We start from the raw sequence: 72,089 nt of genomic DNA, 5'->3' as shown, positions 1-72,089 counted from the left end.
AATTGTGTAGTTTCAATTTTTAGAAAATCTAAGTCATAGGATTTATTTGGTCGCCTTGATATAAAATAATGATGATCATCGGATCATAGCTTGATCGTAGTCTTCCTCATTTGACCTAAGGATCTTCTTGGATCGTAGAAAAAATTCATCACCTTGATCGGACGGGTTTGATGCCTAACACCTTCTGAAACCCGTAATCTGACTCCTTACCCAAGTCTCTTACTCGTGGACCGATCCTATCCACTTTTAGAGTTATTTATAGTTCCTAGACCTAAACTAGGCGGCGACTCACCATTCCCTAAAAATCTCCCATTTATCAATTCGCCATTTTTTATTATTTTGTAAAAAGTATTGAGGCACTTTCACAATCTACTCCAGAAATTACATTTCTTGGATAAACCTTGTCCTAATCAACTTGTTGACTTCTTCATTCCCCACATCTCTCAAATAAGGTATCAAACGCCTCATTTTTGTTTTACTGGCTTCGTGCTCGTAGAGACGTTGAGTTGGTGACAGATTACTCCCAGACTGATCCTTGGCATATATCCTTGAACGACCATGCGAATATGTCTTTAGTTTTTTTAGGCAGACTACACGGTTCTTATTCTTGTTCGAATCTAACTTTGATCCAATCATAATTTTCTTATTTTTCCCAATTTCCATTGTTCGGATATCATCTAGATTAGGGGGCTACTTTCTTCAGCCACCCCCATTGTAATTGCTATTGGGCAGTTTTTGAACAAGAAGGTATTTCCTACTCTAGAATATAGATCTAAGTTGCCACCTGGTCTCCTCTTATATCTCACATTCTTTGAGAAGTTGGAACCTCACTACTTGGTAATAGGTGGAAGGGATTGCCCTCGTCTCGTGAGTCCACTATTTTCCGAGGATAATATTGTTAGGTGACGCTGCCTCCACTATTGTAAGCCTAGTCATTAACGTGACAGGTTTTGCTTTGGTAGGTAGGATGGTGTCCCCCAAGACTAATTTGAAGTTCTATCAAACCTTACTATCAGTGCCCTTGTTGTGAGAACTTTCCTGTTTAGCTTTATCTTCTAAAAATTGAAGCGTACGTGATATCTATCGAGTTATCATTGTCGATCAGAATCTTTTTAAGAGTGAAGATGCCTACTTGAAGTGTCACTATCAAGGCATCGTAATTAGGTGTGGCAATGGGTTGGGTCGTGTGGTATTCGTGTTGTATTGAGGTAAGGGTGTAGACATGAGATTTTTGAGTTCGAAGATCTCTACTAGTTGGATTTGGAATTGTCACCATTCTTTTTTTAGGAAAGGGTATGAATGGACACCTGAAAATTAGTTTTAAAATTTTATTTTTTATTTGTAATAACTCTCATACAGATAAGAATATTGGTCTACCTAAGATCTAGTTAAGAGGGTCCATATTAGGGAATGTGGAAGGTGTTACGCATCTTATTCCCTCCACAATAGGTCGTAACCTTAGATTCGATTATTTTCAAAAAATGAAAATAAAGATTAGGAAAAAATTAGTTTGTGTCCTCAAGTGTGAGGGATTTCAATTTTGGCTTAAACCAAAGAGGGCTTCCTTATTGAGGAAGATGCCCTATCATGACTCATGCTTTTGGTTATTTTGAAAACTTTAAACTCTTTGGTCAAAGGTCCATTTTCATAAGAAAAGAGCCAAAGACTTTAGTCTCCAAACATTGTGGTGTATACACAAGTGTAGGGATTTTTAAGAAATATTTTTGAAAATAATTTTCAACCCCTATCTTTTTTACCGAGTCGAAATCCAATTTACAAGAAGAAGGAGAGGGTACGCATTACATTTTAAGGTTGTTCTAAAAAAATAAAAATAAAAGAGAGGGGAGAAGTAGAAGAAGGAAAAGTTGGAAAGGAGAAAAGGGGGAGTATTGTTTTATTTCTTGTTTTATCCTTACTCTACCTTGTTCTTGACTTGAATTTCTTTGACTCTTCTTCTTTGTATTCTTGAGAGATTTCTTTTCAAAATTTAGATAGATGAGAATTGGGTGATTAGAGAATTGATGAGATTTCAAAGGTAAGAGAGTTGACTTGATGGGGTGTTCAATTATGAGTTTTTTGAGATGGTGAGAAGGTTTTTTTTATATAGAGGTTGAGGGTTATTTTTAGGGGTAGAATGGTCCAAGATAGAAGGTGAGAGATAATTGAAAGATTTTGATTGGGATTTAAGGTTGGTAGAGGGTAGAAGTTGTAAATGGTGCAAATAGGTTGTTTTGGACCCAATTGATTTGGATCTTTCAACCTATATGAGTTGAGTGTTAGGTGAGGTTAGGATGTGTGGGTGTTGGTTAGAAGATGATTCTGTAATGGGGTAGGTGTTGATATTTGGGAGGGTGGAGAAGATAGTGACACATGATAAAAATGGAATGGGTGTGTATGTTAGGTGAGTTGATTAAGGAGAAGGTGTATAGGGGTATGGAGATGACTTGTGCAGTGTTTTGAGGAGAATGTGATGGGTTAGGTGGTGGCATGATGTGGGAATATTGATGGGGTAATGAAAATGAATTCCTTTGGAAAGTTGGTTGTGGGGGTGATATGTGTATTTTTTTTTATGATTATGGATTTTTGTAATAATTGGTGGTGATCATGGGTATGATCTTAGGTTTGAGTAGGGGCTTAGGCTTAGGATTGGGCAATGGTTTAGGTTGACTTGTCTTAGAATTAGTTTATGATTATTGGGTTTAAGGGTTAGGTTGGATTTGAGTTTGTTTTAACATGGGGCTTAAGGTGATTAGGGATCAATGGGCTATAGGTGGGCTTATAAATGGGCTTGAGACTTGATAGACTGTTTGGGGTTAGAAGGGTGAGGGTTTGAAAAGATGATGGGAGTTGAGAAAGTGTTAGGGTTTATGTGATGAATTAGTCAAATGATAGGCCATTGGGTTATTGGAAGTTCTAAGGCTTTTGATTTGAACAAATGCGATAGAATTTTGAAAATTTGGGCCCTTAGGCTCGTTGATGGGTTTTTGACAAAAATATGTTTTGAGCCCTTTCTAAGTGAGGCCCATTTAAATTGAAGTGTTTACAGTTGTCCTTCTTCTTATGAGTTGCATGTAAAGAACTGCAAAGAAAAAACTGAACCCCTATTTGTATGGGTCCAAATTTTTTTGGTGAAAACATAATTTCAAAACACCAAATGAATGAATGATATATGAAAAGTGACTATCCAAGTACGGGGTCTGACATGGTTAGCCTTAGAATTCCTTGATCTCGTGGGACGGAGCTTGTTTGAGATTTCGAATTTGATGAAAGTTTGATGAATTTTGAAATTCTAGTATTTTTTGTCGTGTTTCAATGAGATTGTGATTGAATGTAATTTTAAAAAGATATATATTTTTTTTAAGTTCTTGACTCTTTTTATTTTTGAATTTGATTCTTTAAAAAAAATGAGATACGTTCAAATAATAAATTTTTTTATGAAGGAACTAAGGAGCTTGTGATGATCCTTAAATAGGTCTACACATAAGAGTCTTTCAAAATCACTGTAATACTTTTTGATTGCAGTGATTCAAAAAAAGAAAGAAAACATAATCCTCCCAAGCTTTGAGTCTGATAGGGATGGAATCTGCAATCTAAGAATGTTTCGACAAGAATGATTTGACGTTTTTTTTTGCTTTAAACAAAGAACCTGTAAAATATAAAAGAGATCAAAATTCTTTTTTTGTATTTTTACAAACTAAGAATATCAAGCAATTTATACTCATGCAACAAGGAGTAGCATGAAGTTTAGACTCGGACTACGAAGCAATAAGTAGTTTAGGCTCTTGTTAAGAAGCACTAAACAATTTTAAGCTCTTATTGAGGAGTAACGAGTAATTTTAAGCTCTTATTGAGGAGTGAGATGCAATTTACACTCTTGCAAAGGAGCTACAAACAGTTTAGACTCTTACTATGGAGCGACAATGCTTATGCAAAATAGTATAGATAATTATTGGCCTTGGATGATTCGATATTTGTTTTTAAGGAATAAATTGAACTTTTTGTCACAGGCCCAAAATACTAGTTTGCATTATGCATGTAGGAAACTTTTTGTTTTCTTATTTTATTTATTTATTTACTATTTTTTGAAATCATTTTTTAGTATGAGTAAAATAATTAGATCAAGAATTTGATATTGTAGAATACTGACCAGGATGTGCTTGTTAAATAGGGAGTAATTTTCCTTAATTCTCTTTAAGATTCTTTAGAGTCATCCCCACCATTGGATATCGACAAAAAAAATAAAATAAAATAACTGGATGGTGTTTGATGGTGAAATAAATGATTGTGTGATAATTGGTGATTGATGGTAGACTTTAGAATCTGTCTGAGATATTAATAGATCGATGATTATTCAGATTTCAAACCTTTTTGAGATAAAAAAGGATTGGTGGATAGAGATGATATATATATTTTTTCTTTTTTTCCTTTTTTTATTGCCATTCATGCCCTTGGTGCCAACTATGATTTTCACCAAGTTCAACTCCATACTTTTGGCATATTTATGCCCTTATGATATTTGATTTTGTCATGATTTGATTCTATTACTGATAGAGCTTTTGTAGGTTTTTACCGTGCCTTTGCAAATCATGATACGCTTCTTGTAAACTTCTTACTGATAGTTATTTCTTCGTTGCCAACAAACATTCGTGGTGTAAGTATTCTTTTCAAATCATTTCTTGATGAGAGAAGACTTAATTTTAGGATACAATGTAGATAGAGTTGAGATTCACGAAGAAATAGTATAGACCTAAAAATGGAATTTGATATAATAGATAGGTTGAACTGGGGGTTTGCCTTTTATTCTATATTTTTTTGTGAGAAGGAAACTACATCCCATTTTACGTGAGTCAGAAAGAATTTGTTTACGCATATTTGAGATCATCAAATGGGATTGTGGATTTAGAAGACGACTGACTAAATACGAGGTCTGACAGAGTTTAGCCTCCTTAAATTCTTTGATTTCATGGCATATAGCTCGTTTGAAATCTTGGATTTGATAAAATTGAGTGATTGATGGAAAATGGCTATCCAAGCACGGGGTCTAAAAGGATTTGCCTTATTAATATTTTAATTTCGTAGTACGAAGCTTGTTTGAAATCTTAGATTTGATAGATTTTGGGATGATTGATGCTTTTAATCATACTTTGTTGAGTTTGATTTGATTCATTTTGAACGAGATCCTCCTAATGATTTAGGAGACCTATTAAAAGGACTCAGCTTACCCTACGCTTTCCTAATATTTGTCACTCCGCTTCCAAAATCAAAAATGCCAAATTTTCAATAAAATTCACTAACGGGCCTAAAAAGTCCGATCTACCAACACGTGGCATTTTGATTAATCCAATAATTTCATAACCTCAAAAAATGGATAAAATTAAAATGAGACTTGGGACACCTATCACTTCCTCTACTCTCACCACTCCATCTCCAAATCCAAAAAAAACCTAAGCCCATTTAAGGTGCGCGAACCCGCAAGTCACCAAAAATGTATTTATCGCATTATCCCCTAACCTAAATCCAATCTCATGTCATCTAAAAACCTAAAACGTATCCACCCTCCCAAATCCAATCCAAAATGATCCTAACAAATTCCTAAAACCCAAAACCTTTCCTAAAACCCAAGCCCAATGCCCCTAAGCCCAAACCCACATCCAATTCATATCTAACTCACAACCCTAACCCACAAATCACAACCCACATCAACCAATCACTTTTTTATCATCAAAAGGTGACACATGTCATCATCCCCTCTCATCTCCCTCATCAAACCACCCACCTCATCACCTTTCTTTAAAAATTAACTACCCACATCACATTTTCTCCAAAAAATCACATCAACCCACACCCTCCCCTAACATACCCTCATTACTCCATATAAACCTCCATTCTCTTAAATCAAACACCTCCAACCCATACCTCCCCCTAACCTACCCTTATAATTCCCTAACCCCCATTATCTCAAATCAAACACCTCCAACCCACACCTCCCCCTAACCTACCATCATCATACCTCCCCCTAATCTACCATCATCATTCCCCATAAACCCATCTCTACAACCTAAACATACACCCATCCTCTCAAATCAAACACTCATTCTCTCACATCAATTCATCTAAACCTCTAATCTCCACACATCTTGCCACATGTCACCATCTCCCTCACCTTCCCAAAATCTTATTAAAACCCATACCCCTCAACTCATCAAACACTCAACCACCATCTTACACCCTCCATTCTCTTAAACCAAATACCACTCAATCAATTAACCACCGTCTTAAACACCCATCATTTCACCTCACAAAATAGTCCACCCAAATGGTTTGGGTAAGATCCAAATCATTTGGATTTAAACACAATCCATTTACCTCCATTACATAATTACCCCTCTCACTACTCCTAATTTCATACTCCCCACCTTTAAAACATGTGCCATTATTTACTCTCCCACACTTTACCCCATTATATCCCCAAAGTATCCTCCTAACACCTATAAATACCCCTTTCCTCTCCTAAAAATGGTTACCAACTCTCACAAAAAAAAATCTTACCAAGTCTTACTAATTCTCTCCCCCAAGTCTCACAAAAAATCACTCTACTCTCTACTCTCTACTTTCAATTCTCTACTCATCTCTTCACTACTTTCTCACACTAATTCCAAAAAAGTTACATTCTCATAACTTATTAAAGACTCAACTCAAGAAGACATAGAAGAAGAAGAAGGAATGAAAGAAAAGAAAAGAGAACTTTGAAGCTTCAAGGTGGGTCAAAAGTATACCCCCCATCTCTTTCTATCTACCTTCTCCATATCCCTCTTCTACTACCCCCTTTCACCTCTCTTTAATTTTTATTTTAGATAGCCCCTAAGATGTGATGCTACCCTCCCTTATCTCCAATAGATTGGACTTCGGTCTGATCGAATGTATAAGGGTTGTAATCCCTTTAAAAAATAAAACCAGTTTTATCATAAAACTGTCTTAAGGCATTTGGGAATTGGATCCTTCTCAACTCATGAGAGTGGACCCATGACCTTAGCCTATATTTTTCAAATATGAATTATGTCCAAGGCTCATGTCTATTAGGATCATCTCCTTCAATGAGATGATTCTATAATCGAGTCGAAAGCAAACCCCCTATTTAGGGTACAAATGCACAACAGGTGGCACTTTGTCTTTATTTTTTAATTTTTAATCAAAATGACCGAGTTCTTTGAGGTTACCGCCACTTGGTGAGGAGAAAAGGGTGTCTAACACCTTCCCTTTTCTCCAATCGAGTCGTTTACCCCAATCTCAAGGTTGTATCGATACATTAACTATCGAGAGTCACTAAATGCCAAAAATGACAAATTTCCAAAAATATGCATCAGGTGACCATTCACACCCACTTTCAATATGAATTGTGGCGACTCCAAATCCTAGTAGATGTGGCCATCATAATCGCGAAACCACGTATCTACATAAGTAATTGAAGGATAATGAAGGCCTGAGTGGGTTGACTAGTAGTAGATATATTAATGCAATATAAGGAAAGCCTCTCTTTATTTTGAGATTTGATTTTTCAAGAATAACATATTTTGATTGCATCTAATATTTATCGGCTCAAAAGATAGAACTTTTGCAGATTTGAATCCTTGTCGGTGATTGGTCCTCCGTGATTGGACTAGAATCTTCTTTCAAGATCTTTTTGCACAACGACCAAATCATTTTGTTAGATTTTCGTTGATATACTCTTCTTTTTGGCATTTTTTACGCCTCTTTTACTTTTCGATATGTTTTCCCAGTATCCGTAGGATTGTTCGTTTAGGCTTGCCCCTAAATCGGCATATATTTTTCATTATTTTATTCGATAAGTCTTACGAGAAATTTTTTCAAGGAAGAACAAATCAATTCATCGTGGACATGGGCTTCTTTCAAAGTTGCGAGTTCCTTTTGAGAATTGGACATTGAAGTAGAAGTTGTTTGATTGACTTAGATTGAGAAATATGGGGAGTTCCTCAATTTAGGCAATTTTTTTTTATTGTTTTGTCATTCACAGTTTATACTCATGCGGGTTAGGAATAATTAAAAGGGGTTGAAGGGAGTATGACAATAATCTTTTGGTTTCTTGAGTCATCTTTAGTCCTTGTAGACATCCTAATTTGAACGGGCCCCTACTGAAAAAGGTCCAAAAATATCGATTTTTCAACAAAATTTGTCAACGGGCCTCAAAGGCCCAAATCAATTAAATGCAACATTTTGATCGATTTGGAGGATCCTAAGACCCTCTAAGGGCCTAGAGGGCCCACCCAAAAAGATTTGGTGTACGCCTACCTTCACCGCTCCACTCCCGAAACCAAAAATATCGGATTTCAATAAAAGTCACCAACGGGCTTAAAAAACCTAATTTGCCAACACTTGGCATTTTGATCAATCTGATGATCTCCAAAATCCCTAAAAAGAGAAAAAAAAAATGTAAAAAGAGACTTGGGATACCTATCACATTTCTTACCCTCCACCGCTCCACCTTCGCTCTCGAATCAAATAATCCTAAGCCCACCTAAAGCCACGAACCATCAACACTCACAAAATGCATTTCTCATCTTACCCCCTTAACTTAAATTTAATCCCATATTACCTAAACCCTAAAACCTACCCCTCCCTCAAAAACCCATTTCTAAAACAAACTCTACCTAATCCCAAATAACCCACAATCTTTCATAACCTAAGCCCAACACATTAAAAAGCGTACAAACCCTTATCCATATCCAATTCACATCCAACCCATAACCTTAACCCACAAACCACTACCTACATCAACTAATCACCATCTTAATCACCAAAGATGACACATGTCATCACCCCCTCCCACCTCCCTTATCTAACCACCTACCTCCATCACTTTTATCTAATATTCATCTACCCACATCATCTCTCTCTAAAAATCATCTCAATCCATACCCTTCCCTAACCTACCTACCCCACCCTTCTCTAACACAACCAACCACCCACATCACAACCCATACCCTAACCCATCACCTTTCTCTAAACACTCCACCAACTCATATGACAACCCACACCTCCCCTCATCATTTCATACAAAAATCATTCTCATAAATCAAACCCACACCCCTCATATCTAATCTAACACTCCTTCTCACCAATCAACTCATCTAATCAACCCATCTCTCATTTTTTTTGTCACATGTCATCATTCCCTCAACCCTCTCAAAAATCCAAACACCTAACCCCTTACACAACCATTATCTTAAATCTAAATACTTCACCTCATCAACCAATCCAACACTCAATCAAACACTTAACACTTTACACCCCCATTCTTTCCATTTCACATTACTCATCATATCTCACCAAACACTCTACCTAAATGGATTGGATAAGATCCAAACCATTTGAATCAAAATACAACCTACTTATCTTCATTACATAACTACCCTCATTCCAACCATAAATTTCATACCCCTCACCTTTAAAACCTGTGCCATTCTCTACTATCCCAATAATTCATCCTATTATACCCCTAAAATATCCTCCCAACACTTATAAATATCCCCTCCCCTACCAATTCTACTTTACCAATTCTATCTCCCCAAGTCTCACAATAAAAAAAAAAGATTACATTCATCTTAATTCTCTCATCACCTCTTCCCTATTCTTTCAATTGCACAAAACAAAAAAAAAATAAAAAAAGAGACATTTCCTAAATCTTTAAGGACCTTAGAAGACATTGAAGAAGAATAAGAAAAGAAATATTGAAGCTTCAAGTTGGGTCAAAGCAAATCCCCCATCCCTTCTTCTTTTCTACCCTCTCCATCTCCCTCTTCTACTATCCCTCTCCTCTATTTATTTTTATTTTAGAAGACCTCTAAGATGTAATACTCCCATCCCTTATCCCCAGTAGATTGGACTTTGGTTTAGTTGAAAGTATAAGGATTGTAACCCCCTTAAAAAAAAATCGATTTTAATCCTAAAAAAGTGTTTTGAGACAAGTTGGAATTCGAATTCTTCTCAACTCATGAGAACGGATCCAAAACCTTAGCCAACATTTTTTATATCAACTACGTCTAAGGCTAATGTTTTTTAGGATCATCTCTTTCAATGAGATGATCCTTACAAGCTAAAGCAAAAAACAAATCCTTACTTAGGGTACAAATGCACGACACATGGCACTTTATTTTTTCGTATTTTTTAATCGAAATGACCGAGTTAAATGAGGGTACCGTCACTTGGTAGAGAGAGAAGGGTGCCTAACACCTTCCCTTTTCTTCAATCGGACCGCTTACTCCAATCTCGAGGTTGATCAGTATCTTATCCATCAAGAGTCACTGAATGAAGAAAATGACATTTCTCTAAAAAAGATACATCGGGTGACCATTCACACCATCTTACAACATGAATAGTGGCGACTCCAATCCCTAGTAGAAGTAGCCATCATAATCGAGAATCACATATCTATAGCTTGGCGACTCTATTGGGGATAGAAGGCTTAACCCTCGTGTCAACTCAGCCATTTTGAAAAAAAATATATACAAAATATTCTTATTTGCAACCTAACATTGTTTGTTGTATTTGTTGTGTTTGTTGTTTAAGTGGATTTCTTTTTCTTTATTTACCCCCTTGGGTAAAAAGGAAAAATCGAATTTTTCTTTAGTTATCCGATTATTTTTTCAGTCTTGCATATTATCAAAAAACAAAAAAAATGAAAAAAAGTTTTTTTTTGGCTCAAGCCAAAAATAATAGGAATTGTATTTTTATTTTGGACTAACAAATAAATAAATAAAAACGTTTTTATTTTTTTTGCCAAGTAGATTGCCAAACTTAAATTAACTGTAACTTTCTGGTCCGATCTCCGATTAACTATTATAATATATCGATTTGGGGTAGAACAAAATTTTCTTTCAAATGTGACAAAGTCTACAAGATTTTAGTAAGTCAGAATCAGTTTTTGAATCCGTTTACTGTCATTTCTACTAATATTTATGTTCTACTTCTTGTAGGGATACAAAATGAGTAATATATATATATATATATAATTTGGCCCAAGCCAAAAACCAGAGGCAATGTGCCTCAAAAAAATTGTTTGCTCATTTTGTTCCTTACGTCAGTTCTGACAATTTTCCTCTTAGACTTTATTTTTGTTTTGAGTTCTAAGGTTTCAAAAGATCAAATGGATCACTTTTTTGTTAAACTTAGGGTGTATCGCTCGCCACTTCTTGATTGATCAAAATGAAAATTCAATACGATCCTCGGTTAGACCATATAAAAAAGGAAGTCCTTTTAGTTCATTTTTTTTAAAAGTATTTTTTCTGTGATTGGTCGATGCTTAGCTATGGATGTGTTATTTTTGTTGATTGATTATCTGAAATGTCATGGTCTCTATAGTTATATTTTCAATATGCTTACATGATCTTAATGTTGATGTGATGGAGTTTGTATTTTTTTTCTATGTGGCATCCATATATTGATGGTTTGATGGGTTGATTTGGCTTACGGGTCAATTCATCTGAAAAATACCCCGGGCACATCCCATCTTATTTGCACACACCATTAACACATTTACTTTATTGCATTACACGCTTACATGTCCCTAATAACCAACGTGGCACTAGTGCGTGGCCCGGTCTCCTCGAAGATGCGACGTCATTAATGAAAATCACAACTCCAGTCACGTACCTTAAGGTATATAAAATTAGGTATCGTTTGATCAGGTAATTCTAAAGGTATATGATACACCCATACTGGAGCGACTTGAGTTTTTGTCCTATTGTAAGCCGCACAATCACATGTTCCGATTGCCAACGTAGTAGTAATACGTGGTCGGTCCCCCTCGCAGGAAGCTAAAACTATTTATGAAAGCTACAACCTTAGACTCATACCTATACAGTATATCAAAATAATACAAGTTCACCAGTTGCACTTCTTGGTCAAAAGCAGTGCGTAAGTGAGATCCTGCCCTATTGTACTATGGTACTAGGGGGATAAACGACGTCTATTCTAGACAAGAGGTGACTTAAGAGTGCCTTTGCTCAGCATCGTACATCACTTTTCAACTGGGGATTAAACTGGCTATTTTTTACTTTAAAGATTTGAGCTGGAGTCTTATATTATCACCTATATGGTATATCAAACCAAGTCACTACGTACCGTCTGATTGAGTATGTTCAAGAGGTATATAGGTACACTTGGGCAAGGATGGCCAGACAAATTGTATTCCACGTAATAAACCTAAAGTCTACGAACCTCTCCATATGTCATGACTTGAACTTATCGTGGGTGTTCCCAGGTTGTTTTTCGAAAATGGACATTACAAATTGTTGAGATCAGGAAGTTACAATTCGCCCTCAAGATAATCAGACTATTTATTTAACCTGATTCAAAGCAATTATATCAATGGCATTCAAGTTTTTTTTTCTTCAGGTCTCAACCTATTTCAAAAGAAGATAAATATTTTTCAAAGGAAAAGAAAAGGAAAAATGATTTACAAAAGATTTATTGTTGCAAAAAAATGACTTACAAAGATATGTTTTGCATGGACCTTAGAAATGTACTGAGATATCCTTTTGTGTCAACTCAGGATGCTAGCTATAGGCAATAATCCAATCGACCAGTTGGTCAAAACAACCATCACGGGGATACACACCGTAGAGAAAATCAACTTTGGAAAATTCATGTTGAGATGTGCCATGTACTTCCATGAGTTTGAGATAGATTGAAATCTTTTGCGCACTATGGCTAATCGTTAGAACCCTTATCTTCATATCTTCTACATTAGGCATATGCACTTGTGTCCTACTCATGAAGATTACTGTGGCATTGTAGACACCCCATTTTTGCACTCGCCTGATTAATCAACTCGTCAACCTGATCGCAACGGTTCCCAATGATGGATGTTTATTCCAATGCTTTATTTTGTTACCTGACAAAACTGTAGAAATCACGCTCCGCTAGAAAAATATAATCCCAAAAGCTTAGAAATCATCATTTTTCATATAAAAAGAAGCTTCACGATAAAAATCACTAAAAAATGACCAAATTACCAAAATACCCCTAACCTTAAAACATCCCTAGAGCCTACGTTACGCTTAGGAAAATCCATTCAAACACATAAAATAATAAATCAAATAAATCATTTCGCCAATTTTCACAGAATTCGATAAAATTACGAAAATGCCCCTCATAAAGTTCACGACTATTTCACACAAAAAATTTCATAAATGACACAAACCAATATTTCTATTGAATTCCTTACAAAAAATCTATTCTAAAACATCCTAGAACATAAAAAACCGACTTAAAACGCGAAAAGTCCTCTCCGAGGACAGAACGGTAATTTCATAATTTTTATAATTAAAATTTTGAAATTAATAAATAAAATATTAAATAATTAAAGTGAAACATTAATGAAATTAATTTAAAATTTTAAACTAAAAAATCGATCAATCAGGCTCTCAGGCAAAATTGTTGAGGGTTGCCAAGATATTTCTTCAAGGACCCCTCCATTTGGGGGTCCAAAGAATTAAAGATATAATTGAAGGGGTTCTCAAAAAAATTAAAGTCAATCAAGTAAGACTAAAGTCAAGATATTAAAGTCAATCAAATAAGATTAAAGTCAAAATTAAAGTCAATTAAGTAAGACTAAAGTCAAGATATTAAAGTCAATCAATTAAGACTAAAGTCAAAATCTTGAAGTCAATCAAATAAGACCAAAAGTCAAAACCCTAATAGAGTTCTAATTAAATAATAACTCTATTTAATAGAATTCTAACTAAAATATAACTCTACTTAAAACAATTCTAATTAAAATACAACTCTACCTAAAACAATTCTAACTAAAATACAACTCTAACTAAAAGAATTCTAATTAAACACTAATTCTATCTAAATCAATCCTTAAAAAAATCTATAAATAGGGGTCCTCACACCCTATTTTCGTATATAATCAAAAACCCTAAGAGAAGTAGGTCAAAAAGCTTCCCTAGCCTCATACAAACCCTAATTTTGAAGCCCCAACTCCTTACCTAACACCCATACTTTGATTTTAGCCTAAAAAATACCTAGAAGTCCTTCAAAAACATCCCAAAATCAATAACAAAATTCAAAGAATCCAGATCTAAGGAAGAGATACCTTGCCTCGGAGATCCGAAATCAGATCCGAAGACAGAACGAAGAAAGGAGTACGGTACAATGAGCAGTTTTATCAAATCTAAGGGAATAGAACCGTTGCGTTCGAAGGTAAAATCTCTTTTATTTTTTCTGTCTAGATTTTTGTTAGCAATGTAGTCTTATTTGGGATAAGTAGAAACCAGCATTGGTCGGGCGGGGTTGGTGCCTAACACCTTCCAACCCCGTAATGTGATCCCCGGATTCAGTTTTTCTTTAGTAGATTAGTTTCTTTATCCGTTTAGAGTCAGTATTCGGTTCCTAAACCGTAATAACTAGGTGGCGACTCCCAAACCTCAAGGGTCAAAAGCGGATGCGCGCACCCCGCGGATCAAGGGCGCTTTCAGGCATCATTAGGATATCTACTTCAGGTCCTCTAGTCAGGCCTTCATTGAAGATAAGATATTCTAGTAATCTCACCACAGGCCTAAATATTTCAAAAAAAGAAGCCAAGGCCCTAGTCCATAACAGGAAATTGGATTTAGTACCCTTATTGAGTCCATACCACTCCCGCAGTCATCCCATCAATGTAAAATCAGAAGCCTGGCGAGCCACTAGAGACTACCAGTTGTGTTTAGGAATCTTAACCCAATACATACTGACCTCCAAAAGTGATGGTCGAACTATCCCTGAGTCTTTCATAGACATAGCTTCCCAGCTCTCCAAAAAAGCCAACCCTGTACCCTTCATTCTAGTTGAAACATTCTCAGGTCTAGACGCCATAAAAAATAGAGAAAGAAGGGATTTCAAAGAAAGCCCTCACCTACTTTATATGTGGCTTTGCAACCGTCTTAAAATTGTGGACATCCCTTCAATATACGGACCAGAGCACTTTTCCAAAAGAAACATTTTAGTGCATCACAACTCAGTCAAGACTTGGAGCAAATGGTTAGATTCTCGTCTTGCCCATTATATTGGTTTGAGATGCCCTTGGTGGATAGCTGACTACCCTGTTCTACATACCAAAGGATCCTATTATGTCCGTTTGATCGGGCTGGAAGAGACATCTTTTTACAAACCTGACTTGATCCCAGAACAGTATGAAGTGCCTATAGAGTTTTCGCTGCCCCAACACAAAGGTTTTGTTCCTCCTGAACCATTGACTGAAAAGTTAGTGCATTTCGTTAAGAAGGCTTGGAACAAGCGCACCTTTGGATATCCAGATGCACCAGTAGAGTTCAAAAAGTTGGTCGTTAGAACCAAGAGAAGCAAGCCTAATTGCCCTAATCCTGATAAAGATAAAAAATAAAACCAAACGTCCATGTAAAAAATAGTCTAAGTCAGAGTTATTGAAAGTTATTACTCAATGAAAACCTTATTTGTCAATAATTTTCAATAGTTAAATAAAATTATTTTCCTTTATTTTTGAATAAATCATTACATAAATAAATTATTTAATGGGTTGGTATACAAAATTCAATAAAATCTCAGGATTCACTAAAATGTTATCAAGGGGGGTAACACTGAAATTGATAATCCACCTCAAATGAGTCCATGACCCATATCCACTTCGAAATGGGTCCACGACCCATATCGACCTCAAATGGGTCTACAACCAATGTCCACTCAAATCGGGTTCATGTGCCATATCCATTCAATATGGGTCCACGACCCATTTCTAATTTCGAATCAAGTTCATGATCCATCAGTGATCTAACAAGGATGACAACCAATCAAACAACTAAATGAATTCAATATTTAAAAAAAAAAAAGACATTATAAAAAATGATATTTTTTCAACTCAACTTGTTTCAGTTAATCTACTTTTACAAAATGTCATTCTGACTCATGTCGATGCCAACTTCGTGCTGATGTAATCCTTATTTTTCAAAATATTTTATCGACTCCATGTCGATGCCAGTTCCGTATTGATGTAATTACTTTATCAAAATGTTACATCGACTCCGTGTCGATGTCAGCTCCGTGCTGATGTAATTACTTTTTCAAAACGTTATACCGACTCTGTGTCGATGCCAACTCTGTACTGATGTAATTCTTTTTTCAAAATATTTTACTAACTCTGTTTCGATGCCAACTCCATGCTAATGAAATTATTTTTTTTAAATATTTTTTCAACTCCATGTCGATGCTAGCTCCACGCTGATAAAATTATTTTTTCAAAATTTTTTATCAACTTCGTGTTGATGCCAACTCCGTGCTGATGTAATTATTTTTAAAAGTACACCACCCAACTCCGCGTTGATGCCAGCTCGGTGTCGATGCCAGCTCCGTGCTGATGCCAACTCTGTGTTAATGCCAACTTTGTGCTGATGTAATTATTTTCAAAAATACGCAATCCAGCTCCGCACTGATGCTAACTCAGTGTTGATGCCGACTCCGCGCCGAGAAATCCTTTGTTTTAAAACTCGTTTACCTTATAATAAATAACTTGACCCGACCTAATAAAAACATCATGCATCTTTATTTTGTAAACAAAATAATAACGCTTGGTCTTTTGTACCTACAGGTGCCAAACGAAAGAAATATAAGCAACCAGAGGTACCTCCGTATTTTCTCAGATCTTCCACCATTACCATGAGTTCTTCCGAACCAGCACAGCCCACAGCGGTCGAAGTGTTAGATGTTGATCCAAGAATAACAGCATTATTGAAAATGATTGAGAGGCAATAAAAGATGCTGAGTGCCGTGTTAGCCAACGCTAGCATCATACAAGTCCAGACAATGTAACACCATGCATCAGGGTCAAATCAAGATCTAACCGAGCAACCTCCACAGGGACCATAAACTACTATGCCTCCTGTAGTGCTAGAATACCAAGGACCCCCACTCTATATTCCATAGAATAGACCACCCCCGATGGTCATTCCCGATGACGAATGTGAGTACAGGGCCATAGAGGCCAAAAGTGCAACAGATGAAAAATTAGCTCAACAAATCGAATATCTACAAAAAGAAATGAGGAGGATGAAAGGCCTCAATACTATGAGTGAAACTCAGTTTAAGGACCTCTGCTTCTACCCCAATGCTCAATTACAGGCCAAGTTCAAGAGTTTGAAATTCGCAAAGTATAATGGAGTGGGGTGCCCACTGTCACACTTGAAATTATACTACGGATCTATGTGCCAATATGGCGAGGACGACAGGCTATTGGTGCAGTTGTTCCAAAGAAGCTTAACAGGACCGGTACACAAATGGTTTTTCGGGTTGGACCACACTCTCATTAAGAATTGGCAAGACCTGTCAGAAATGTTCTGGCATAATTATCGATTCAATATGGATATTAGTCTAGATTGAAACGACATGGCTAAGATGACAAGAAAACAGAGAGAAACGGTGAAAGAGTATACACAAAGGTGACGAGAGTCAACCTTACAAGTAAGGCCTGTAATGACTGAACAAGAGATGAATACCACGTTTATCTTGACACTAGAGCACGTCTTCTATACTCATCTGGTGGGGTATACCACAGGCACATTCTCGAATCTGGTACAAGTGACAGATTGGGTCGAGAATGGGATCTGAACCGGTCTAATATTTGATTTTACAAGTCTAGGGGCAATAGCGGGAATCCCTTCTTAAAGAAAATCAATACCTATGGGAAAGAAGAGGGAAGAAACACAGGTCAATAACGTACAGTCAAATCGACCCCTCTTCATCCCTTCACCAGCATTAAGACCACAAGCGTCGTCAATTTCATGGGCTCCGGTACCACCACCAACTTGGAACCCTGCACATCAAAACCAATTCAGGGCAAATCCTCCACCAGTCGCATAGCAGGCACCACTATATGAGCAGAACCAGCAGGCACGACCCAATAGGGTAAATAGAGTGTTTACTAGATTACCTATGACACTATCAGAATTACTGTCAATCTTACTCAGGGGTGAATATCTTGTAAAATGTCCACCAAATCCCGAGGCTACTAAAGGGTCAGGATACAACCCTAATGGAGGATGAGAGAAATTTGATGGCTCTAAGCCATCCAATTAGGGATCATAAAAAATTTCAACGGCCATAAGCCGTCAAAATTCACTTTTTAAAATTTGTGGGCTTTAGCCCATCGAATTTTCTTGACAAAATTTTCAGTTTTCACGTTAAAATGTCACAAATTGACAAAGAAAGTTTTGGATTTGAATCCTGTGCCAATGTTGGCTATATTGTCTTGTATATATAGAATTCTTACAAAAGGGAATCATGGGCAATATTTACGATTATAAAAAGCAAAATAAAGGAAATCATTACAAAAATAGAAACAATAAGAGAGGTGATTGAGGAAGAGAGTATAGGCTATGATAATATGCATTTGTATGTGCTGTTACTTCCCTTCAAACTGATGTCGGGGATGAAGTGGCAACAGTTTGGAACGAAACAAATCAAAGACTGGACCCGGGAGACCTTTGGTGAAGATGTCAACTATTTGACTATTAGTGTTGACGAACCAAATATGAATGAAGCCTTTTGTGACCAGTTCACGTATAAAGTGGTAGTCTACTTCAATGTGTTTGGTTCGGGCATAAAAAATTGGATTAGCTGCTAAGTGGATAGCGCTCATATTATCACAAAAAAAGGTAAAAAGTAGATGAAGTTTGATGCCTAGATCATGCAGAAGGTTAGACAACCAGATGAGCTCACTTGCAGTCATAACTATGGCTTTGTATTCAACTTCCGTGTTGGATCGAGAGACAGTAAGTTATTTCTTAGAAACCCATGAGATGAGATTAGGTCCTAAGAAGACACAATAACCTGTGGTGGAGCGGCGACTATCAGGACATCCAGCCCAATCAACATCAAAATAAGCAGTAAGGGTAGAAAAAGGGCATCGTGAAATTGTGAGTCTAGTCCCTAATTTTCCTTTGAGATAACGGAAGATGTTTTACAGCTTGAAAATGGATGGTGGTAGGGGAATGCATGAATTGAGACACATGATTGACAGCAAAGCTGATGTCTGGCTGTATCATGGTTAGGTATTGTAAAACCCCAACAATACTGCATCATTAAGTGGAGTACCAGCCAAAGCAGACATTTTAGATCTGGATGATATGGGTGTTGAATAGGGCTTGGAGTTGAACATCTACGTTCGACTTAAGAGATCAATGGTATACTTCATTTGATTGAGGATTATATGAGAAGATGAACGTTGGGTTTCAATACCAATGAAGAAATGAAGCTCGCCGAGGTCTTTCAATGCAAAACTACCATTTAGTTGAGTGATGAATTGAGACAACATATTTGCGGAATCACCTGTGAGTATGATCCCATCAACGTACAATAGGAGCATCATTGTGCCTTTTCTAGAGGAGAAAACAAACATGGAGGAGTCTGAGGTACTTCGATGAAATCCAGATTGTAATAGAAAACCACTATACCGATCGAACCAAGCCCGAGGCGCTTGATGAAGGCCATAAATGGCCTTATGTAGGGAACAAACATGATTGGATTTACTTTTGTTTATAAATCCAGGGGGCTGATGCATGTAGACTTTTTCAGTTAAAAATCCATGTAAGAAGGCATTTTTAACGTCTAGTTGTCGAATAGGCCAACCACGAGAAAATGCAACTGAAATTACTGTGCGTATAGTTGTAGGCGTAACAATAGGGCTGAAGGTCTCGGAGAAGTCAATTCCAACTTTTTAATGAAAGCCTTTAGCAACGAGTCAGGTTTTGTATCTTTCAAGTGATCCATTTGCATGTTGTTTTATTCGGTACACCCAATGACATCCGATAATAGATATTCTATCAAAGAACAAGTGACCACATGTTGTTCGCGAGAAGAGCATCATATTCATCAATCATTGGAGCCACCTACTTTTTGTTTTTTGAAGCCTGTGTAAAGGAAGTTGGTTCAGTGGGTAGTTGACAAGTGGAGAGTAAAGCAATCCGAATTGAATGTTTAATAGCAAGATAGGTTTTTGGTATGCGAGTGTTATCCTTATTTCGTGTAACCATGTGGTGATGAGGTGCAAGAGGAGGCTTGCGAACACGTGATACAGGTTGTACAGCTTCCAAAGGAGATGTCTGTACATATTCTGATTGCATAGCTGTGGAAGTATCCACAGGAGTGCTAGAAGTTAGATGATCATTGTGAATGATTGTGGGTGGAGTTGGTGACGGTGTTGGACTGGAAGCAATGGGTAGTATAACAATAGTAGACTTGTTGGTAGAGGTGTCTTTAGATACCTGTTCTATAAAAGGAAACGAATTTTCGTCAAATATGACATGACAAGACACATAAATCCTTCAAGAATGAGGATCTAAACACTTGTAACCTTTGTAACTTGTACTATAGCCTAGAAAGATGCAAGATATAGATTTTGGGCTTAATTTGTCTTATCGATATGGTCAGAGATTTGGGAAACAATGACATCCAAATATGCGAAGTAGTGAGTAGTTGGGTTTACATTTAAATAACTTCTCATGTGGTGACATACCATGAAAAACAGTTGAAGGTAGTCTATTGATGAGGTGTACAGTCATGGTGAACGCCTCAAGCCAATACTTTTTAGGCATTCCACTTTGGAACATTAAAGTGCATCCCATTTTTGTGATATGTCAGTGCTTCCTTTCAACAAGACCATTCTGTTCTTGCGTATGGGGGCATAATGTCTGAGATATAATGCCACAAGTATCAAGAAAATTCTTAAATGATCCCAATGTCAACTCACGAGCTCCATCACTTTGAAAGATTTTTATAGTTGCTGAAAAAAGATTTTCTAACATTGTTTTGAAGTGATAAAAACATTTCAGACTATCAGATTTATTTACCAAAGGGTAGATCCAATTGTATCTACTGAAATCATCGACAAACAAAATGTAATATTGAAAGCCTAAATTAGAAAGTACTAGTGAGAATATCACAATGGATTAAATGCAAAGGTGTTAAAGATTGTCTGTCAGAAGAACGAAATGGCAGTTTCCTATTCTTTCCCATTTGCCAAGATTCACAAACTTTATTGATATCCAAGAAATCAGAAATATCTAAAAGCTTATTCGACCACAAAGTAGATAACAATCAAGGTGCTGGATGTCCAAGACGACAATGCCAAGTGCCAGCTGGTGCTCTTCGACTAAAGGAAGCCACGTTCTATTTTTTATTTAAAGGTTGCAAGGTAGTTATTTGAATAGGATAGAGATTCCTTTCAATTGGTCTTTCGAGAAGCTTGGTCCCCGTTTGTAGATCCTTAATAACATAACCCCAAGGGAAGAATTCAAAAGAACAATTATTATCTTTTGTAAATTGTCCAACTGAAAGAAGATTTTGGGTACTAAAAGAATATCATTCCCATAAAAATGTACTATTCGTAGTATGGACCAAAGAGTTACCAGATTTAGAGATCGAGAGACCCTTACCATCACCGATTGTTACCTATTCAGTACCATCAAATTCCTGGGATTGTTGAATGAAGGATGGGTTAAAGGTCATATGACTAGTAGCTCCCGAATCAAGAATCCAAGGAGCATGGTATTGATCATGAGAAGGTACATGATTCTGATGTGGAGAAAGATGTAGTCCCGCAAATGCTTAAGGGAAGTTACTATTGCGAGAAGGACTATACCGAAAGTAGCATTTGGCAATAATGTGATTTGCCATTCAGATTGAAGGATTTGATGGGATTGTTGTTGTTCCATTGTCGGTTATGAAATTTTTGATTACGGGGATAATTTTGATTTGTGTAAAAGGCGCTTGCATTCACATCATTGGGAGTAAATTGAGATAGCCGTGTGGCTTCCCATAAGAGCCATTGTTCATGGCTAAGAGCTCGAGCATGAAGCTCATTAAAGGAGGGTGGTTCTACCCTGTTTTCCATGGTGGTTATGAAAGAACTGTATTCAGAACCGAAGCCATTCAACGTATAGCTTACTAAATCTGAATCAGACATTGGTTCATTTATTTCCGTGAGAGAGTCGGCAATAGATTTTAGTTTTTGGAGGCACTCATGGACTGTGTGGGATCCTTTTTGTATGTGGTGTAGCTGATTGCGGAGAAAAGACTTCCTAGCCAAGGATTGTTGAGTAAAACTATTTTTAAGGCTTTCCCATACTTTATAGGAAGTTTTGGATCTAAGGATTTGGGTCGAAATCCCATCTATGAGTGTTGCATTGAAGCAACTTTTTACATATTGGTCAGTTTTACGCCAAGTTACGTAATCTGGGTTTTTGACTTGAGTGTTATCAATTGTGGTGATGGTTGTAGGTGGTGCAGGTTTGGTTCCATCGACATAGCAGAAGAGGTTTGTGGAGATGAGGATGGATTCAAAATGATCTTTCCAAACAAGGTAGTTTGGATCATCCAACTTCACAGAAATGAAGTTGGTGATGTTGTTGATGAGGAATGATGATGAAACCATTAATGGATAGTTAAAAAAAAAAAAAAGGAAGAATAGAAAAGTGATGTCTTGAAGAGGTAGAGAAATACCTTTTTCCCAATGTGGCTCTGATACCATAAAATGTCACAGATTGACAAAGAAAGTTTTGGATTTGAATCCTGTGCCAATGTTGGCTATATTGTCTTGTATATATAGAATTCTTACAAGAGGGAATCATGGGCAATCTTTACAATTATAGAAGGCAAAATAAAGGAAATCATTCCAAAAATAGAAACAGTAAGAGAGGTGATTGAGGAAGAGAGTATAGGCTATGATCATATGCATTTGTATGTGCTGTTACACGTAATGGGAGTTTAATAGACATAGAACCAATAGAGGAAATAGTTGTGAGATGATAAACAGAACTAACCATATGGTTAGTTGCCCCAGTATTGATAAGCCAAGGAACCGGTGAATTAAAGGATGCAAAGCAAAGAAATACTGAAAGGTTGGTGGATGGCTAGCTGTGACGTACCTACTTGGTGAGCCATGGGCTGAGGATTACCCATGTTAAGAAGAGCAAGGAGTTGACGACATTGTTCATATGTAAAGAGTAAACCTACTTGAGATTGTTCAACACCTTGTTTTTTAATAGATGCAACTCCATCTTGATTTACCGACCTGTTTATCATCTTTATGAAGTCGGTGCCCAGGTGGATAACCATGGAGAACATAACACTTTTACTGGTGTGTCCCACCCAGTCGCAATGATCACAGATAGGCTTCTTTTGGTGGTTTTGGCTTCTTTTCTGTGTAGCATGACTATCTCGTCCTGATGCAAGATGATGAGGTCCAGATTTGGCAAAGAGGGCAGCTGCTTCAGTAGATTGTGGAGTTAGAACAGCAATTTCACATTGTCGCTTCTCTTGAAGGACAAGTAAGAAGACTTTATTAATCGATGGGAGGGGATCCATGAGAAGGATTTATCCCCGAACAACAGCGTATGACTCATTTAGTCCCATTAGGAACTGTATAATTCTCTCTTGTTGTTGATAATCAAACAATGTCAAGAACATGGGTGTATTGGTTGATAGGTACTAAGTTCATCCCAATATCCCTTCAATTTTGTGAAATACACAGCCGCCGAACTTTGCTCTTGGGAAAGAGATGAAATTTCTCTCTTGATTTGAAAAATTCTCAGGGTGTTAGTTTGAGAAAATCACTACTTGATGTCACACCAAACCTCAAGAGCCGATTCAGCATAAGTGGCACTTGAAGCAAGGTCTTTAGATAAGGAATTTAAGTCCATGATAGGATTATGTTATTGCACCGTGTCCACTGAGAATAGTTTGGATCTGTAGTTGTGGAAGGCTTTGTGACTGATCCATCGATAACCCAATTTTATTCTTGGCACCAAGAGCCATGTTCATAGCTCGACTCCAAACAGAATAATTATCACCTATTAAGGGCTATGAAACTAGCATTATTTCCAGGGCTGTCTGAGTGATGTAAATAATATGGGCTGGAGAAATCTTCCCCTTCGTTGCTTCCAGCAGATGAAGAACTCTGACCACTTCTTGGATCCATTGAGTATGTTCTTTGAAGAAGGCTGAACAGTCAAGGAGGAGTTATCGCACTGACGATGAATGATAGCCTTGACGAAGAGATTTAAACGATAGAGCAGTGCTCTGATACCATGATAAAAGGAGAACAAAGGATAAAAAATGAGAACATAAGAAAGAACCTTTATTTGTAAAGAACTGCTATCTATTACAATGTGTGTCCTACTTATATACAAAAGGCCTCAAGAGATTCTCTTGGTTTGTAGAATTGTAGAGGATATAAACAGAAAGGGAAAGATCCCATGATAAAGGAAATAAAGGAAACTCTCATAGCAGATTCTATACAATTTAGAATATCACAGAAGGATTCTATTGAACCAGAATTGGAATTCTAATTATTACACATTCGATAGGAACACTGTATGTTGTTGTCAGTTCGGTAGTGTGATACCAAACTAAAAAATAAAAATAAAAATTCAATTCTGTTTGCTAAGTATATACCGACTTATTCCAAACACATTCAGTTGGTACATACCGAACGGGTTTCAACATATTCGGTATTGGGGTACTGAGCAAACTCTGACAATATTTCTAGTTCTGATCGATGCCCTTGCGCTGAACTTTGTATGGTATACTCGATATATACCAACCAAGTTAGATAAAAACAATTTCAATATATACCTAACGACTTAATATCTAGTATTTTTGGGTTTTATCATTTTATTTGGTATGTACATACTGAATCTATTTTTACACGTTCGGTTTGCACCTACCAAACGGTATTGAAAAAATTAAAAAAATGATTGATATTTCTAACGTTTGATCCAAATGTTAATAATACTGGAAAATGAAACAAATTTCATATCATTATGTTTGTTGGTCATTCCACATGAGATAAAACTATAATATAAAAAAATTAAAAATTAAAAAATTATACAAAGAAAATGAATCTTGAAAACCCAAAAAAATTACCTCCATTGATTCAAATCTATCAAAAACAGAAAAGGTGAAGGCACTCGAGTATTAATGGCTGTTATACCATTGTCGACGGAGTGAATGTGTTCTTCCAATCAGTGGGTTTTAGGTATGCATCTTTCGGTGTGTTTACAACAAGTAAAAAATGCAAGGGTAAAATAGTAATTTGCATTTTTTTTTTCCTTCTAAAAACCTCACTTAAGTGGGTGCAAATAGAGCGACCTTCTGTAGGACACTGGAACATAAATACTGATTGGTACTATAGAGGGGATTGGGGAGGACTTGGAGCTGTAGTCCGCAATGATAGAGGTGAGGTTTCTTCTGCTTGGGCTAAGTGAACTACTAGAAGGTCCAGTGCTTTGGCACGAGATGAAGACAATCCTTGGAGGGCTAAATCTGATTTCAACCTTGGATGATCAACCCAGTTGATGCCGACTCCAACATTCCAATCCAAAACATCAACAGGAAAATTTCATATGAATTTTATTTGCGTTAAACCAAGTCCCATCCATGGTTTTAAATCTCATCCGAGATGGAGATGACTTGCCTGAGTAATCTCGATATCTTTCAGAAACGAGATGGACACACCATCTCACTAGATAAACGAGATGACTTAGACGATATTTTGAAAATCTTGGCCGTCAATTGGGATTTTCTAGATTTTGATTAAAATAATTAACTTGTTTAGAATTTAAATATTTATTATATAAATATAACATGATTTTATGACTAAACATGTTTATCTCCTCTGAGATAACTCGGTCTCGTCCGTCAAACCAAGTTTTGAAACTATGGTCCCATCAGATTTCAAATTGTTTACAAAGAGACTAATAGGCCTGGCTGCTTAAACTTACCTCATGAGGTAGTCCTAGATAGCTCTACTATGCCTGGAGATATTATTTGTATTATAAAGAAGGATGACCATGGGACCCCTATGTGACATTATAAGTTTTTTGTCTTCTTTAAAAAATCTGGTCTGGGGGTTTGCCTTAATCCCCTTGCTTTGCTTAACAGAAAAATGAAATAGAATTAAAAGGATTATGACATAGTTTTTATAATACTCAATATTAATTGGGTTCTTCAAGGTTGAAATCCTAATTCATTTTCTTTAGGTTTTGATTTGAACAGGTAAGACAGGAGCTTTCAGGTAGTGCACTGAACTATCATGCCTTTGCTCAATCCAGTCCTCTTTGCATATTCAATTAGTAACTGTTATTCTTCACAAACTGTCATCTATTCTCGTATTACAATTACTTGCATCTGAAGTGCTTCAGAAGGCTAGAACTGGGAGATCTACTTACAGGAAACACCTTAAAGAGACGAAAATTACGTTGGAGATATGCTGCTCTTGCACTCGAGGAAATACAAAAACAACAAAACGTAAATGTCAAGCTATTAGGGCCTCAAACTGTAGATGTTGAGCTATTGGGGTCCCATGTGGGAAATATTGTGGATGCATGTACCATGTGTGCAAAAATAAAGAAGTGTGCATTCAAGGTTTATTTTTGGGAGATTAATGCTGGGGTGACCTCAGTGGGGGACACACGAAGGACATCTTGACGTGGTGGCGCACGCATGCCCGTAGATGCATTTTCTACTAGATACAAATAAAATGCATCTACGGACATGCATCCACCGTGTCAAGGTGTCCCCCGTGTATCTCCCATTGAGGTCACTCCAGCACAAGTCTTAGTGGGATGAATTGTCAGAGTAGAATGAAGGCAGTAGTACATGCTTAGCTGACGTTGGGAAGAAGGAAAATTGTGAGAGACGAAGAGATTGGTACAACACCCTGATATGTCTGGCTTTAAAATTCGAGATTACTTATAGTATGCTTCTTCATTTTGCATTTGATTTCAAAATTTTACACATTTGAGTCATACCCTGTGAGTTGGATGGGAACATACTCTCTCAAGAATAAATCTGTCTTTTCCCCCCAAAACCAAGACTCCATCTTCTCTGGATATCATACTCAAGTACAAAGATAAAAAAATATCAATCTTTTCACACATCTGTGTTATCTCAAGCACAAAATCAAATTGGAAGAAGAATTGAACAAGGAAAGAATATATAACTTCTTGGATGGGTCATTACTCCATCTAATCCAATAACTTGTAGGCAACAATTCAACAGATTGTTTGACAAATATATAGAGCTACAGATACGAGGACAGCTGCAGAGTACTGCTATTATGTGACGTTCATGAAAGATGGAAATCCGCCCTCACGGTATTGAATCCAAAACCTCTCACAATGCGAAGTAACACATCAACAGTCTCTGCTACTCTGTTGGCTGATGCAATCTTAAGTGTTTAATCTATGATTGCTAATCTACCTCATCCTGGATGTTGAGATTTCTATTTCTATTTTCTACTAACTTCTCTCTTTTATTTCAAAGGTTTCTTTCAGTTTTTAGTAGCAACTTACTAAAAATCTGAGTAACAGAAATTTCTCAATTCTGACTTTAGGTACGTCTTTGTCATATCCAGAATAATAAGAATGCAATCCATTTCATGAATAAATGTGAACAATGGCTTCAAATTCAACATAGTGTTCTCTCTTGAACCATTTCATCCGTTAAAGGCATGCTCATGTACCTCTACATCTTTTCTTACTACTTCCCATCAATGCCTTTCTGACCTTTCTTTCACCTGTTTAAAGTCTGTGACTTGCACCAAAGCACTCTTCAGTAGTCCCATCATGGGTCTTCCTTGGAAATAATCAAACCATACTGAAATGTAAATCAACCTCTAATTAGTTGCAATACGTTTGCAAATAGATTTTAAAAAACAATTACCCTAGAACACTTGAGATTTAGATCAGAGTTTAATTATTTTAAGTGTGAAACAAACATGAACCTATCAATATGTCTAACCACCTAAGGTTGCCAAGTATTTCATGAAATCCAATAACCAATGAAAAAAAGAAAATATCCCCTCTAACTGGGAAATTCATCATAATCTTACACTGCATTATTTGACAATACGTTCACAAACAAAATAGCTCTCAAAATATTATAAATTGTTGCAAATATGGTTAATTAGATGTATATCCCATATTTCTACCAAACTGCAGCTTGCTCAGCGATAATCTTTGCTTACAACCACCTTATTTTTCCCAACTTCATCATTAAATAAATAAATAAATAATTGCTTACAATTACCTGTTATCCCCTTAATCGCATCGATGAAGATATCATGCTCAGAAATTTACACAATGGGCTTGGAACATTCTGATGAAGTTAATGAGGTTGCACCCACTTGAAGGAGCTTCTCAACGACAATACCAACAACAACCAACTCCAACAGCAGAGAAAAATAATCACGGTTGAGAATGCCGGCAAAACAAAATCATAAACAGAACCAAGTCACAATTACATTCCAAGTCCAAAAACATTATGCCGGTCCGAAGCACCCAATTGACTCTTGAAACTGTTACTATCTTTTAGTCACAGTGACTAAGCATCGATCAATATACAGGATGTTCAAGTCAACCTTACTGCTTCCCATCCACAGATCAACTTCGTTTTGAGTTTGATCTGTTTTTTCAATATTGGCTATTGCAACCATCTTGCACTCCACCCCACTTCATTTTACCACAATTGAAGACTTCACAAATTATAATTATCCTGCTAGTTTCATCTCACTAGACCCACTAAAACTGCGGTCAAATACTTCTAATGAGTACTGATGATCCTCATGGTAAGATCCATGTCTGCATAGGTAATCATATGTAATATACATGAGGAAATCCAAAAACAGGCTTTTCCCTGATGTCTCTTTTGAAGTTTCTACGCCTCTATCTATGTTGTTGTAGGCCCTGTCCAATATCTTATATGAAATATCATCAAAAGGGACGGACGCTTGACTCAGCTTCTGCCCCCACATCAATGCCTTCTCATGCAAACCTTGTCTAGAAAAGTGAGAGAGCAATAAATTAACTGTGACAACATTCGGGACAAATGCCATTTTAAGCAATTTTGCAGTCAGTATCATAGCACGGTCAAGTATGTCACTACACACACCATTCATCATTGTGTTGTATGTAACTGTGTTCGGAAGAATACCCAACGATACCAACTCATCCAATATCATCACAGCTTGGCTAATTTTGCGGCAACTGCAAAAACTGTGTATCCGTATGTTGTATGTCATGATATCTGGGTCCCACCCACTGGCACACATCTTATTCACGAAGACCTCGGCATTAATCAGATCGAAGGCCTTACAATACCCACTGATCAAAGTATTATATGTAATGATATCTGGGGTCAGCCCAAATCTGTGCATGTCCATAAACACATAGTTTGCCAATTTCATTCTACCTTGTTTACAAAACCCGTTAATAATCATATTGGTTGTAAAAATATCTGGTACAAGACCTCTTTCCCTCATCTCTTTCTCCAACTTTAGTGCTTCACTTACCTTTCCACAGTTACAAAACCCACCAATCAAAGAATTGTATGTGAAATTGTTTGGAACGAATCCTCTTCTTGACATTTCTACAAAAGCCTCGCACGCCTCCTCCATATGTCCTGCTTTAGAAAGTCCATCAATGAAGGCCGAGAAGGCAACCGCATCAGGAGATATCCCTCTCCTTTCCATCTCATCCCACAACATTTGGGCTCCCATCATGTTTCCCATCCTAAAATATCCATCTAAAAGCACTGTGAAAGAAACTCTATTAATCGGAAAGCCCTTCTCTTGCATCTCATCCATAAGTTCTTCGGCCTCTCGTAGCAACCCATTCTTGCACAAGCCCATGAGAAGATAACTACAAGTGGAAGATGATGGGGTTAGACCGAACTCCACCATAACCCGATAGACTTCAAAAGCTTTGTTTTCCAGCCCTGCTTTGCTATAACCCGCGATGATCGAGTTAAATGCAACCACACTTGGAGGTAATCCCTTCTCGAGCATATCCCGTAAGAATGCCATGGCATCATCAAAACGACCTGCCCAACACAATCCTGCAACAGAAATATCTGGCAATGAAAAATCCGGAAGCAAACTCGACGTGGATACATCCCTCAACAATCTGTCCCCATCCTCTTCTCGGCCGAACCTACAATGCCCAGAGACCAAAATGTTGAAAGTTACACCATCAGGTGCTAAACCCTTCTCTCTCATTTCTTCGTAAAGTAAGTTAGCCTGCCCAATCTCCCTAGCCTTCACATACCCATCGATAAGGGTGTTGTACATAACAGAGTTGGGAGCAATACCCACTTCACGGATTCCATCAAAGATTCTCCTTGCTTCAACCATGTTCCCTTCTTTGCACAAAGCATTGATAAGTGTACTAAAAGTAACACTACTTGGATTGCAACCTTGTCCAATCATCGAATTGACCCACTCCAAAGCTTCCGAAGATTGCCCTCTCATGCAGTAAGCATTGATCAAAATGTTATATGCAAACACATCTGGTTCAATTTGGAATTTATGCATCAAATGAAAGAGACTCTCCCCATCTCGAAGATTCCCTCTTCGGCAAAACCCTAGAACCATAACGTTGAATGTATAATTAGAAGGAGGAGGTCCTTTCCTGATCAAATCCCTAAACAATTTCCAAACACTACCATAATCACCTCTCCGAATCAATAACTTTAATAGAATGCTCATCACAGAGAGACTAGGTTTCAATCCTTGGTCCCTCATCCTACCCAAGACATCTAACGCACCCGAAACCATATCGACATTCAAGAAGGCCCTCATAAGTGAATCGAAAATGGAGAAATCAGACTCATAAACATGGTGACCACTCCACATTAAACTCACTAAATCTCGACTCCGACAAGGTCCAATCCTCGTAATTATGCAAGTTAGAACATCTTGAGATAGGTATCGTAGCTCTTCCTCAGCTAGAAGATGAGCAACGACACAACACGACTTAATTGAGCTCTCCGAATCATCTTGAAAGGAGAATTTAAAGAAAGTGAAAGCTAATCGACGATTACCAAAGAATTTCATGATCTTTACAAGAAAAAAAGGGCAAAACTTTTGAGAAAAACCCTTAAGAACGAACCCTTGCCTTTCTTTGATCATTTTCGACAAACCAACAACAATTTGTCTTCGTTCGTTCGAATTAATAGTTCCAGGAGAACTGAGATTCGAAAAAGGAGAAAACTGTTCGAGAAAATCAAAGACTTGAGCTGTAGATGATGAAGATGAAGAATAAGAAGAAGATGTTCTCGTTTGGAAATTTAGGGTTTTGGGAAGTTTTTTGAATCTGAAAAAAATTAGGGTTTTTGAGAAGTTGAGTAATTTTGGTGGAGAGATGAGGAGAGAGGCACCACATACCCTGAGAAAGAAGTGCACACGGCGCACCGTAGCAGACATCACTAGTGGTAGAACTGTTGTTGATGTACGTCATGTCCAAGCTGATTATATCCGCCGCCGCCAGCGCACTGTTCGAACTTGGAAGTGGATGATGGGTGGGCGGGGAGGTTGAGAGTTTTAAAAACTGGGCATTGCATCTCGTCCCTCTTCGATGTCAAGTCATGTTGTCTCTGACGAATTAAACCACTTAACTCGGTTGACATAGTTTATTAAAATATTTATATTCAAAAAATCATAATGTTTTTAAAGAATATATGTTGGATTATAACTAGATGATGCTCAAATCTGATTTCTATTTAAAAATATAAATGTTTAAATTAGAGGTATGAATGGGTCGGTTCTGGTTCAATTCCTAACAAACTTAGAATCATAATCAATATATTTAGTTCGATTTTGATTCTTGTCTATTTTAGGTTGATTTCAAAATAAATGAAATCGGAAATGAGAAAAAAAAGTATTTCAAATCATTATAAATTTTTTTTTTTTAATTAATATATTATCAATAAAATTATTAACTTTGTTATAATTTGTTACAGTAAATATACAAATTAATGATTTTTTTTAAAAATAATTTTTTTTATTTTTGTCAAAAGTACTAAATTTTTAGAAGAGTTCATTTTAAGCTTCAATCAATAATTTCTATGAAAAATTGAAGAATTTTATATAACATGCATTTATTTTGAAATTATAAAACAAAAACACATTTTATCATCTATAATATGGAAAGAAATGACTAAATAAATCAGTTTCGGATAGTTGCGAGTACCCATTGAATAGACCCTAATGGTAATGGGGTTTCATTTTAGACTCATCCCTAATTAGTTCCAATAAAAAGGGATTTGAAATCGGGTTCGATTTCGGTATCCATTGACACCCTTAGCTTAAATCGTTAAAAAAAATTAATTAGTTTACTCGAACAAGTCCCACGTGAATGAGTGACAAGTCAATGTGAAGGATGATTCATATTAATGACATTATGAATCTTTAATTTATCCATGCCTATTAGTCAATTTTTAAAACCATATCAGGAAATCGATTTTGGGGTTCATGGTTTTAAAATACGTCCAAGGTTGGGCCATTCTTACTGATTTAGGAGGTGATCAAATAAGATGGTCAACGTGAAGTCCATCACAATGATCGTTTGATTTTTAAAAATGTTGATTGAATTTATAAAACCTCGATGGAGTCAACCAGGTTTTGTATTTTTTTATAGAAGATAAATATTTTTTAAATGATTTAAATGTTTGTTATTTATATGAAATATTTAGTACTTGTTATATTTGTAAATAAGCATCTATTAATCAACCTTATAATAAGAAGAAATGATAATTATTTAAAAATGAATATATTAATTAATAATTTTAAAGTGTATGACTCATTCAAGCTGAGATGACTCGAACAAATCAACTTTGACATCAGTAGGAGGTGAAACCTATGTTCACTTGGTTTTGAATTAGGGTTTGTAACTCGTGGTTCGTCACTCTTGAATGAACCTGATTCGTAGAGATAGTTCGTGGTAGATATTTAAGTCATTTATATTATCAATTTAAAAACAAAGGAGTATCTTTAATATTGACCAAAATATTGAGATTTTTAAAATAAATGTTCTCACTAATATAAAATAAGGGGGTTTGTTAGGTTGTTTGATTTTGATGAACCCACTACAAACATGATCTCAAGCTACTATATTAGCGAACCCCTATACAATTTTTCCTTTTACTAATCCGAATCATCTTTGACAAGATCCTAACTAATGATTCAAAATGATCGATTTTTTTGTTTGATTTTAATTTTGAATGATGATTAAAAAAAAATGTGCATAGTTCTTCATTGTTAGCCAAACCTACTAACAAAAATTAGTTATTTACGATTTTGGCTAATTGTTCATTTTCATTTTCAAAATTCACGAATTCAATAAGCACTTTAAACCTATGAAATTGTCACTTCAAAAACGTCTAAATTTGTTATCACTCACATTTCGGTAATTAAAATGAACAATGAACCGAAATTGAAAACTCATCAAAAGTTAATCACCTTTTAGTAAATATCCCAAAAAAATAATGTTAAGGGTGTGGGAACATAATGTTAGCATTTCCTATTTAAAAAAACATCATCTTAATAAGACATTTATTATTATTAATTTTTTTTTATGGGTACCCTATTTTCAAAAGCTGCCTATATATCAAATGGGGAGCGTTCAGCTGACAATCTTAGGATGACAACGTTGATTGACAAAATTTGTCTCCTATGACTTAGAATTTTCAGATTGGGCTGATTTTTTTAGTATGATCTCTATGGTGAGGAGATCATTCTCACCAAAAATCGGTCCAATCTGAAACTTCTAAGTCCATTAAAACTGGTTTACAAATTTTCGATAAAAAATCGACGGTTCACAATTCTAAAATAATTTTGATGAGGTTAGAAGTTTCCGATTGAGCTGATTGTTTATGAGGACAACCTCCTCACCATGGTAATCATCCTCACATGCAAAAATCAGCTCAATCCGAAATTTCTAACTCACGTAGGACAAAAATTTTGTCATCCTAAGATTGTCAGCCGAACTCTTCCCATATGAAATTGTTTTAAATTAAACATCAAATTCCAAAACATTGGTTCAATAGGGCGCTAATTGATGAATTATTATTACTAATATCTTTTATAGATAAAAGATTCGAGTATTTCAGCAAAAGAAAGGTGGACGAGAACACAGTTTTAAATCTCGAAAAATCGTCTAGTATGAATGATTTTTTTTTCTCCAGATGCCCTCCAACAAATAACAGAGAACAAACTCTATAAAATCAAGGCTTCTGGATTGCAAACATTTGAAATGATTGAAACTGATCTTAAGAAGGATCGCAAATTATAGCCTAAATGGAAATGGATTAAAAGAGTGGAAAAAAATTATAATCAATAGATTCACCACTAGATAGCAAACAATTATAGATGTCTTAATTGGTTAACCCAATCGTTTCAGACCATAAGACTAAATCATCCGACTTGAGCAGACCTCAAAGCTCCAAAGTCGTTGAACAATGCTACATTGATCATTCACGTTCATGAGGGAGCAATAACTCAATGTTCTTATAGCCCAAAAATCACTTGGGGCTTGCATTAACATTGGGGGAACAATAACCTAATGTTCTTCCTATATTCAAGCTTGCTTTCATCTGTATAATTCCCTTGTTAGAGCTCCTAGACCAATAATATCTCAAGTATATAAGCTCGTCAATAGGAAATAAATTAAGAGTCGCGATACATAAAGGTGTCCCGTTCATATAGTTAGGAACGGTGTCTACATGACATATTTTGATTGGATTGAAAATAGAACTGCAGTGTCCAAGATAGAACTACATATAGCATATGACCATGTAACTAGGAGCTTCTTGAAATATATTTTGGTCACATGAGGTTGCAAAAAATTGGATTAGTTGGGACTTCATGTGTATCATCTTCATCCTTCTCTATGTTAGTGAATGGACCTTCAACTGGCTTCTTTAGGAGTTTAAGAGGCTTCAGACAATGGATCACCTATCTCTTTTCCTATTCGTCATTGTAGCAGAAGCTCTAGGAAAAATGGTGGAAAGAGTTATTACTAATGGGTATCTCTAGCTTTGCAATGGAAAGGAATAGTCCAGTGGGTCCACCTCTAGGTTGCAGATGATACATTTGTATCCATCAATGTCTCGATTGGTCAATTGAGGTTCCTTAGTAAGGTTCTAAGATGTTTATAAGTGGTGTTAAGGTTAATTGTAAACCTTCACAAAAGCAAGACATTCAAGGTGGGTTGTGTGCCTAATGTAAAGGTATTGGTTTCATCGTTGGATCGTCAAGTTGGCTATCTTCCCTCTTCTCATCTCATTTACCAAAGGCAAAGGCAATTTATAGGAGCAAGGGGAATTGGGACCCTATGCTTTGTTGAATATTTTCAAATTAAAATAAGGTTTTTATGATTTAAGGGTTTGTTTTTTCTTAAGTTAGTTTTTGAGAATTTTGTGTGTATAAGGTTTAGTCCCACATTGTTCACAAGTAAGAAAGTGGTGTACCTTATAAGTAATAGTCAACTTAGTTAGTTGTATTTGAGTCACACCTTTAGACTTTGATCCAGTGCTACAAGGTGGTACAAAGCACCACCCACGCATGCACACGTGCGAAAGGACGATTGGGCGTTTAGGGCGCATTGGGCACTTTGCACATACGCATCGTCGTGAGGAACTGGGGAGCCTTAAAGTTTTTGAGATATGAAATCATCCAATGGTTGTGGTCGATCCGTCACGTATGATGGATAGGGTGCCATCAGCACCGTATGATCAAGTTAGTATCTGATTGGGAACCGATCGGATACGATGGGTCGAAATAATACCGGATCGAGAACGATCTGATCCGTTAGATCAAGGTAGTACATGATCAGAATGATCAGGTGCGATGGATCGATACCTGATCAGATTCGATCAGGTGCGTTGATTCATGATTGTACCTAATCAGAATCGATCAGGTGTGTTGGTTCATGATTGGTATCCGATCAAAAACGATCGAATCCGTTAGATCAAATGGTAACTAATTGGACGCGATCAGAGCCACTAGATCAAACAGATTCAACTAAAAGGTGTTAGTTAAAAGGCATGACACGCATACCTTCGATACGGTGCAATCTGGATCGTTAGATCTCATATAGACACAATCTAACGGCTATTAGACCAAGAGACATTACATCATAACTCTTGATCATCAGACACAAAATTAGCTATAAAAAGCCAATCAGAATTCAGATTTCTTCACTGAAAAATTTTGTATTTTTCTCTCTCTAAGCTTAAGATCTAGGCATCATCAGTTTCTTATTTTTTTGAGTGTTCTAGGCTAAATCGGATTGTACATAATCTGATTTAGTATATTGAGTGTAAAGCTTCTTTATATCTTAAAGGCATTTGTTCGTCGATCCCTTGTGTACTTTGGTTCAACCAATAGGAGAGAATATTTGTCTAAAAGAGATCGAATTTTTTCGAGCCTAGAAGTTAATTTTTCTTCCTTCATCGAATTACTCCTGTAATTTCCAACATGCTTGAGCGAGAGGCAAAGGTTGATCTCTTGGAAGTTGAGATACCTTTCTAATGGAAGTAAGTTAACTTCGATCAAGAGTTGTCTTACTAATTTCCTGGAAGGAAAATTAGACAATGTTCAAGGATGAGAAGAAAAAATTGCCTTGTAAGTTGGATGTGTATTTACTTCTCTAAAAACAAGGGGATGGCTTCCATAGTTTGAGGAAGATAATTCTAGTTCTCATGGCAAGTGATTTTGGAGGTTTGGCTCAAATCAGAACAACTTGTGGAGGATAGTCATGTTTGTGAAATTTGTGGACTTTGGTTGGAAGAGTAGTTTGTGTGTGACAAGTTCATCATAAGACTGGGAGGAGTGGAAAGGAGTTCTAAAAGTTCTTCCCACCTTCTAGAAAAGGGTGGTGTTCCAAGTAGGAAAGGGGAGCGAAGTTCGCTTCAGGGTAAATCATTTGCGCAAACTGGTGTCTCTGTATGAGTAGCTCCCAGGCTTATTTGCTATGTCTCAGAAGAAAGGTACGTCAGTTGGAAACTTCCTTTTTTAGGTCAAGTGAGGAGGTACCCTGGAATTTTGGCTTTCAAAGGACTTTTAATGATTGGGAGATTAGCGATGTAGATTATTTGATCCTGAGGAGGTTCTATTGCACCTGACTTTTGTCATTTCTATAAGTAAAATGGGGAGTCAGCAATGGAGACATAGTCGTATTTTCTCACTCTTTGGCATTTCGATTTGTTTTCCAGTGCCACTCAAGTCCATATTTAAAGGTTGGTTGCGTATGAGCTTCACTTTCCCAGCAACTAAAACGTGGTTGTATAGTTCAACTAAAACATGGTTGTATGGTTCAACTCCTTTCAATGCTTGTTAGGAATTTGAAAGTAAAGGAAATGAAAAGAACTAACATATTTTTGAAGATTAAGAACATCCATTTCTTTATAGCATTATCTCAATTTGGGTTTCCTTTTCTTTTGATGTAAGATTTTCAAGCAATTTGTGGGTGCTCCTTTTGAGGATGTTGTGGGATTAGATGTGTGGTATTTCAATGTACTAGAACCAAGGGTGGTATTGAGGTTGGTGTCATGTCTTGATATGTGTTGTTAGTCATGTATGTTATATGAATTTGGTCATCTCGACCCCCTTCTTCCTATCTTTGACAAACAAAAAAATGATGATGACTAGATAGGAACCCAACCAATACAACAAAAATACATAGGTGTTAGTGGTATGAAAAGTTAAGCCCATATCTCTTTGTGGTCGTTTCTACACCCAATGTACATGGTGGCCCACTTTGTGGCAACTTTCACTCTGCTACCCTCCCTTTGGGACCCCCAGGTTGCTCCTTCCACTAAAACCCCTAGTGCCCACTTTTTGGCGGCTTTCACTTTGGTACCCTTCTTTTTAGGCGCACATAGTACTTCCCAAGTCACGTCGTCTAAGGTTTGGGTTTGAACTAGAAACCTGGTGTTGGCTCCAATACTTAATGATACAAACCCAATCAACACACCAAAACTACTAAGTATTAGTGGTACCCATATCTCTACGGGATCCTAACACCCAAAATTGAAACAAGAAACCCCATTTTAGAATAAGCAATACCATTGTGCATATACAATTGTCTTCATCCATTGCTCCTTCCCAAGGCAAGCTCAAAGTCTGATATCCAAGGGTTTAAGTTCTCTTCCAATACAACATTTGGAGATTTTATGTCACGATATATAACCTGCCAAATTATTTCATCTGCATTACATAATTGAACTACAGATAACACTGAATTCTCGTATAGGAATAAAAATAAAAAAATTTGACAATCTGAACCTTAGAAAGAGTTGAGGAATTCAACCTCTCGCTTTACATCTTTCTTCGTTTTTTGAATAGAGTTTTACACCTATTAATTTAGATAAGAAAAGTGAATTAGTATCAAGGCTCTAAATGTTATTTTATAAGCATCCATTAGAAGTAGAACGAAATCATATTATGTCAACTGACAATACGTTATAATTGAACCTGGTTCTTCATGCAGACGTCCCAAACCTTGAGCTGCACCGAGGACGATTTGCAATCTTGTGTGCTAGGGAAGAACATGCAAAGCCCTGTTGAAAAGATGATCTTCTAAGCTCCTATCTGTCTCGGATCCCTCTTTCACCATCTACTACACTACATAATTAAGCTTGACAAGATTTAGGTGCTCAACAACAACAATAAATTGAACCACTTACCATACATTCTTTAAGAGAAACTCCAACTGGTCTCTAAATCTCTAAATTTAGAGATGGAAATGTCCAAACGTAAACTCCAACTGGTCTCTAAAATAGAGAAAGTCCCTCTCAAACACTATTCACATCTCCAAATATAGAGATCCAATGTTCATGTCTCTAAATCACTATTCACCTTATTTTAAAACCAATTTCATCCCTCTTTCTCCATAAATGTTAAAAATGACCTCTTCTTATCATGAACATGTTTTAAATGTCATTTTTGTTCCCTTCACAACTTTTTCAAGTATAAGTGAATAGTGTTTTAGAGAAGGGGTTGGTTGTAATTCAAACTGATTCGGAAGTGAGCATTTACTCTAAATTTAGAAAGACGCCAATTTGGAGGAAAATTTAGACACGTGGTTGGACTTGCTCTAAGGGAGCCAAAAAAAAAAAAACTAAAATAAACAAGAAGCATTCTAAAAGTACAATCATTTTTATTAACTAACATTCAAGATTAGAAGACAAGAATGATTCACACCAAGTTTATTATGGAAACGTTACTTATCAAATGCAACATATGTTAGTGGGAGATACTCTTGACCAGTATCTAAGTGGGAGATTGTTGTGATTTATGAAGCATGATGGTACTGGTTAACAAGGAGGTATTGTAAATCAAACCACATCTTCACGTTGTCTAGCTTGGCGGTGAGCTCGTTGGACCCATATTCTCTTACACAGTAAAACGGAGGTAATGTCAACTTCCCGCATAAGTAATTAAGTAAAAAATCAATATTTTTTTTAGAGTTGCTATTGTCACACCATTTTTTACTAATGCCATAGCAGCTATGTCCACTTCTTTGGTGATTTATATAAGAATTGGTGTGGCAATAGTAGCTCTCATTTTTTACTCTTTCTTTTGAGTATTATTTTAAAGTATTTATTTAAAACACTTTTTAAATAATCGAACCAAACATGTTTTGGGGACTTAACCAACTTTTTTGAGTTTTAAGTTGTAAAAACACTTATAACCACAATCTCCATCCTTTGAAGTTGTCACAAACTAAGATTTTCTTATATACATTAAATCACATAAACATATAATTCAAAACCAAAAAATATTCAATTCTTGTGTAACCATGTTTGTGATTGTTGTCAAGTTTACTAACTAAATTGAAAACTCTCAAATCAAGAATTTAGAGTCCATCAACTTCAAAAAAATTTATGGAGCAAAACAGTTCAATTATCACCAATCAAATCTTATAAACTACCATTAAACTACTAAAAAATCATCCAAACTTAACCGACAACTGATCACAATATGGAATTGAACATTTCAAACAAATATAGAGTCATGGAGTCAAATTCCTCCAAATTCACGTCTTAATCACATCTAAGTCACTAAAAATAAACATTCCTTCAACAATTGAAAATTGAAAATTTATTATTGTACACAACCAAAATTAATATAAATTTCACCAAAACCTGAAAAGAAAATGATTTAAATACCTCAAATCACCAAATCTAGAACCCTTAAATACTTCAATAAGTAGTAACTGAGGATCTCAAAAGTTGTTCAAACAACGAACAAGTAAAGTCGGTGTGGAAAGAGATCTATTTACCCTTCAAAAGAATTTTTGATGGAATTGGCTAAAAAATCGATTTACAAAATTAAGGGTATGTTTGGTAACACTATTAAAGTCTTAAGTCTAGTTTTTATTTTTTGAAATCTAAAATCTGAAATCTAATTCTAGAAAAGTTATTTGTTTATCATTTTTAAAAGCTTCTGGTTACAAACATTATTTTAAAACATAATGGTCATTTTGACAATATTACCTTTTTGTAATTCTAATAAATTTTCTACCGAAAAACATAACATGTGATGCATAATGAAATCATCTACACATTTAATTTCGATTTTTAATAAATCAAACATAACATATAAGGTTTTCGAATACGAAACAAGAGAAAGGTGAGAGACCTTGACAGCAGTGTTGTAGAAGAAGGAGAGGTAAAAGAAAAATGAAAGGTAGAAAAATTAGAAAATAAGGGTTTTAGGGTTTGTATAAATAAGAGATAAGTGATAGAAATCAGTGTTTTGAGGAGGGTATTTTAGGAATTAAAAAAATCAGAATTTAAAAACTTCATCTAGTGTCCCCCCATCGTTGAACCAAAACATTTGAAATTTGGTTCTTAATTTGAAATCTAAATAAAAACAAATGGCAGTAGACATAAGATTTTCGAGTCCGAAGATTTCTTATACTTGGATTTGGAGTCGCCACCATTCTTTTTTTTAAAGTGAATGATCACCCGAAAAGTACTTTTCAAAAAATCATTTTTTGTTAGTAACTCTCATACGGATAATGTCCATTGGTCCACCCTAGATCTAAGTAAGGGGGTCCATATTATGGAATAGGAAAGGTGTTAGGCACCCTACTCCTTCCACCATTTGTGGTAAACTCGGATTCGATTTATTTTTAAGAAATGCAAAAAAATCGAAAAAATGGGTTTTGTACCATCAAGTACGAGGGACTTTGATTTCGATTTAAACCAAGAGGGCTTCCTTTTTGAGAAAGAGGGCCCTTTTATGATTTATACCTTTTGAAATTTTTTTGAAAAATGTAAACTCTTCAATCGAAGGCCCATTTCCATAAAAAAAATGGTCCAAGGTCTTAGTCTCAAATTGTTTTTGTCGGATATACACTAGTGTAGAGATTTTTAACAAATATTTTCAAAAGGGTTTTTCAACCCCTACCATTTCGACCGAATTGAAGCCCAATCTATCGAAAGTAAGGGATGGTACATATTACATCTTAGGGTTGATATAAAAGAAATTAAAATTAAAAGAGAAGGGAGGAGTAAAAGAGGAAAAGTATGGAGGAGATAGAGAGCGGAGAATTTTTTTTTTCTTGGTTATTGTCCTTACCCTACATTATTATTCTTCTTCTTTGAATTTTCTTTTTGGTTTTCTTGAGGTATGTCTTGTCTTTTGCTTGAGTGACTTGAGTTGTAGATCTTGAGGGTTGAAGTAGTAAGTTGATGGATAGATGAGAATTGAGTGATGAGGGAGTTGAAGGTGTTTTAAAATTTGTGGGTTTAGTGATGAGAAAGTTGAGTAATGAGAGTAGAAGCTTGAAAGAGATTTTCAAGACTTTGGGGAGGGGGGAAGTTTAAGCTTAATGGGATTGTGTTAAGAAGAATGGGGGTTTTATAAGATTTTGAAAGTAATTTTTAGGGGTAAAATGAGATGAAAAGGTTAAAAAAAATGATAGAATAGTGTAAGATTTGTGAAATAGGGTGTGTGTAAATTGCAGGTGGTGGAAGGGCATTTGTAGAAGGGGGTGTAAATGGGTTGTTTATGATCCAAATGGATTGGATCTTTCAACCCATTTAGATTGAATGTTAGGTGAGTTGAAATGAGTAGATTTTAATTAGAAAAATGGGGGTGTAACGGAGTAGTTCTAGATTGAGCGTTACATGAGTTGAAATACGTGGATTTTGATTAGAAGAATTTGGTGTAAGGGAGTAGTTGTAAATTTTTTGTTAGGGTGGATTATGAATCTCGGACCTTTGAAAAATCTTGAAAGTACATTCATTCTCCTCAAACTATGATTTCGAGTCTAACGGGACCCAAATCATCGAAAATAGAGATATTTATAAGAAATCACAAAAATGATTGAAACACCCATCAATGTCCGACTTTGACCTAGAGATCTTGATTCTTAGGAAAACAAGATAGAAGATTATCAATAGGATTACGCGCATCAAAAATCTAAAAAATTGAAAAATTCTCAACTGATCAAAATCAAATTAAAATTAAAATTTAATCGACCAACAAAATTCAATCAATCAATCAAAATGACCTAAATCAATCAATCAAATTCAAAATTAAAATTAATCAACTAATCAAATTCAAAATTAAAATTAAATCAACCAATGAAAATAAAAATTGAAATTAAATCAACCCATCAAATCAAAATTAAAATTAAAATCAACCAAAATTAATCAAATCACTCAATGACCAATCAGATCGAATTAATTCACAATTCATAAAAAAAAAATTCATCAATCAATTAATCACGAATTAAAATTGTTCCAATCGGCCAATAAAATTATTAAACATTTGATCAAAGTTGGAATTAAAAGTTGACAATTAAAGGATTTAAACCTTAACCAATCAAAATGGATGGAGGGAAGTCTCATAATTTTTTGGAAAAGCACATGATCGCCAATCTCTCTACAAAACTTGACTCGATCAAGGCAAATTTCTGAAAGGAATGATAGAGGTGGACCTCACAAATCAATGCTAAGAATAAAAAATAAGAGAAAAATAAATAAACAAGTAAGAGTCAAAAAGGGAAACTAATAACCAAATGGCAACTCCTTGGTCAACTCATTTGTGAGGAAGGTCCCACAAATTTCTGAAAAAGAATCACTCATAAAAAGAAAAATTCCCCACCACAACTTTCTAATAATAAAGCTTTCTAAAATCACACAATAAGACAACATTAAATAAGGGTGGTCATCCATCATAGAATGACAACTTCTTTTGTCCACACACGATTTCTATCTCAGCTCTACACGATCTTTCTCCGGTTATCTTTATTTCATTCTCCACGTTTTTTTTTTACTTTCTCATTTCTCTTGTTCCTTCAAAAACAAATAAAAATAAAAATAAAAAATAAAAATAAAAATAAAAAATTAAGAAAAAAAACAGTAAGATAAGAGGAAGAATAAAGGAAAAAATAAGAGGAAGGAAAGTTACTAACGTTCTCTTCATTGTTGGTTTCAGTTCAAAGTTGGATTATGTATTCTTGAAAAAGTGAGTCATATCAACGCGGAGTTGGCATCGATATGGAATCGATATTAGCACAGAATTGGTTGTGTATTTTTTTCAAATATTTACATTGGAAAACAACCTAGATTTGGAATAAATGAAAATTATCTTTTTTTTTTACTTGAGTGATTGTGACGATCGATTCCTTTAGAAATTAGCGAAAAACGTTCCTCATGTGAATCTTCTCGCTTTATCTCTATTGCTAGATCTGACTTTAACCTTTGAAATGAGATTTTTTTTTCTTAGATCTAAATATTTTACTAACTTTTTGGGGTATTTTAAGAATTTCTAGGTATCTTTAAATTAAAACTAAGGCTTGGGGGTTAGGTATGGACTTAAGACTTTAAATTTAGGATTTTGGAAAGTATTGGAAGAGTTTTTACCTATCTTTTCTAAGATTTTTCTTAAACTACGAAATTAAGTGGTGAACGCTCATTTTTAAAGTACTTTGTAATAATATTAAGGTTTGATTAGGTTTCTTAAAGATAAGATTTATTTTTAATTAATTTGTTAAGTGGTTTAGATAAAATTTTAATTAGTTTTTAATTAGGTTTTATTTGAATTTTTTTATCTTACATAGAATGAGAATTTTTTTAACTCTTGGATAAATCCCCAATGGAGGGTTTTTAATTAAATTATTCTAAATTCTTTGGAACTCCCGGTGAAAAGTTCTTTATAAAGTATAAGGTGGGCCCAACTTGAATAAATGGGCCACCATTTAAAATTTGACCCATGGACTAGATTAATTAAATTTATTTGTTTAAAATTTTTAATTTGAGTTATTAAGATTTCACGTTACGTTAATTAATAATTTAATTATTAATTTTTATTTTTGAATTTTAGGGGTGAAAAATTATCGTTTTTCCCTTAAAGAGGACTTTTGAGTTGGAATGTTTCGAAATCATTTTTTCGTAAGAAATTTAATGAGAGCATTGGTTTGGGTCACTTTGTGATTTTTAGTGTGAAATGATCGTGGACCTTATAAGAGGTATTATAGACATCCCATTTTTACACTCGCCTGATTAATCAACTCGTCACCCCGATTGCAACGGTTCCCAATGATGGATGGTTATTCTAATGCTTTATTTTGTTACCAGATATGTTTCAGAAATCCGGATGAGGTATCTCGAACTGACAAAATTATAGAAATCCCACTACGCTAGGAAAATATAACCCCAAAAACATAGAAATCATCATCTTGCAGACAAAAAGAAGCTTCACAATAAAAATCACTAAAAAATGATCAAATTACCAAAATACCCTTAATCTTAAAACATTCATAAAGCTTATGTTACGCTTAGGAAAATCCATTCAAACACATAAAATAACAAATCAAAATCAAATAAATCATTTCGTCAATTTTCATAATATTCGACATAATTATAAAAATGCCCCTCATAAAGTTCACGACCATTTCGCACAAAAAAAATTTATAAATGACACAAACCAATATTCTCATTGAATTCCTTACAAAAAATTGATTCTAAAATATCTTGGAACATCAAAAATCGACTTGAAACGCAAAATTTCTCGTTAGGGGCAAAACGGTAATTTTCCAAATTAAATTTTTTTAAATTCTGAAATTAATAAATAAAATATTAAATAATGTAAAGTGAAACATTAATAAAATTAATTTAAAATTTTGAACAAAAAAATCGATCAATCAGGCTCTCAAGCAAAATTGTTGATGGTTTGCCTAGATATTTATTAAAGGACCCCTCCATCTGGGGGCCCAAATAATTAAAAATATAATAAAGGGAGGTTCTAAAAAAAAAATTAAATTCAATCAAGTAAGACTAAATTCAATCTTAAAGTCAAAAAAAGTAAGATTAAAGTCAATCAAGTAAAACTAAAGTCAAAAAATTAAAGTCAATCAAGTAAGACTAAAGTCAAAAAATTAAAGTCAATCAAATAAGACTAAAGTCAAAATCCTAATTAAAACCCTAATCTAAACTAATCAAGTCAATCTCATAAGACTAAAGTCAAAACCCTAATTAAAATCCTAATCAAGTCAATTTCATAAGATTAAAGTCAAAATCCTAATTGAAACCCTAATAAGACTAAGTCAATCTCATAAGACTAAAGTCAAAATCCTAATTAAAACCCCAAAGGAAACCTAATTAAACACTAACTCTACCCAAAAAAGTTTATAAATAGGAGTCTCCACACCCTATTTTCGTATCCAAGAATAAATCCTAAGAGAAGTAGGTCAAAAAGCTTCCCTAGCCTCTCATAAACCCTAATTTTGAAGTCCTAATCCTTACCTAACACCCATACCTCAACTTTAGCTTGAAAAACACCTAGAAATCCATAAACAAATCTGAAGAATCCAGATCTAAGAAAGATATACTTTGTCTTGGAGATCAGAAATCAGATCCGGAGATTGAACGAAACGAGGAGTACTGTACAAGGAGTTACTCTATCAGATCTGAGGGAACAAGACCGTTGTCTTCAGAAAGGTATTTATTGCTTATTATTTTTTTTATTACTAAGGTCTTTTAGCAATGTAGGTTATTTGGGAATTAGTAGAGACTAGCGTTTGTCGGACGAGATTGGTGCCTAACATCTTCTAACCCCGTAATGTGATCCCCGAACTCAGTATTTTCTGTAGTAGATTAGTTGATTTATCCGTTTAGAGTCCAAGTTTGGTTCCTAGACCGTAATAACTAGGTGGCGTCTCCAAAACCTCAAAGGTCAAAAGCGGATCCGCGCACCCCACGGATCAATGGCGTATTCAGGTATTTTGGTAATTTTGTCGAATTTTATGAAAATTGACGAAACAGTTTATTTGATTTTAGTTTGTTATTTTCATATGTTTGAAATGATTTTTCTAAGCGTAACATAATCTCTAAAATGTTTTAGTGTCAGAGGTATTTTGGTAATTTGATCATTTTTTAGTGATTTTTCTCGTAAAGTTTCTTTTTGTCTTAAAATGATGATTTTAATATTTTGAGTCATATTTTCCTAGTGTACCATGGTTTCTAGAGTTTACTTGCTTGAAATATCTCATCCGAATTTTGAAAATACATCTAGTAAAAAATAAAATTTTTAAAATATTCATCCATTATTAGGAACCGTCATGATCGACCTGATGAATTGGTTAATCAGGAGAGTGCAAAAAATGAAGTATCTACAAGTAGAATGGTGTGAGGTTTGTAAGATGCTGTGTGTGTAAATTGAGTGTGGTGGAAGGGGGTCTAAATAGGTTGTTTATGATTTAAATGGATTTGATCTTTCAACCCATTTGGGTTGAATGTTAGGTGAGTTAAAATGAGTAGATTTTGATTAGAAGAATGAGGGTAGAAGTGATTGATTGTAAATTGAGTGTTAGATGAGTTGAAATAAGTGGATTTCCATTAGAAGAATGGGGATGTAAGGAAGTGGTTGTAGATTTTTTTGAGAAGGTGGTGGATGTGGTAACATTTGTCCCCTTGTGATAATCTTTGGTGATTTGTTGTGATTGTTGGATTTGGGTTGAGACTTGGGCTTTGGATAGTGGTTTTGAGTTGGATTTTAGGTCCAATGGGATTAGAAGTTGGGTTGGATTTGATTAAAGTAGGATTGGGTTGGGTTGAGAAATGAGGTAGGTGGAGAAGTAACTCACAAAATTTATTAGTCCATATGCCAAACAATGGACTTAGGCCCATTCAGATAAAATATGTCTTTTTTAGCCTTTTTTGAGTAGAGCCCAATTCAAATTTGGGTGTCTACAACGGTAATAGAGCTTCTAAAGTCTGAATTTTAAAGGTAAACCACCTCTATTCAAACTTCAAAAGTGTTACCAAACACACAATAAGAGAGAACTGTTGATTGAAACCTTTCTTATTTTGCTTCTACTCTACTGATCTTCTCTGTGACTTGGAATATTAGGTTGAGATCAACAAAGTATGTTGAAGAAATCAAAAAGAAAACTAGGGATCGGGAGTTAAACCAAAGATCGAAGAGGCATTCAAAAGTGAACCAGAGAAGGGGTCAAGAGTAAAAAAAAAAAAAGTGAGAGAAATGGGAAGAAAGAGAGAGAGAAAGAATATGGTTTTCTATGATATTTTTATTTAAAAGAATTAGCCTAATAATCAACGACTTGAGATTATCGAATATTTTTTAGGTCTTAGGCCGTCAAATTATCCGGTCAAAAATTACTTTTTTCACATGGTGATCATTTTACTATTCTATTCTTTTATTTTATAAGAATTCAAGTTATATTAAAGTAGTAATTAATAAAAGAAAAGATGTATTTAAAAACCTAAAAACATAATTTTCCAGTCAATATAGCATTTTGATCTAGGTGAATCCATATATGACACGGATCCAACTCAAGTCAAGCCCCATCAACTTATATCCAACCCATTTTTTTTATTTGGATATACTCCAAAGAACCAAACCCATTAAGTTTGAATCACTCAAATTTCAAATAAAATCCAATCCATTTTATGCCCTAGCATTATCTCATTATAATAGTAAGTAGATTAGAAGATGCTTAGTCATAACAAATAATAATAATAATAATAATAATATAAAAAGAAATTAAATTATCAAAAAACATAAATTTCAATTGACTCGATTGAGTTTTATTAATGAATAATGATGAATGCACACAGTTTGGGTATGCAATTGGGTACACAGTTGATGTGGCAAGGGCTCAAAATCGCATATCTTTTCTTGCGTATCCCGAAGAAAAGAATTATGGTTATGTGTTCTCACTACGTCAGCCACGTACTAAAACCGCATGCATTCATCACGATTCTTTTTTAATTTATCTCATAAATTCAAAGAGTGTCGATATTCTATAGCTAGAAAGTCTTCACTTGGCTAACATGTTAAGGACACAGAACCATAAACCTCTTTCTTTAGGACACACAAATGTACAATATTTATGGGGATTTGCATTTATGTATCCCGAGGAAATAGATCTATGGTCTGTGTATGTAACACGTCATTCGAGTATTGACCGAGTGAAGACTTTCTAGTTAGAAAATCATTATTCATTTTCAAACTATCCATATGAGTCATGATAATCTGATTTAGGCACGTGGCATACTCAATCAACTTACCTAACATGACAGGTTCGAAAATCGTAGATCTGATTTTCTCGAGATATAAAACTATACTTTTTTTTATGGGGAATCATAATTGTACATCCCAAGGATAGCACATCTACGACTCCCAAGTGTGTCATGTCAGATAAGTGAATTGAGTTGCCATGTACTTAAGTCAGATTATCAACACTCATATTTCAATCAAGTCAACGTGAAGGATGATTCACATTAACACTATTGATAATTTGACTTAGGCACATGGCATACTTAATGCGATAGGTTCAAAAATTATAGATCTATTTTCCTCAGGAAACAAAATTGTGGTTTTCCGTAAAAATATGTGGCTTTGTATCCGGATGACAACAAATCTACAATTTTCGAGACTATTATGTCAATTGAGTATACTACATGCCTAAGTCAGGTTATCAAGACTTTCACATTAAATATATCACACCGATTCCTTGATTAATTTTATGAAATATCGATTTTACCCCTATCATCTCATCTTAGCGTTTTAAATGAAGGATAACACAACAACTAGTATACATGATTTGGTGAAGGACAATGCTGAAGTAATTTTGGGATCTCTAATCCACAATTTATAAACTTGCGCATTTATCGAGTTAACTCTCCCTTAGACGAGTTTGAAAACCATACAAAACTCAACTTTCTCTTTATATGCCAAAGTTTTTTCAAATTCTTTCTCTCTCGGGGTTGGAGAGGAAGGTTTAAACACGGCAGTTCCACATGTTAGGTATCTCTCTACCCATAATCCTACCTTGGATTTTTTGTCCTTCAACCTTCAAAATTGGGTAAAAATTTGTCAAAATGTTTATTCGACTGTTTTTTTCTTCAATCTCATCAAGGTTTAATTTATGGAAAGAAGATGAGAAAAACTTAATTACATACACCATCTCGTTTCTTGAATATTGTATTGTATTGGGTCGTCTTAGTTCTTACAAAACTTATGTGTTAATTTCATTCCCAAGCAATCCCCCAAACACTTGAAACTGTCATCAGAGATTAGATTTTTGTTTGTTAATCCATTTTCCAAGATGAACAACAGATGGGTTTTCACCACTCTGACCATATTTCTAAAACCAGATGCAAATCTCAAGTTTTCAACAAGTAAAAGGACTCTTTTTTTGAACTATTCCAATATGAACGAAACATGAGTGTCGTCCCATTTTCCAAAATCTTATTGATTTCTCCTTTAAGAATTGGAAAAAAGAACTTAAATCAATTACAGAGATTATCAAAACTTTTAAGATTTCAACAATTATTGATAAGTAAAGGATTTTAGTAGATACTTTTAGACAGAATTGAATGGAAGAACAGGCTTTGATGATGATGATGATTAGATGAGAGGATTTTAGTAATAAATGGGTTCACAACTAATTGGCAATTATTTTTTTATAGGTTTAAGTGTGAAAGTTAGGTTTTGATCCCAGTTCTGCTGGCATTACCACTCACAGACTTTACCCACCTCACTGAGGTGGCACCTTCAAACTAACAATTCCTCATTGCTTTCTTAAACAATTCCTAATTTCATAAAATTTAACAGGAGTGTTAACGGGTTTCAATCCTTCTTATTCTAGTAACAGTTTCAACACTTGTTATTTCTTTCTCAAATTTGAAGTTGCACTTATCGTGTAGAATTAGTTTAAATTATTATACTCAAACTATGTATAACAATGGTTATATCGGCAAGTGATCATGTACTGAACAAAGTCAAATATTTTGAAAAAAAGAAGTTAAAAAGGGTTGTGGATTAGCTTTGTAAGTGGAGTTAAAGAATCCTTGGTTAGTCTATAGTTGATTGATTATTTGTAGAATAACATTTTGATTCCTTTCATGAACTTTGTGATAACTTTTAATGATTTTTGAAGTTTGAACCCCATTTTATTACATTTACACACTAATTTCTTTTCTTTCTCTATGTTCTACCTACTTGAAGAAGCTCAAGAACCTAGTTCACCAAAAAATGCGACTTCCATTGATCTATCACCACTTCTCAAACCCAGACGTTGGCAATGGTGGCTCTTGGTGGCAGTCAACATTGCCTTTCTTCTTATTGGCCAAGCAGTCGCCACTCTTCTAGGGAGATTCTACTATGAGCAAGGCGGGAATAGTAAGTGGATGGCAACACTAGTCCAAACCGTAGCCTTTCCAATCCTTCTTGTCCCATTATTCATCTTCCCCTCCTCTCCTGACTCTTCCTCTACCATCTCCACCAACACTAGCTCACCATCTATTGTGGTACTCTCTTTAGTTTACTTAGTTCTTGGCGTGCTGATAGCCAGTGACAACATGATGTATTCTGTTGGTCTCTTATACCTTCCCGTCTCAACCTATTCTCTCATTTGTGCAACCCAATTGATTTTTAATGCAATCTTCTCCTACTTCATCAATTCCCAAAAATTCACCGCTTTAATACTCAATTCTGTTGTCATCCTCACCTTATCAACCTCCCTCCTTGCTGTCCGCTCTGATTCTGCATTACCAACGGGGGTTTCTAAAGGGAATTATGTAATTGGCTTCATATGCACCTTGGGTGCATCAGCCATGTACTCCCTCTTGCTTTCCCTCATGCAGCTTTCATTCCAAAAGGTTTTAAAGAAGGAGACATTTTCTGTGGTCTTGGAAATGCAAATCTACACATCACTCGTTGCCACATGTGCTTGTCTTATAGGCCTTTTTGCTAGCGGCGAATGGAACGGCTTGAAAGGAGAGATGGATGGGTTTAAAAAGGGAAGAGTGGCTTACGTGATGACTTTGGTTTGGACGGCTGTGGCTTGGCAGATTTGCTCTGTTGGTGTGGTGGGGTTGATTTTCGTGGTGTCTTCTCTTTTCTCCAATGTCATTAGTACCTTGTCTTTGGCACTTCTTCCAGTTGCGGCTGTGATATTTTTTCATGACAATATGGATGGGGTGAAGGTGGTGGCCATGTTGTTGGCTATTTGGGGTTTTGCTTCTTATATCTATCAGAATTATCTTGATGATTCTAAGACAAAGGCAACAATAACTAACGTCATTGAAGTCCCCGATGCTTCTACTCCTCGACAGCCTGTTTGATGGTTCACTCCATATCAATTATACTTAAAGTAACGAGCAAGTTCACTTTTGGAGACTACTTATCTTTCTTTGTTCTATCAATGCCATTCACATATTTAACTTACGTATATTGGTTAATCTCTAGTGGTACTTGTTTTTTGATCTGCATGAATAAGTTTATTTCTTATAAGCACATTCTAAAGCATGATTAATAGATTGTGGGGTTTATATTTTACTGGAATCTGATTATATTTCTCAGGACCGAAAATTCATTTGTAGCTCTCAGTACTCACTACTTCTGTTTTTTTTTAAATTAATAAATGAGATCCCTATGTTTATTATTCTTCAATGATCATTGTTTACAAGGTTGATCCTAGTTAAAATAATGTTGATTCTTCTATGCTCCCTCAATAATCGCTTTTTATGTTTCTTTTGCTCGTTTAGTGAAAAGTATGAGCTCACGAAGGAAATGATTGTCACTGGTATTTCATTTTCGGTTCAGCATTGATTCTAATCTTGAAAACTTGAAACGACTCTCTGCTGTACTTAACTGTTCACTTTCAGAATATGTTGTTTCTGTATGTAATGGGTTAGAGGTTTGGTCACTCGTAAAGCTTCTAATCATGCTCCCTTAATTAAACACATTGTCATCTTTACACAATTTTTCTGATAAAATTGTAATGTTCTCTTTAATCCCCAATCGTTAGCGTTACAGTCTCTTGCCATTCTCTCCATGTTTCCTTCTCAAGAGACCCATGAACTGAATTGTCATAACGATGCAATTGTCACTAGTCTGACACTCAAAATCTGGCAATGGACAGCCACACTCATCACAACCTCAGCTTCACATTTCTCTTCCTACTCTTACCTCTTTCCTTCCTTATCGAACACTAACTAGTTTTTGCTTCTGTATTGCATTTATCTCTTGGTTATGTGACGTTTTCTTATGTCCATGGAGAACAGAATTACAAAATTATAACAAGACTGAGCTGACATGTTTTTAGTCCATTAATTTTTTATCAATGATAATAAAACATGCATCCTAACAAATACAAACCGAAATAAAACTATTCCTTACTAGAAGGGTAAACCATAATAATTGAAGTGTATGTATAGGTAAGAGATTTGCTCTAGCAGAAGTTAAAATTTAGCTGCTCAATTTGTCTCTTGCCAGACGTGAATAACTTTCTAGAAGCTGAAATTTTCTCTAACGAGTGCTATTATAGTAGTGGAAAATATTAAACCCTAACCCAAGAAGATAGAGGAAAAGGAGAGAGAAAAAAGAAAGAATAGAGAACAGAAAAGTGGAGATCATGTTATCATTCTCATGACTCCAGGAAAGTCTCTATTTATATACTTTCAAAGAGATGGAAGTACCCTTAAACATTAAGGAAAAAGACTTATAGATACATAGGAATAGTAAAACATATATATATATATATATATATATATATATATATATATATGTATTCTACCCTTCGAACCTCTCAATAAATATCTACCATTGCCAACTTGCTTAAAAATCATGAAGTTGGATATTGTCAACTCCTTTGGTGAAAATTTCTGCAAATTGATCTCCCGTCTTTACAAAAGGTGTGCACGTGATGTCAAAAATAATATTCTCCCTAATAAAATGTCAATCAACCTCTATATGTTTAGTTCTATCATGTTGAGTTGTGTATAATACTAATCACTGCTTTATTATCCCAGTACAACCTCATCGAACTTTCCACCGGAAAGACAAGCTCTTGACTAAAACTCTTTAAGTATAACATTTCAAACAGACTCTATGAGCCATAGACTTTAATTCTCTACCTCTGCACTTAACCAAGCTACAGCGTATTGTTTCTTATTTCTCCATGTTACTATATTACCACCACAAAGGTACATCATACCTAGAGCTCTTATCATCTACAGATCTGTCTTTATCTGCATCAATGAAAGCCTCTATCCTCATATGCCCATTTTTCTTAAATAATAAACCCTTACCAGGGATTGTGAAGTGTGAGGATAGTGCATGTATTGGCTTATAATACTAACTGCGTACGTAATATCTAGACGAAGGGAAAGAGAGATCAATCGTCCTTGTAGAGGCCTGGCCACTTTGATAATCAAGCTTGTGGTTAGGCTCTATAGGAATAGCTACTGGTTTGTCCCCTCTACTTTCCTGTCTTAAGAAAAAGGTCCAACACATACTTTCTTTGAGAAATAAATATTCCTTCAAGAGATTTACCCACTTTTATATCCAAAATGTATTTCAACTATTCAAGAACCTTGATTTCAAACTCACTGGCCAAATACTTCTTCACTTGTTTAATTTCCTCCTCACCTGTCCTTGTCACAACAACACTATCTACATAGACCAGAAGAACGATGGCGTCGCTCCTTATGTGTCTTAAAAATAGATCGTGGTCTGCTTGACCTTGTCTGATTTCAGCATTGTACCATTATGCTCTGGAGTTTGTTTTAGACCATACAAAGATTTTCTTATTCTCAATGTTTTCAAACGAAAAATGAAAAAAAAGAAAAGGATTTTCTTTGTTCTCATAAGTTTTTGTATATAAAAGTGAATCTCTGAGGATTTCAACTTGTGAGCATTACATATCATCCTTAGGCCCTTGCAAGAAGTATTATTCGTAATTTGTGGGTCATTAATTTGGTTCATAGATTAAGATGTAATAGCAAAACTCAGTTTTTGCATGGAATTCACTCCGACTTCACTTGCCCGTTTTGTCATTCTAAAAGACAAATGTTCTCTTCTTTCCAATGATTTACTTATATTCATCAAGTATGTTTTTTGTCTTAGTTGCCCTTCACCACCTTCCGCTTTCTGAGGGGTCCACGATCGTTCTATCTATTCAGACATCTGGTGTGAAGAAATATTGTTCTTGATTTTCAGCGGCAACACTGTTATCTATACAAATCATCAGTCTTGTTCAAGGCACAAAAATGGTTACTTGCAATAAATATTAAAAAGAAAATAATAGAAATATTTTAGGGGAAAGAATGTACCATCGTCCAGATTTTGTATCTTTAGTTATGTTTGTAAAAAAGTTCCAGATTCTTTGGAGAATATACTTTCTCGGTTGCTTGAAACTTGAAACTTGAAACCAATAAGGACTAGTGGAGTAGAAAACTATTTCTCATCAACAAGGATTATTGGTGAATGACTCTTCGACAATGTGTCTACACAATCAGTTCGTTGGATGGGTTGATCTTGTCTGTTTTTCTCTTATATGAGAATCTATCACGCTTAGTAGCTTCTGAGACCAGTAGCACTCACTTGAGTCATCTTGTCTCAAACAAGTTTTTGAATCATATGGTACTCATGACCTTCCAAGAGGGGACATTGTGGAGGAGTAAAATCCTACTAGTAAGAGAATGCCTCATAAGTCGGAACATGCAGGAGGTTCGGGTGTACATACCCCCGATCCATTATAGGTCGGGATAGATAGAAAAGATAATAGCCACGTGGGAGGATAAGGAGTGGTGATCCCAAGAATCACGGGATTTTGAATACAAGACTTCAGATCCTAATTTTAAGGGATTGCGCATTTAATTCTTCAAAGGAAGAAATCCCAAATCCTAAGTTTAGGGGATCGAGCTTATAAGAAATCACAAAAATAACTGAAACGCCCTTCAATGTCCAACTTTGACCTAGAGATCTTGATTCTTAGGAAAATAGGATAGAAGATTATCAATAGGATTACGCGCATAAAAAATCTAAAAAATTAAAAAATTCTCAACTGATCAAAATCAAATTAAAATTAAATTTTAATCGACCAACAAAATTCAATCGATCAATCAAAATGACCTAAATCAATCAATTGAATTCAAAATTAAAATTAATCAACCAATCAAATTCAAAATTAAAATTAAATCAACCAATAAAAATAAAATTTGAAATTAAATCAACCCATCAAATCAAAATTAAAATTAAAATCAACCAAAATTAATCAAATCACTCAATGACCAATCAGATCGAATTAATTCACAATTCATAAAAAAAATTCATCAATCAATTAATCACGAATTAAAATTGTTTCAATCGGCCAATAAAATTATTAAACATTTGATCAAAGTTTGAATTAAAAGTTCACAATTGAAGGATTTAAACCTTAACCAATCAAAATGGATGGAGGGAAGTCTCATAATTTTTTGGAAAAGCATATGATCGCCAATCTCTCTACAAAACTTGACTCGGTCAAGGCAAATTTCTGAAAGGAATGATAGAGGTGAACCCCACAAATCAATGTTAAGAATAAAAAATAAGAGAAAAATAAATAAATAAGTAAGAGTCAAAAAGGGAACCTAATAACCAAATGGCAACTCCTTGGTCAACTCATTTGTTTGAATCAATCAAGAGGAAGATCCTACAAATTTCTGAAAAAGAATCACTCATAAAAAGAAAAATTCCCCACCACAACTTTCTAATAATAAAGCTTTCTAAAATCACACAATAAGACAACATTAAATAGGGGTGGTCATCCATCATAGAATGACAACTTCTTTTGTCCAAACACGATTTCTATCTTAGCTCTACACGATCTCTCTTAGGTTAACTTTCTTTCATTCTTCACGTTTGTTTTTTTACTCTCTCATTTCTCTTGTTCCTTCAAAAACAAATAAAAATAAAAAAAAAAAATAAAAAGAAAAAAGAAAAAATTAAGAAAAAAAAATAGTAAGATAAGAGGAAGAATAGAGGAAAAAATAAGAGGAAGGAAAGTTACTAACCTTCTCTTCATTGTTGGTTTCAGCTCAAAGTTGGATTACGTATTCTTGAAAAAGTGAATTATATCAACGCGGAGTTGGCATCGACATGGAACTGACATTAGCACGGAGTTGGTTGTGTATTTTTTTTCAAATATTTACATTGTAAAACAACCTAGATTTGGAATAAATGAAAATTATCTTTTTTTTTACCTGAGTGATTGTGACGATCGATTCCTTTAGAAATTGGCGAAAAAAGTTCCTCATGTAAATCTTCTCGCTTTATCTTTGTTGCTAGATCTGACTTTAACCTTTGAAATGAGATTTTTTTCCTTAAATCTAGATATTTTACTAACTTTTTGGGGTGTTTTAAGAATTTCTAGGTGTCTTTAAATTAAAACTAAGACTTGGGGGTTAGGTATGGACTTAAGACTTCAAATTTAGGATTTTGAAAAGTATTGGAAGAGTTTTTTACCTATCTTTTTAAATATTTTTCTTGAACTACGAAATTAAGTGGTGAAGACTCATTTTTAAAGAACTTTGTGATAATATTAAGGTTTGATTATGTTTCTTAAAGATAAGATTTATTTCTAATTAATTTGTTAAGTGGTTTAGATAAAATTTTAATTAGTTTTTAATTAGGTTTTATTTGAATTTTGAATTTTTTTAACTTACGTAGAATGAGAATTTTTTTAACTCTTGGATAAATCTCTAATGGAGGGTTTTTAATTAAATTATTCTAAATTCTTTGGGACTCTCGGTGGAAGGTTCTTTATAAAGTATTAGGTGGGCCCAACTTGAATAAATGGGCCAGCATTTAAAATTTGACCCATGGACTAGATTAATTAAATTTATTTGTTTAAAATTTTTAATTTGATTTATTAAGATTTTCCGTTACGTTAATTAATATTTTAATTATTAATTTTTTATTTTTGAATTTTAGGGGTGAAAAATTATCGTTTTGCCCTTAAAGAGGACTTTTGAGTTGGAATGTTGTTTTTTGACGTTTTGGAATGTTTCGAAATCATTTTTTAGTAAGAAAATTAATGAGAGCATTGGTTTGGGTCACTTATGATTTTTGACGTGAAATGATCGTGGACCCTATGAGAGGTATTGTAGACACCCCATTTTTGCACTCGCCTGATTAATCAACTCGTCAACCCGATTGCAACGGTTCCCAATGATGGATGATTATTCCAATGCTTTATTTAGTTACCAGATATGTTTCAGAAATCCAGATGAGGTATCTCGAACTGACAAAACTATAGAAATCTCGCTACGCTAGGAAAATATAATCCCAAAAACATAGAAATCATCATCTTGTAGACAAAATCAAATAAACCATTTCGCCAATTTTCACAGGATTCGACAAAATTACGAAAATGCCTCTCATAATAAAATTAATTTAAAATTTTGAACCAAAAAATCGATCAATCAGGCTCTCAAGTAAAATTGTTGATGGTTGCCCATATATTTATTAAAGGACCCCTCCATCTGGGGGCCCAAAGAATTAAAAATATAATAAAGGGGGATTTTCCAAAAAAAATTAAAGTCAATTAAGTAAGACTAAAGTCAAAAAAATTAAAGTCAATCAAGTAAAACTAAAGTCAAAAAAATTAAACTCAATCAAGTAAAACTAAAGTCAAAATCTTAAAGTCAAAACCCTAATTAAAATCCTAATAAGACTAAGTCAATCTCATAAGACTAAAGTCAAAACCCTAATTAAAATTCTAAAAGAAATCTAATTAAACACTAACTCTACCCAAAAAAGTTTATAAATAGGAGCCTTCACACCCTATTTTCGTATCAAGAATAAATCATAAGAGAAGTAAGTCAAAAAGCTTCCCTAGCCTACCATAAATCCTAATTTTGAAGCCTTAACTCCTTACCTAACACCCATACCTCAACTTTAGCTTGAAAAACACCTAGAAGCCCTTCAAAAACACCTAGAAATCCATAAACAAATCCGATGAATCCAGATCTAAGAAAGAGATACCTTGCCTCGGAGATTAGAAATTAGATCTGGAGACAGAGCGAAGCGAAGAGTACTGTACAAAGAGTTAGTCTATCAGATCTGAGGGAACAAGACCGTTGTCTTCAAAAAGGTATCTATTTCTTATTATTTTTTATTACTTAGGTCATTTAACAATGTAGGTTATTTGGTAATTAGTAGAGATCGGCGTTTGCCGGGCAGGTTGGTGTCTAACACCTTCCAACCCCGTAATGTGATCCCCGGACTCAGTATTTTCTGTAATAGATTAGTTGATTTATCCGTTTAGAGTCTAAGTTCGGTTCCTAGAACGTAATAACTATCTGGTGACTCCCAAACCTAAAAGGTCAAAAGCGAATTCGCACATCCCGCGAATCGAGGGTGCTTTCAGGTATTTTGGTAATTTTGTCGAATTTTATGAAAATTGGCAAAACAGTTTATTTGATTTTAGTTTGTTGTTTTCATGTGTTTGAACTTGTCTCAAACAAGTTCCAGATTCTTTGGAGAATATACTTTCTCGGTTGCTTGAAACTTGAAACCAATAAGGACTAGTGGAGTAGAAAACTATTTCTCATCAACAAGGATTATTGGTGAATGACTCTTCGACAATGTGTCTACACAATCAGTTCATTGGATGGGTTGGTCTTGTCTGTTTTTCTCTTATACGAGAATCTATCACGCTTAGTAGCTTCTGAGACCAGTAGTACTCACTTGAGTCATCTTGTCTCAAACAAGTTTTTGAATCATATGATCATCGATAGGATATTTACACCATCAATAGATCTTGGTTTATGAAATTTATTCATTCTCTCTCTATATGAATGTTGGTTAGTTTTGGGATTTGTAGACTCATGATAATGAACTTATTTTTTTCACACACAATGCCATTGCTTGTAAATGCAAAAGATTGTACCTAATATTGCACATCCTGAGGTGAAAGTATATATGAACCATAAATGTTTTTCACTCGTGTGTCTCGGTGAAAAGCATTTATTGTAACTATACACTTTCATCTCAGGATGTGTGATGTGAGGTACAATATTAAGGTCAATTCAGCATTATTCCATGCAAAAATCCACTTTTATCCCGACAATTGGATGTTGTTATTTACATGGTTGGTTGGGATTATATATATGAATTCCTTTAAGGTGAGTCCATGTATCAATTACAAAAATAATAATGAAGTGGGTAAAAGCAAAAAAAATAAAGTTAGAGGATATTATTAAAAAAATTTAAAATTAAAAAATAAATGATAAAAAATAATAAAGTGGATTAACGGAATAAAAAAGTAAATAAAGGAGAGTTAAAAGAGGTGAAAAGAAAAATAATAAAGTGAGTTTTTATTTTACCTAGATGGAAGTTTGTCCTCTTACAAAAGTGGGCCCTACAATTGTGTTTTACTATATAGATTTGCTTAATTTATTACAATAAAATTTGAACTTGATCTCTTTGGAAAATTACTTTGAAACAATCCTTTAGTTTTCACCAATATCTCAATGTAACATAGACAATTAAAATGCCGCCGTGAATAATACAACAGGACATAAAGAGCCTACCATAGCAACCCTCTAATTAAAAAAAATAATTTACAATGAGATACTTGCAATCACACACAAGAAAATATTTTCCCAAAAACAAGTAATTTTGTTTATTTATTTATTTATTTTGGGACAATGACTGTGATGGACTCTTTATTGAGAATATGTACCGATTAGTCCCCTATGAAAGGACACGGACACTTAATAAAATATTCACCTATTAAGGATCTTTTGAAGATTTTTTATGAAAATACCTGAAATACCCTTTTAACAACATTAAAAAGTGATTTAATTTTAACATATACCGAGTCAACTAAAAAACTTGACCAATTTATTTGATTTTTAATCTTTTTGTGAAAATAAAAAATAAATATTTTTATTTATTAAAATATATTTATAAATTCTATATAATTTTATTTGACTTATTTAAGTAGACTTGTTAAATTTTTTAATTGAATCAATTCAATGAACATTCAAGTTGAGTTTTAAAATAATGCTTTAATTATTTGAAATTATTTATATTTTTTAATAAATCTAATATACATAGATCAAATTAGTTTGATGATGATGATGATAGTTATACTTATCTCTATCATCATCATCTACGTGAGTTAAAAATCACTGATATTGGGAAGAGAAAACAAGGATTATTTATTTATTTTTATTTAGATCTTTTTTTTTTCATTGTTATATAAAAGATGAACATAGTCAAGCGGCGTGTCATTAATTTTTAAACATAGGATTACTTCCAATATTCTCAAATGAACATGTTTTTTTAAACCTCAAAATTCGTTAAAAGGGTAATTACGGCATTTTCACTTCAAAAATCCTTTTTAAACTAATATTTGATCAAATAAGTACTAAAGAGTCCATAGTTTTTAAGAAGGGATTTTTTTATACATATATTCAAAAAATAGGTCTTTGGGGGTCATTGTCCCTTTTTGTCTTTTTTTTCTTTTTCCCTTTTCAAACATAATGATTTGAGTTTCAGACCAAAAAAAACATGGCTTGGCATACAAATTTAATTATTATTTTTTTACTTAAACAAAGATCATAATTGTTTGGGGGATTTAGACGCACCTCTACACATTTTGGTGAATATTTGAGATACCCTTATCTTTTCCAATTGATAATAAGCTCCTTGACCTCGGTCTTTTTTAATGGACAATTGAAAAATGACCTAGGTTCTCTTATCTTCAATCTCTAGCCAAAACCTTAGAATTATTCTCCAAAATTCCTTTGTCTTCTACTTCTCTAATATCCCTATTTTGTTCCAAGTTTGCAAGTTGAAGTAATTAGAATCTTATCTTAAGGTTGAAGATGCAGGTAATACATTTCTACTATCAATACAATATTAGCATTGTCCACCACATTTACTTTCCAATAATACTCTTATGTATATTTGGGTCAGGTTGGGCTGAGTTATGGTTCGATCCATTAAAAGCCTAGCACCTTGACACCACTTCTAGAGCCAGTTTTTTTTTTTTTTTTTCATTGTAACGATTTTAAAACCTGAAATTTTTTCACATCTCTCACATATATGAATCACAAATCAAACCAGTGTTTTAAAATCAGGACCGTTAACCTAACTGAAATTTTGTTCTATTGGTTGGACTGGGTTTAATTGGGTTCAATTAGTTTGATTGATTAGTATTCATTAAATAATTAAAATTTAAAAAAAATCGCAAATATTCATTGAAATGTAGAGGGGCATGTCTAAATCACCCTATATTATAACTTGCTATATCAAAACTGAGTTACTATTTAAATCCTTATTACTCAGCCCAGTAGACAAGCACAAATATGGTGTTACTCCAAGGGATTTAGTATGTAATCCAAAATCAATATAAAAAAAAAAAAAAATTTCTAAAATATGGACTCATAAATCATTGATCAACAAAAATCAAAATTTTTTTAAATGCCTAGAAATCTTATTTCTCCAAAGTTCATACATTCAATGCTAAAATTATATAATATAAGGTGAAGAAGAAGTAAAATCAAGAATAAAAATAAAAATCTGAATTTTTGTTGAATAGATGAAAAATAAAATAAAAAGATTAAAACTTCTAATTTTTCTTCAAATCTTCAAACTCCAAGTTAAATTCTATTTCTAAAAAATACTAACCAAAAAAGTTTCTAATATCTACTTCCTTTCAACTTTCAAGAAAGGTAGGTTCTCCAATCTATAATCTTCTGGTTTTCTCCTCAAATCTTCAAGCTCCAGATCTTAAAACTTCATAATTAGAAAATCCTTCAAATAAAAAAAGTTTTCTAATATTTATTTGCTGTAAGTTTTCCAGAAGTGGGTCTTGATTATTCACAATTTTGGACGATTGAACTATTGGTCTGGAAAAATCGACTGTTCTTGAGAAAGTACCGATTTGTTGTAAACCATACCCTTGTTAGCAAATTCTGAATACTACAATAACTCAAAATTTGAGTTTCATACTTTCATTCAATTTTCGTTAAAATCTAGTAAAAAATTTGTTAAACGAGAAACATGCGGCATATGCTTTATATGTCCCATATCAAAAACTCAAAAATGAATAATTTGGAATACTTCGAAATGGACTCAAGCTATATAGTAACTAATTATCATAATCCAATGATTTTCAAGTTAGTAAGTTATGTGAGCTATAACTCAAGAGTCAAGACTATGTGACAAACATATAATAAAATTGAGAATACAAAAAATAAATATTTCCTCTTCGACTTTGGCAATTGAGCAAACAATTAGAACGATTAATTGTAAATCTAAAAAATCCAATAAAATATTTACAATATTCTAGTAAAATTCCTTTTTTTTTTTTATTATTAGTAAGCTAGGGTTAGATCTGAAAATTTTTTACAAGGGCTCTTAGCTTTGTGAGATAGTCAGTTGTGGTGGTCGAATATTTGTATAGGATCCATCCCAATTTTTTCAGAAGACTCCACAAGTGTCAATAAGATCATCATCGACTCCAATCCTTTCAAAGATGTTTTTCATGTCGTCTTCAATGAATTTCTGGATCTTTGAGTGATGAAGATTCTCACCTTCAAAAATAGATAGTGGTTTCTTCCTCTCCAAATGTGATATATGGATGTTGTGAAGCTTAAGGAAGGCATATGAAAGATGTCTTTACAAGGAAATGTGAAGTCAAAATTCTTAATCATTTAATCCATTAAAGAGATTGTGTGTTTGGTAACACTTCTGAAGTCTAAATGGAGCTAGTTCACTATTAAAATTCAGACATCAAGAGATGAAAGAATGCTTGTCTCAGTTCAGACTCTAAAATTCAAAACCTAATTTCAAAACATTTGAACCAGCGATGAGGAGTCGTTGGATGCAACTTTTGAATTCTAATTTTTTTTTCCTAAAATACCCTCATCAAAACTTTTATGTTCATCACTCAGCCCTTTTTTAGTCGAACCTTAAAAACCATTATTTTATCTTTTCTACTTCTTCTGCCTCTCTTTTCTCCTCTACCTTTCCTTTATCTGCTCTCTTCGTCAAAAATATGATCGGGTAATTCCTACAATGCAACGAAAGAAGGTGAATGGATCTATTTTCTCAATTATCTTCATACTTTCTATGTTCAGAGATCTGAATCTAGAGTTTATTTCCATTTTTTAAGGGTTTAGGGTTTATTTTCAATTTTTGGTAAAACATGGTGCAATATCAACCTTGATTTTTTATTTATCCTATGTGTTAATTGGTTTATTGTGAATAATTATGGCATGTTGATGTATGAACTCCAAATTTATTCTTACATGATATTTCCTAATGACTGGCATTACCATTCCAACTTTATTAGTTATATAATATATAATCCTTCATCAAACAAGCACAATATTTATACTTGATTTTGCATAAATTTTAAGAAAACTATTTACAGAAACTTGGTAAGTGTTATTAATTTCTACTAATCACTAATACCATGTTTTATTGTAAAACCTAGGAATCATTACTAATAAACTCTCAAATTGTGGTTTATAATAAGGATAATAGCATTATAGATGACACATAAGTATGTTAGGTATTTGATATTATGCCAAAACCAAGAAAAATAAATAAATATTGACCATACATACTTTGGACTTAAAGAAATTTATCAAATTCATTAAAAGTTGATTATGTTTCGTTGTTATTTATAGGTTTGACTTTCAAAAATAAGGGAAAAGAAATGAGTAACCGAAACTCTCAACAAGAAAAGTGTATTGTTAGGACAAACTTTTCTACCGACCACTCGTAGAGGAATCACTTCCTTGAGTTGTGTTTGACAGAGGTGAATAAAGAAGGGTCCAGAGGAGTATCCCTCACCACTACTTCATGAAAAAGTTTAGAATCTGAATTCAATAAGGCGTGGGGGGTGAACTTTAGTTATAAGGTGTTTAAAAATCAATATGACTTCTCGAGGGCTGATTATAACATATGATAAAACCTTGTTGGATTATATGGGCATAGACTTAGTGTTGATATCAATACTATAAATTGGCCTCCAAAGAAGTGGGATGATATCGTAGAAGCAAGTCTTTAACCTTAACTATATATATTTTTAACTTAATCCACTAGATTTAGCCTAATTACTTTTACATTATTGTTTGAAATAAAGAATCCTCGAAGCTAAACAGTTTAAGAACAAGTGTCTCGTAGATGCTGAAATAATGGTGGGTATTTTTTAAAGCATTCTTTCAAATAGGGATAAAGCATGGAGTCCCTTCTCATAAATTCCATGCTCTACTGATAATAAATATGTGGATGGTTCTGAACCTATGGAGTATACAAATTTGATGATGAAGGGTTTTATGCTAACCTATTTTCAGGGGAAGGAGATACATACTTTCAAGATGTTAACGTGGAAAGCAATCCTAATACCCCAGGAATGTATAGTTACATTAGTGCTATTCCACCGATGAAAGCACATCTTATTGTCTGATGAAGAAGAGACATAGGAATTCGAATTGTGATGACATCATTGAGAAACACCTGGAGAGACTTATTAATGTCATTAAATAATAGATTAATGAAGAAAAGCCGAACAAAGGACCTTGTTTCAAATATCATAATAAAATTATGAAGGATTTAAAGAACTTAAGGATGGTAAGCATTCATACTTACCGCGTTGCTATATTAAAATTTAAGCAGCTACAGGAATTGAAACAAACGTTTATGAAATTGGATAATGAAGTAGAAAGGGACATTTTTAGAGTTCATTGTAAATAATTAATTGTTGATCCTAAACATCCATATTTTTGTATGAAAATCAAAGATGTAATGGTTATTTTGATATTTTTGGGTTGTTAATATGGATGAAATTTAAACTTAAAAATTGTATAAATGTTCAACAAAGGTTGTGCACCTCATCATTTTCTGACAAGGCATATGTGTGAGAACTTTTAGAAGGATCTTCAACATAAATGTACAAGATCTTTAAGATGGAAAAGAGTGCATTCGTATAATTATATGAATATTTTTAATATAAAAATTGGCTAAGTGATAAGATTTATAGATTTGGAAGTGAAAATTAATATGTTCTTGATGACAATATGTTATAAATTTCAGAATCGAGTCATAAAATATCAATTCCAACATTCTAGAAAAATCATAAGTAAGTATTTACATAAAGTGTTGAATGCAATGATATACTTTACATAAAAGATAATAGTCCCTCAGTATTTGACAGGCCAATAGGAAAAATTCGATTTCATGTACATCTAAGAGAAGGGTTATTTAAGGGTGTCACCGGTGTATTGGATGACATAGTAATTGATGCATGCATTCCATTTGATCAACAAGTCCCATTTAGATGAAGGGGATAGGAAAAATATTTTCAAAATTGATGAGTGTCTCGAAATACTGAATTATACGCACGTTTCTCGGATATTTATCTTGATTTTTGTCCCTATTTCTCCGTATTAAAGTAATAATTATGATAAGCCTCGAAACATCATGTTGCATGTTATTAGATGATAATTAGGCTTAATTATACATAAATAATTTCATTCACTAGATGAATCTGATTACGTGTGTTTCTTGTGCAGAAAATCAACATTGGAGTACAAAATCTCAAGATAAAAGCATTTGGTCCCACTTTGGAATGCCCAAATCCTTAACTCATGTTCTCATTTTTTGTCCTTTTATGCAAAAAAAAAGTGGAAGTTACTTTTAGACTCTTCTACACACATTTTTCTCTATAAATAAAGCTTCAATTTCTTAAAAAAGCTCTCTCTTAGTTCTTTCATTCAAGACTCCTTTAATTTACGGCTCTTAGCCTTTTCTCTTATATTTTTTATATTTTTGTCTTCTAATTTTTTTTTTTTTTGGCACAAGAACTTTTCTTCATTTTGGCTAATTAGTCTGCTAAGAAGTAGAATAAGAAGAATTTAGAAATTTCTCCATAAAATGAAGAAAAATTATTCCATCTCTTATCTGCCCTCTCTTGCGATGACATTAAGTTAAGCTCCCCTCTATTGGAGAGTGGAGAAACCTAGAGCAAGTTCTTATGTTGTTTTTAGTTTCATGCCTTTCTTTTATCTAAAATGCTCATGAGTTCTCTTAAAGATTTCTTGCACCTTCTATTCTTAATATAGATACTTTATGCTTAGATTAGGTCAAGATAAGGTATGTTAAAAGCAGATAGATGGTAGTAGGAAGTTCAAGAAATTCTACTTTGTTTATGTTCCCTCATTTGACTTCATTTGCTAAACTTTTCGATCTAAGAAATTAACACCAAGCCTTAACAATTGAGTTATAAAATGTTAGAGACTAGGAGTTGTTCATTAACCTATTCTAGGTATATTCACCTCCAATGGTACTTTAATTTCATAAGTTTACTTTCTTTTAATTTCATTTACTTTGGTTCATTTTTCAGCAACTTTAAATTTTCTTGATACAGTTTTAATTCCTTTTGGTTAATACGAATTTTATCCTCTTAACTTAACTCTACTCCCCTTTTCTCTTCGGTTCGATCCCATACTTGTCCCACAAGTAAAGTAAAAATAAGATTAATATTAATTCTAGTGGAAAGAACAATGATAGTCCCACTAGAATTTTGACGCCGCTGCTGGGGAAAGGTAAAGGTAGTGGTAAGTTTTGATTTAAAATTCATTTCTTTTACCCTGTACAGCAGAACTTAAACTGACTGTAACTTTTTGCTCCGATCTCCGATTAACTATTATAGTATATCGATTTGGGTTAGAACAATATTTTCTTTCAAATATGACAATGTTAGCAAGATTTTGATAAGTCAAAATTAGTTTTTGAGTTTATTTACTATCATTTCTACTAACATTTTTGTTATGTTCCGTGTAGGGGTATATTTTTTTTCTTTTTTCTTTCAATTTTCTTTAATCTTTAGCTAGGTTTATTTTTCTATTTTAGAAACTCTTGTATAAGGTTCTTTGTAAATTTTTTTAATTATCCAAGAAGGCTTGGATTGTAATAGACTAAGGAAGAACGATGGGGGACAATACCGTCACAACTCCTTAGGTTCGCACACCAAAATTGGAATTTGTGGCCTAAGTCAACTCAAATCGTCTTCACCTCGTATAGCACAGGAGGTAATCCCGAAACACCTATGCCTCTTTGTGCTAGTGGGTTACTCCTTGCCTTTGTGTGTTATTTTTCTAATTTACACACGCTTAGAATAGTTAATTAAATAGCAAAGAGCACCCATCTCCTAGGGATGACATGATAAGATAATGATTGGAAGTCATTACTAATTTCTTGTTTAATTAGGATAATTAACTCACTAGTCATCCAATCAAATGAAATAAAATCAATTAGACTTGATTATAGGGCCCACGAGCTCAATAGGAGAAATTTCGCTTCAAGTTATGATAATTGTACTTCTTGGTCATCTTTTATATCTAGTTAGATTTTGCCCTTTGAGGGAATAGACACAATCTATTCAAGAAAGGAAGATAATTTAAGAGTGTCCTTGCTTATGCATTGTGTGCCACCTCCGATCTGGAGATCTGAATGATTCAAAATTGACTTCACAGAATTGAGTTGGAAGGCTAGTTGCGCTTTTTTCTACCCAATTAGGAGCTGTCTAGTTTTAGGCAACCTATCTAGGTCTAGTATTTTTTTTTCGTGATTGTTTGATCAACTATGTGATTTGTATACTTGGTAGACGTTCATAGAGCAACGTATTATAACCATTTGATTTTGAGATCGAATGTATCGTTAGTAGGATACGCAAAACACCATCCAACATCTGCATCTCCTCCTACATGCATTGTGTTACCATTGAACAGTGCACCTCAATTTGAAATTAAAGCTTCTACCATCAATATGCTCCCTAAGTTCCATAGTCTAGAGCATAAACAACCTTCCACACACCTAAATCGATTCTTGACTATATATCAAACTTTTAGAAATTAGAATCTAGATGAAGAGAGTGTCAAGCTTATTCTGTTCTCGTTATCTCTGGAAAATCACACAGCTACGTGGTTGAACTCCCCAGCACCCAATTCCATAGTCATCTAGGATGTTTTATCCAAGAAATTTATGGTCAAATTCTACCTCGTGGCCAAAATTGAGAAAATGAATGACTCCATTAGAAATTTTAAAACTCATCTTGATGATGAATTTTTTCAAATTTGGGAAAGATTTAATGATTTATTGGTCAAGTGCCCACACCATGACATTAACAAAGCACAGTTGGTGCAAAGTTTTTATAGAGGATTAACAATGAATCAACGTACCTTAGTCAAGTCTATGCATAAGGGTCAGTTCATGAACCAGACTCTCAACCAAGCATATGATTTCCTTGTTGAGTTAGTCGAGAGTGCTCAAAATTGGAACACTAACCAAGAAGAGTTCGATAGAGATGATTTGATTAGGAAGAGATGCATGTATGAGATGAAGGCAGACCCTGATCTCAAAAAATTTCATGTCCAATCTAGTGAGTGGGATGAACAGTCTCACGAAGATGTTAGATACCCTTACAATCTCAGCATCCAAACCTCCCCTAGACCCTCGTACATTTTTCCAAGTGACTGTTGAAACAAGTTCTTTGTACGTCATATGCGACGGCAACGACCATTTGGTCAAGTGTTGTCCCAACTTGCCTCAAATTAAAGTTGAACAAGTAAATGCGATTAATAGCTATAGTGTTTGTAGGAAGTTAACTCCGAACTCTTTTAGCTAAACGTATCACTCAAATAATAGTAATTTCTCGTACAAACAGAACAAACATATTCAATATAGTGGTCCGTCAGATTACAATAGGAGTTTTCCTAGGCAATCTGGTTCTTCTACAACTCAAACCATTGTTCTTCAAGTTCCTTATCAACCCCAACAATCTATAGATTGTAGAGGTATCATACCAAATCCCATGACTAATTACCATCAGCCTACCCAACAACAGTTGTCTATAGAATCTATGATTACCAAATTGGTGAGGTAACAACAACAGTTAATCCAAACTTAACAACAAACCCATCAAAATCAAAATCAAATTAACCAGGTCACTACGCAATCCATAGTTAAAATGGAAGTCCAGTTGGGACAGTTAGCTCTCTCTTTAAGTGGAAGAGAAAAAAGGTCAATTTTCTAGTTAGACTATCCCTAATCCTAGAGGTCAACCTTCGATTCCAAACGGATTGAAAGGCCATTACGAAATAGGAAGACATTCTAAAGAAGCACAAGACTTAGTCCAGGCTATCAACACCTCACGTTCGGGAAAGAAGGTGGACAACAAGGTCCAACTTGTTGATAAAGGAGAAAAAGTCCTAGAGAAGGTAAAAGTTCAAAAAGAAGTCATAGAATCTCCAAAAAGAAAGAGAAAGATTTCAAAAATCCTCCCATCATTTCGCCAATTCCAAAAACTTCATTTCCCCATCGCCTTAGAGACTCTAAAAAAGGTAAGCAGTTTGAAGGTATCTTAAAAGTCTTCCAAAATGTGCATATCAATATACCATTCCTAAATGTCATTAAGCAAATACCTTCTTATGTGAAATTCCTGAAGAATTTGACCACAGTTAAGAGAAAAATACAATTTCCTCTGGAAGTTATCATAGCAGTCCAAGCTTCGTCTCTCATCTAGCAAATGATTGCACCAAAACTTAAGGATCCTGCATGTCCGACAATTTCCATTCACATTGGAAATCAAGTGATGGAAAAATGTCTCTTCGACTTAGAGGCTAGTGTGAACCTTTTACCATATTCGATTTATAAACAATTAGATTTGGGGGTTTTGAAATCCAATAATATCACGTTGAGTCTAGCCAATAAGTCCATAAAAATTTCAAAGGGTATAGTTGAGGACGTGATAATTAAAGTCAAAGAATTCTACTTCTCTGTTGACTTTGTTGTCTTAGACACAGTCATCAATCCGACTAGTCATATTCCTATCATCTTAAGGCGTCCATTCTTAGCCACGTCTAGTGTAGTCATTCGTTGTAGAAACGGGATAATAACTTTAGAATTCAGGGATATAAAAGTGAAACTGAACGTCTTCTATAATTTCTAATGAATTGATGTAAATAACAGTATGAATGAAGTGAACATGATAAATATGCTAGTCAATCAAACATATTAAGAGTTAGGGTACTCTGATCCCCTGGAAAAATGTTTGGCTCACTTTGGCCTTGACTTGGATGTAGAAGAGTCTATAAGCGAAGTCAATGCTTTGCTTGAATCTATTTCATTCTTAGATTTTGTACGGTGACTCGCAAAAGTTGAAAACTTTCCTGTGCGCATATCCAATCTTGTTCTTTCCCATGTCAAGCCTCCAAAATTAGAACTCAAGTTGCTTCCAGAGACTTTGAGATATCCATTTCTTGGCAAGAAACAAACCTTGCCCGTGATCATTTCCTCTCACCTCAATGAAGTCCAAGAGGAAAAATTGTTAGGAATATTAAGAAATATCAAGAAACTATTGGTTTGACCACAGTTGACATCAAGGGAATTAGTCCATCAGTGGTGATGCACCATGGTCGTCTAGAGGATTTTGCTAAGCCTTCCTTAGAACCTCAGAGACGGCTAAATCATGTCATGAAAGACGTGGTTCAGTTGGAAATAATGAAATTTGTAGATGCAGGTAGTATCTATCCCATATCCGACAATCATTAGGTGAATCCTATACAAATAGTTCCTAAGAAGTTTGGTACCACTATAGTAGTCAACCAAGACAATAAATTAATTCCCACTTGAGTCCAAAATGGATGGAAAGTGTGTATTGATTATAAGAAATTCAACTCGATGACTCCTAATGATCATTTTCCCTTACCTTTCATTGATCAAATGTTAAAGCGTTTAGTAGAACATCCTTACTATTTCTTCTTAGATGGTTATTCCAGGTACAACCAGATACCCATTGCTCCAATCACTCAAGAGAAAACAATTGTCACCTACCCCTTCAGAACTTTCGCGTAGCGTCCTATGCCTTTTAGATTGTGCAATGCACCCACTACTTTTCAACGGTGCATGATGAGTATATTTTTCGACATGCTAGAAAGATATCTCGAAGTGTTCATGGACGATTTTTCAGTTTTAAGATCAAGTTATGAGGAATGTCTCCATCACTTGACTTTGGTCCTTGTATATTGCAAATATGTCAATCTAGTCCTCAATTGAAAAAAATATCATTTCATGGTAACATTGAAAATTAAATCGACCAATCAAATTAAAACTACCCAACAAATGAAAATTCAAGATCAAATTCAAATTCAAACTTCATCAAAAACCAAAATTCAAATTCAAATTCAAATCAATTAACCAATCGAATCAGAATTTTAACATTGAAAATCAAGAAAATAGTAATAAGAAATTGATCAATCGCCACTTAGTCTAAGGAGGACTATCAAGTTGCGAGTAATGTGGGATAACCGCTCCCATTCTCTTAAAAGAAAATAAAGAAGCAAAAGAAAAGAGAAAATGAGGAAAACGTGGAAACGAGAAAATTTTGGAAACAAAAAAAAAATTAGAAAGATTTTTTCTAAAAATCTTGCTCATGTCCTCTTTGGGGGGATTGAACTTGCCTTTGAGGAATCTTAGGAGAGAAAAAGAAGAAGAAAATATAAGAGGATGAAAAGAAATGAATAAAAACAAACCTCAGACTACTGATCAACCTTACCCCAATGCCTATATGCGGCAGCACCCTCTCCATCTCTATCGTCTTCTTCTCATAACACAACTCCATGTCCTAACAGTAACCCCATAACAACACTTTGTTTTTCTTCCATACCTTACCTTCACCTTCGTTTAGACCAGCCCACAAATACCTCACCATCTCACGATCTTCTACCAGTCAATCACTCAAACCTGCAACTTACGTCTTCTATCATCAAACCTCACCTTCATTTTCATTCAAACTAACCCTTACACCCTTGTTTCCATTCCCTACAAGTAGCTCTTATCTCTCTCATTTTTTTCCCCATAAGCTCTCCTCATTCATCACGGTTTTTACCAT

General features: G+C 34.5%; 2 protein-coding genes across 3 annotated transcripts; one reads left to right on the top strand and one right to left on the bottom strand.

Annotated features, from left to right (window-relative positions):
- Positions 1-27,005: 27,005 nt before the first annotated feature.
- Positions 27,006-31,328, bottom strand: LOC147393287 (uncharacterized). Its single transcript, XM_086456547.1, has 2 exons — positions 28,117-31,328; positions 27,006-27,684 (listed from the first exon to the last, which is right to left on the bottom strand). Exon 1 carries the CDS (start codon positions 31,286-31,288, stop codon positions 28,577-28,579), a length of 2,712 nt encoding a protein of 903 aa, XP_086312673.1. The 5' UTR covers positions 31,289-31,328; the 3' UTR covers positions 27,006-27,684; positions 28,117-28,576.
- A 17,664-nt stretch (positions 31,329-48,992) lies between these two features.
- On the top strand, positions 48,993-51,688 carry LOC147393286 (putative purine permease 11). Of its 2 annotated transcripts, none has more exons than XM_086455946.1 (2): positions 48,993-49,153; positions 50,357-51,688. In XM_086455946.1, exons 1-2 carry the CDS (start codon positions 49,147-49,149, stop codon positions 51,472-51,474), a joined length of 1,125 nt encoding a protein of 374 aa, XP_086312072.1. In that variant the 5' UTR covers positions 48,993-49,146; the 3' UTR covers positions 51,475-51,688. The 2 variants fall into 2 exon arrangements, with proteins under 2 accessions (XP_086312072.1, XP_086312073.1); XM_086455947.1 differs by having other exon boundaries at positions 49,004-49,153; positions 50,360-51,688.
- Positions 51,689-72,089: the final 20,401 nt, after the last annotated feature.

This window comes from Akebia trifoliata, chromosome 10 (assembly GCF_017979445.1).
Source record: "Akebia trifoliata isolate Shusen 1 chromosome 10, ASM1797944v1, whole genome shotgun sequence".
In the NCBI taxonomy this organism is placed as follows: Eukaryota; Viridiplantae; Streptophyta; class Magnoliopsida; order Ranunculales; family Lardizabalaceae; genus Akebia; species Akebia trifoliata.
This window is presented reverse-complemented; position numbering and strand designations above follow the sequence as displayed.

Coding starts and splice junctions, on each gene's coding strand:
- LOC147393287 (XM_086456547.1), bottom strand. CDS start 31,288: ATGTCTGCTACGGTGCGCCGTGTGCACTTCTTTCTCAGGGTATGTGGT.